This window comes from Chionomys nivalis, chromosome 5, assembly GCF_950005125.1.
Source record: "Chionomys nivalis chromosome 5, mChiNiv1.1, whole genome shotgun sequence".
In the NCBI taxonomy this organism is placed as follows: Eukaryota; Metazoa; Chordata; class Mammalia; order Rodentia; family Cricetidae; genus Chionomys; species Chionomys nivalis.
In genome coordinates this window covers 114251946-114324034 of record NC_080090.1, presented here as the reverse complement: position 1 = coordinate 114324034, position 72089 = coordinate 114251946, and the positions used below count along the sequence as shown (strand labels likewise).

The 72089-nt window shown below is 36.2% G+C and overlaps 1 pseudogene; it reads left to right on the top strand.

Moving 5' to 3' along the window:
* Window positions 1-38800: 38800 nt before the first annotated feature.
* On the top strand, window positions 38801-61194 carry LOC130874199 (phosphatidylinositol 3,4,5-trisphosphate 3-phosphatase TPTE2-like; annotated as a pseudogene).
* The last annotated feature ends 10895 nt before the right edge of the window (window positions 61195-72089 follow it).

The following is a 72089-nucleotide window of genomic DNA, read 5'->3' as shown; positions in this document are numbered from 1 at the left end:
CTACATTTGAAAGCATTGTTAGAACTGAGATCAGTGTTCCTTTTTTCAGTACAAGCTTTACATTGAAAGATAATCATGGTTTTTTGATAGTTTTTTAATTTCATGAAAGCTTTAGTAAGAAATGCACATGCGTTTTTTTGTAAAGACAAGAAGTTTTTTGCTACATATGAAAGCATTTTTAGAACTGAGGTCAGTGTTCCTTTTCTCAGTACAAGCTTTAGTAAGAATCATACATGTGTTTCTTTGTAAACACAAGCAGTTGTTTGCTACGTGTGAAAGCATTTTTAGAACTGAGCTCAGTGTTCCTTTTCTCAGAACAAGCTGTACTTTGAAAGATAATCATGTTCTTTTGAAAGTTTATTAATTTCACTATACCTTTAGTAAGAAACGCACATGTGTTTCTTTGTAAAGAAGTAGTTGTTTGCAACGTGTGAAAGCATTGTTAGAACTGAGATCACTGTTTCTTTTCTCAGTACAAGCTTTAGTACGAAACATACATGTATTTGTTTGTAAACACAAGCAGTTGTTTGCTACGTGTGAAAGCATTGTTAGAACTGAGATCAGTGTTCGCTTTCTCAGTACAAGCTTTACTTTGATACATAATCACGTTCTTTTGAAAGTTTAATAATTTCATGGAATCTTTAGTAAGAAACGCACATGCGTTTATTTTTAAAGACAAACAGTTGTTTGCTACATGGGAAAGCATTGTTAGAACTGAGTTGAGAGTTCATCTTCTCAGTACAAGCTTAAGAAAGAAACGCACATGTGTTTCTTTGTAAAGAGAAGCCGGTGTTAGCTACGTGTGAAAGTATTGTTAGAACTGAGATCAGTGTTGCTTTTCTCAGTACATGCTTTAGTAAGAAACATACATGTGTTTCTTTGTAAACACAAGCAGTTGTTTGCTACGTCTGAAAGCATTGTTAGAACTGAGATCAGTGTTTCATTTCTCCGTACATGCTATGCTTTGATAGATAATCACTTTCTTTTGAAAGATTACTAATTTCAAGAAAGCTATAGTTAGAAATACACATGTATTTCATGGTAAAGACAAGCAGTTGTTTGCTACATGTGAAAGCATTGTTAGAACTGAAATCAAAGTTACTATTCTCAGTACAAGCTTTACTTTGAAAGATAATCACGTTCTTTTAAAAGTTTAATAATTTCACAAAAAAAATAATAATTTCTCAAAAGCTTTATTAAGAAACACACATGCTTTACTTTGTAAAGACAAGCAGTTGTTTGCTACGTGTGAAAGCAATGTTAGAACTGAAATCAGTGTTTCTTTTCTCAGTACAAGCTTTACTTTGAAAGATAATAACGTTGTTTTGAAAGTTTATTAATTTCAAGAAAGCTTTAGTAAGAAATATACATGTGTTTCATGGTGAAGACAAGCAGTTGTTTGCTACATGTGAAAGCATTGTTAGAACTGAGATCATTGTTCTTTTTATCAGTACTAGCCTTACTTTGAAAGATAATTAAGTTCTTTTATAATTTTATTAATTTCAAGAAGCTTTAGTAAGAAACACACATCTGTTTTTTGGTAAATACAAGCAGTTGTTTGCCTCGTGTGAAAGAATTGTTAGAACTGAGGTCAGTGTTCCTATTCTCAGTACAAGCTTTACTTTGAAAGATAATCACAATCTTTTGAAAGTTTATTAATTTCAAGAAAGCTTTTGTAAGACACGCACATGTGTTTTTGTAAAGACAAGCAGTTGTTTGCTTTGTGTGATAGCATTGTTAGAACTGAGATCAGTGTTCCTTTTCTCAGTACAAGCTTTAGTAAGAAACACACATGTGTTTCTTTGTAAACACAAGCCGTTGTTTGCTACATGTGAAAGCATTGTTAGAAGTGATATCAGTGTACCTTTTCTCAATACAAGCTTTATTTTGAAAGATAATCACAGTTTTTTGAAAGTTTATTAATTTCACGAAAGCTTTAGTAAGAAACGCACATGTGTTTCTTAGGAAAGACAAGCAGTTGTTTGCTCTGGGTGAAAGTATTGTTAGAATTGAGATCAGTGTTCCTTTTCTCTGTACATGCTTTAGTAAGAAACACACATGTGTTTCTTTGTAAACACAAGAAGTTGGTTGCTACGTGTGAAAGCATTTTTAGAACTGAGATCAGTGTTCCCTTTCTCAGTACAAGCTTTACTTTGAAAGATAATCACGGTTTTTTAAATGTTTATTAATTTCAAAAAAAGTTTAGTAAGATACGCACATGTGTTTCTTTTTAAAGACAAGCCGTTGTTTGCTACGTGTGAAAGCATTGTTAGAACTGAGATCAGTGTTCATTTCTCAGTAAAAGCTTTAGTAAGAAACACACATGTGTTTCTTTGTAAAGACAAACAGTTGTTTGCTTCGTGTTAAAGAATTGTTAGAACTGAGGTCAGTGTTCCTATTCTCAGTACAAGCTTTACTTTGAAAGATAATCACAATCTTTTGAAAGTTTATTAATTTCAAGAAAGCTTTTGTAAGACACGCACATGTGTTTTTGTAAAGACAAGCAGTTGTTTGCTTTGTGTGATAGCATTGTTAGAACTGAGATCAGTGTTCCTTTTCTCAGTACAAGCTTTAGTAAGAAACACACATGTGTTTCTTTGTAAACACAAGCCGTTGTTTGCTACATGTGAAAGCATTGTTAGAAGTGATATCAGTGTACCTTTTCTCAATACAAGCTTTATTTTGAAAGATAATCACAGTTTTTTGAAAGTTTATTAATTTCACGAAAGCTTTAGTAAGAAACGCACATGTGTTTCTTAGGAAAGACAAGCAGTTGTTTGCTCTGGGTGAAAGCATTGTTAGAATTGAGATCAGTGTTCCTTTTCTCCGTACATGCTTTAGTAAGAAACACACATGTGTTTCTTTGTAAACACAAGAAGTTGGTTGCTACGTGTGAAAGCATTTTTAGAACTGAGATCAGTGTTCCCTTTCTCAGTACAAGCTTTACTTTGAAAGATAATCACGGTTTTTTAAATGTTTATTAATTTCAAAAAAAGTTTAGTAAGATACGCACATGTGTTTCTTTTTAAAGACAAGCCATTGTTTGCTACGTGTGAAAGCATTGTTAGAACTGAGATCAGTGTTCATTTCTCAGTAAAAGCTTTAGTAAGAAACACACATGTGTTTCTTTGTAAAGACAAACAGTTGTTTGCTTTGTGTTAAAGAATTGTTAGAACTGAGGTCAGTGTTCCTATTCTCAGTACAAGCTTTACTTTGAATGATAATCACGTTCTTTTAATGATGGAGGTGAGTCATCTTTCTATCTGTTTCACTTGTTAAGTAATAAGGAACTGCCTTGGCCCCTTTAATTGGACAGAAAATTAGGTAGGCGGAGTAGACAGAACAGAATGCTGGGAGAAAGAAGCCGAGTCAGGAGTCGCCTTGATTCTCCCACTCCAGACAGACGCAGTTTAAGATCTTTCCTGGTAAGCCAGCTCGTGGTATTACACAGAATATTAGAAATGGGTTAGATCAATATGTAAGAGCTAGCAAATAAGAGGCTGTAGCTAATGGGCCAGGCAGTGATTAAAAGAATACAGTTTCCATGTAATTATTTTGGGGCATAAGCCATGAGGTTGGCTGGGTGCCGGGGACGCAGCCCTGCCCCTCATATTACAACAGAGTGGCTCTCAACGTGCTAATGAACTCCACGTAAAACCTGTGAGGGCTTAAAAAGGACACAGAGAGAATTTAAGACAGCTTTTTGCTGTTTGTGGGTTGCCTGTGGCAAAGAAATTGTCCTGACTCAGCAACAGGAAAAAACTGGCTGTTTTAAAATGCCGGCTTTCTGGGCTGTGCCGCCATGGCGATCTCTGTCTGGCTCCTGCAGGAGACAGAGTCTTTGAATGGAGCATTTGGAGTAAAGTGCTACGGCTTGCTTGATGGCAATGTGGACTGCTGTGTGCCTGGAACTGTGTGTGGCTCAGGGGCACCAAATGGTTCTGATGCAGGAGCAGCTCAGCTCCACCATGAGGAACACTGCTGGTCTCAGGAGGAACTACCGTAATTACCATAATAACAGTGCAGTTAAGGTTTCGACTGGGCAGGACACAGGCGGTACCATATTATCTGTATATTGTGCAACTTAAGTTTTTAAGAAGTGCTTAACATTTTAAAAAATGCTCCTGGATAGTAAAAAATTCACAGATTCACAATAGAACTGATTCAGACACTGTTGGATGAATGTACGTAGGCTTGAGAGAGAGAAAAAATATATATATATATATATATAAAGAATAAAGTTAATGTCTTAAAAAGGGTAAAGTTTTTAAAGAAACAGAGTACAGATAGTTATAGATTAAAAGAAATAAAGAAAAATAAGCCATGTAAAAATGGAAAATTCACAGAGAGTCTGGATTCTTTGTATTATTGTGTTTTCTTTGAAATTTTTGACTGTAAAGGAGCTAAGTGCAGAGAGACATTTCATTATATGGGCTGCCAAGCTAAACCAGAATGGATATAAGGGTATTATGATTTCAGAATATGGGTCTAAGGATATGATGCTTTGGAGAGGGTCTTCTTTTGTTTTCACAGAGGATGAGACTCTGTGGATTGCGTCTATCCCAATATGGTATGATAGACCACGCCCTCCTGAAAGGTTGCTGTGAACACCTTCAGAAAATTACTTCACTCAACTGCCGACTGAGATGACCCTGACACACAGGTTACACCATGAAAGATCTGAATACAGCGCCCCCATTCAGCAGGAAGCAGTTTGGAGAGAAAAAAACTGCGCCTATATTCCTAAATATTGTTTATGAATATTATTTTACATTTAAAGGGGGATATGATATAGATATGAATAATTTGCATTTGTATAGATTTTAAGGTGAATTTTGTTATATGTATATGTATTTCTGATCTTGATTAAGGTATTGTGATTGTGTAGTACATTTAAAAATGTAATGTATAATTAGGAAATATAGGTTGCTAATGGATAATCATAAATAATAGTAAAGCTTGTAGTCATGTTAGTTAGATTTTCTAGATGTGCATAGATATATTTCAGATACGCATTCTTCATATCTTTCAAAGGCTACAGAATATGGCATTTAAGTGTTTTAATAATTTAGGGCTTTTTATGACAATGAGACACATCTGCTCCTGGCAGCACCAATCTACTTCAAGAGGAAGATGGGCATCGAAGAGGCTCCTTATGGAGTTTGATAGACATTTGGGCAAGAAACTGCTCTTGCCTGGACTGATGCATAAACGACACAGAGAACCAGCAGAGAGAGGACTGCTGAACTTGCCTAAAGGTGAGTTGGTTTTTCGGGGTTCCTGACTCATAAAAGAGTCTGCGAGACATTCTGCAGGACACAGCAAAAAGTGACTGAACTGTCTTTGGAATTTCCTGCTTGATGAAAATGTCTGTAGGCTGAAGATGGATGCCCCAACGGTACAAAAGAACTTTGGGTGACTGTCCAGGCAGTGAGATGTCTCTGTCATTTCTAGAGTTTTGTGTCTCTGGTTTGCTTAGGTAATATTATATCCTTCTGGAGTCTTTGATGGAGTTGAAGAATGGTTAGTTATAGTTATAGTTTTCCTTAGTTATGAGAAAAGATAAAATAGATATAAATATTGTAACTGTAATTCTTGCTTGATAACCATTTTGTTATATGTAATTTTACTATGTTAAAGTTAAAGCCTTTCTTTTTTGTTTAAACAGAAAAAGGGGAAATGATGGAGGTGGGTCATCTTTCTATCTGTTTCATTGGTTAAGTAATAAAGAAACTGCCTTGGCCCCTTTAATAGGACAGAAAATTAGGTAGGCAGAGTAGACAGAACAGAATGCTGGGAAAAAGAAGCCGAGTCAGGAGTCGCCATGATTCTCCCACTCCAGACAGACGCAGGTTAAGATCTTTCCTGGTAAGCCAGCTCGTGGTATTACACAGAATATTAGAAATGGGTTAGATCAATATGTAAGAGCTAGCAAATAAGAGGCTGTAGCTAATGGGCCAGGCAGTGATTAAAAGAATAGAGTTTCCATATAATTATTTTGGGACATAAGCCATGCGGGCGGCCGGGTGCCGGGGATGCGGCCCCGCCGCTCATGTTACAACATTTTAAAAGTTTAATAATTTCACGAAAGGTTTAGTAAGAAACACACAAGTGTTTCTCTTTAAAGACAATCAGTTGTTTGCTACGTGTGAAAGCATTGTTAGAACTGACATCAGTGTTCCTTTTATTAGTACAAGCTTTACTTTGAAAGATAATCACGTTCTTTTGAAAGTTTATTAATTTCAAGAAAGCTTTAGTAAAAACACACATGTGTTTCATGGTAAAGACAAGCAGTTGTTTGCTACGTGTGAAAGCATTCTTGGAACTGAGATCAGTGTTTTTATTCTCAGTACAAGCTTTAGTAAGAAACACACATGTGTTTCTCAAAAAGACAAGGAGTTTTTGCTACGTGTGAAAGCATTGTTAGAACTGAGAACAGTGTTCCTTTTCTCAGTACAAGCTTTTTTGAGAGATAATCACGTTCTTTTGAAAGTTATTTAATTTCACGGAAGCTTTAGTAAGAAACGCACATGTGTTTCTTTGTAAAGAAGCAGTTGTTTGCAACGTGTGAAAGCATTGTTAGAACTGAGATCAGTGTTACTTTTCTCAGTATAAGCTTTAGTAAGAAACATACATGTATTTCTTTGTAAACACAAGCAGTTGTTTGCTACGTGTGAAAGCATTGTTAGAACTGAGATCAGTGTTCGTTTTCTCAGTACAAGCTTTACTTTGATAGATAATCATGTTCTTTTGAAAGTTTATTAATTTCTTGGAATCTTTAGTAAGAAACGCACATGCGTTTATTTGTAAAGACAAGCAGTTGTTTGCTACGTGGGAAAGCATTGTTAGAACTGAGTTGAGAGTTCCTCTTCTCAGTACAAGCTTAAGAAAGAAACGCACATGTGTTTCTTTGTAAAGACAAGCAGGTGTTAGCTACGTGTGAAAGTATTGTTAGAACTGAGATCTGTGTTGCTTTTCTCAGTACAAGCTTTAGTAAGAAACATACATGTGTTTCTTTGTAAACACAAGCAGTTGTTTGCTACGTCTGAAAGCATTGTTAGAACTGAGATCAGTGTTTCATTTCTCCGTACATGCTATACTTTGATAGATAATCACGTTCTTTTGAAAGATTACTAATTTCAAGAAAGCTATAGTTAGAAATACACATGTATTTCATGGTAAAGACAAGCAGTTGTTTGCTACATGTGAAGCATTGTTAGAACTGAAATCAAAGTTACTATTCTCAGTACAAGCTTTACTTTGAAAGATAATCACGTTCTTTTAAAAGTTTAATAATTTCACGAAAGGTTTAGTAAGAAACACACAAGTGTTTCTTTTTAAAGAGAAGCAGTTGTTTGCTAAGTGTGAAAGCATTTTTTGAACTGAGCTCAGTGTTCCTTTTCTCAGTAGAAGCTTTACGTTGAAAGAAAATCATGTTCTTTTGAAAGTTTATGATTTTCACGAAGGCTTTAGTAAGAAATGCACATGAGTTTCTTTGTAAAGACAAGAAGTTTTTTGCTACATGTGAAAGCATTGTTAGAACTGATATCAGTGTTCCTTTTTTCAGGACAAGCTTTAGTAAGAAACATACATGTGTTTCTTTGTAAACACAAGCAGTTGTTTGCTACGTGTGAAAGCATTGTTAGAACTGTGATGAGTGTTCTTTTTCTCAATACAAGCTTTAATAAGAAACATAAATGTGTTTCTTTGTAAACACAAGCAGTTGTTTGCTACATGTGAAATCATTGTTAGAACTGAGATCAGTGTTCCTTTTCTCAGTACAAGCTTTATTTTGAAAGATAATCACGTTCTTTTGAAAGTTTATTAATTTCACGAAAGCTTTAGTAAGAAACACAAATGTGTTTTTTGGTAAAGACAAGCAGTGGTTTGCTACTTGTGAAAGCATTATTAGAACTGTGATTAGTGTTCCTTTTCTCAGTACAAGCTTTACTTTGAAATAAAAACGTTTTTTTGAAAGTTTATTAATTTCAAGAAAGTTTTAGTAAGAAACACACATTTGAATCTTTGTAAAGACAAGCAGTGGTTTGCTACATGTGAAAGCATTGTTAGACCTGAGATCAGTGTTCCTTTTCTCAGTACAAGCTTTATTTTGAAAGATAATCACGTTCTTTTGAAAGTTTATTAATTTCACGAAAGCTTTAGTATGAAATGCACATATGTTTCTTTGTAAAGACAGTTTTTGTTACGTGTGAAAGCATTGTTAGAACTGAGATCAGTGTTGCTTTTCTCAGTACAAGCTTTAGTCAGAAAGACACATGTGTTTCTTTGTAAACACAAGCAGTTGTTTGCTACGTGTTAAAGCATTGTTAGAACTGAGATCAGTGTTCCTTTCCTCAGTACAAGCTTTACTTTGATAGATAATCACGTTCTTTTGAAAGTTTATTAATTTCACGGAATCTTTAGTAAGAAACGCACATGCGTTTATTTGTAAAGACAAGCAGTTGTTTGCTACGTGGGAAAGCATTGTTAGAACTGAGTTGAGAGTTCCTTTTCTCAGTACAAGCTTTAGTAAGAAACACACATGTGTTTCTTTGTAAACACAGGCAGTTGTTTGCTATGTGTTAATGCATTGTTAGAATGAGAACAGTGTTCCTTTTCTCATTACAAGCTTTACTTTGAAAAATAATCACATTCTGTTGAAAGTTTATTAATTTCAACAAAGCTTTAGTAAGAAACACACATGTGTTTCTTTGTAAAGACAAGCAGTTGTTTGCTAGGTGTGAAAGCATTGTTAGAACTGAGATCAGTGTTCCTTTTGTCAGTACAAGCTGCAGTATGAAACATACATGTTTTTATTTGTAGAGAAAAGCAGTTGTTTGCTATGTGTGAAAGCATTGTTAGAACTGACATCAGTGTTCCTTTTCTCAGTACAAGCTTTACTTTGAAAGATAATCACGTTCTTTGAAAGTTTATTAATTTCACGAAAGATTTAGTAAGAAACCCACATGTTTTTCTTTGTAAAGACAGGCAAATGTTTGATATTTGTGAAAGCATTGTTAGAACTGAGATCAGTGTTACTTTTCTCAGGACAAGCATTTGTTTGAAAGATAATTACGTTCTTTTGAAAGTTTATTAATTTCACGAATGCTTTAGTAAGAAACGCACATGTGTTTCTTTGAAAAGACAAGCAGTTTTTGCTACGTGTGAAAGCATTGTTAGAACTGAGATCAGTGTTCCTTTTATCAGTACTAGCTTTACTTTGAAAGATAATCAAGTTCTTTTATAAGTTTATTAATTTCACGAAACCTGTAGTAAGAAACACACATGTGTTTTTTGGTAAAGACAAGCAGTTGTTTGCTACGTGTGCAAGCATTGTTCGAACTGTGATCAGTGTTCCTTTTCTTAGTTCAAGCTTTACTTTGAAATATAATCACAATCTTTTGAAAGTTTATTAATTTCAAGAAAGCTTTTGTAAGACAAGCACATGTGTTTCTTTGTAATGACAAGCAGTTGTTTGCTTTGTGTGATAGCATTGTTAGAACTGAGATCAGTGCTCCTTTTCTCAGTAGAAGCTTTACTTTGAAAGATAATCTCGTTCTTTGAAAGTTTATAAATTTCACGAAAGCATTAGTAAGAAACGCACCTGTGTTTCTTTTTAAAGACAAGCATTGTTTGCTACGTGTGAAAGCATTCTTAAAACTGAAATCAGGGTTCCATTTCTCAGTACACGCTTTCTTTGAAAGATAATCATGTTCTTGGAAAGTTTATTAATTTCATGAAAGCTGTTGTAAGAAACGCAAATGTGTTTCTTTGTAAAGACAAGCATTTTTTGCTACATGTGAAAGCATTGTTAAAACTGAGATCAGTGTTCCTTTTCTCAGTACAAGCTTTATTTTGAAAGATAATCACGGTCTTTTGAAAGTTTACTCATTTCACGGAAGCTTTAGTAAGAAAGGCACATGCGTTTTATTTTAATGACAAGCTGTTGTGTGCTGTTTGTTAAATTATTGTTAGAATTCAGATCAGTGTTCCGTTTCTCAGTACAAGCTTTACTTTGAAAGATAATCACGTTGTTTTGAAATCTTATTAATTTCACGAATGCTTTATTAAGAAACGCACATGTGTTTCTTTGTAAAGACAAGCAGTTGTTTGCTATGTGTGGAAGCATTGTTACAACTGAGATCAGTGTTCCTTTTCTCATTACAAGCTTCACTTTGGGAGATAATCACGTTCTTTTGAAAGTTTATTAATTTCAGGAAAGCTTTTGTAAGAACGCACATGTGTTTCTTTGTAAAGACAAGCTCTGGTTTGCTACATGAGAAAGCATTGTTAGAACTGAGATAAGTCTTCTTATCTCAGTACAAGCTTTACTTTGAAAGATAATCGCGTTCTTTTGAAAGTTTATTAATTTCACGAATGCTTTAGTAAGAATCGCACATATGTTTCTTGGAAAAGACAAGCAGTTGTTTGCTAATTGTGAATGCATTGTTAGACTGAGATCAGTGTTGCTTTTTTCATTACAAGCTTTACTTTAAAAGATAATCACATTCTTTTGAAAGTTTATTAATTTCACCAAAGCTTTAGTAAGAAACGCACATGTGTTTCTTTGTAAATACAAGCAGTTGTTTTCTACATGTCAAAGTATTGTTAGAACTGATCAGTGTTCCTTTTCTCAGTATAAGCTTTACTTTGAAGATAATCACGTTCTTTTAAAAGTTTATTAATTTCACAAACGCTTTAGTAAGAAACGCACATGTGTGTAATTGTAAAGACAAGCATTTGTTTGATACGTGTGAAAGCATTGTTTGAACTGAGATCAGTGTTCCTTTTTTCAGTAAAAGCTTTACTTTGAAGGATTATCACGTTCTTTGGAATGTTTACTAATTTCACGAAAGCTTTAGTAAGAAACGCACATGTGTTTCTTTGTTAAGACAAGGAGTTGTTTCCAAAGTGTGAAGGCATTTTTAGAACTGAGATCATAGTTTCTTTTCTCAATACAAGCTTTAGTAAGAAACAAACATGTGTTTCTTTGTAAACACAAGCAGTTTTTTCTACGTGTTAAAGCATTGTTAGAACAGAGATCAGTGTTCAATTTCTCAGTACAAGCTCTACTTTGAAAGAAAATCATGTTCTTTTGAAAGTTTATTAATTTCACCACAGCTTTAGTAAGAAACACTCATGTGTTTCTTTGTAAAGACAAGCATTGTTTGATACGTGTGAAAGCATTGTAAGTACTGAGATCAGTGTTCCTTTTCTCAGTACAAGCTTTAGTAAGAAACGCACATGGGTTTATTTGTAATGACATGCAGTTGTTTGCTACATGTGAAAGCATTGTTAGAACTGAGATCAGTGTTCCTTTTCTCAGTACAAGCTTTACTTTGGAAGGTAATCACGTTCTTTTGAAAGTTTATTAATTTCACGAAAGCTTTAGTAATAAACGCACATGTTTTTCTTTGTAAAGACAAGCAGTTGTTTGCTACGTGGGAAAGCATTGTTAGAACTGATATCAGTGTTCCTTTTATGAGTACAAGCTTTACTTTGGAAGATAATTACGTTCTTTTCAAAGTTTATTAATTTCACAAATTCTTTAGTTAGAAACGCACATGTGTTTCTTTGTAAATACAAGCAGTTGTTTACTACATGTGAAAGCATTGTTAGAACTGAGATCAGTGATCCTTTTCTCAGTACAAGCTTTTTGGAAAGATAATCACGTTCTTTTGAAAGTTTATTAATTTCACGAAAGCTTTAATAAGAAACGCACTTGTGTTTCCTTGTAAAGACAAGCAGTTGTTTGCAAAGTGTGAAAGCATTGTTAGAACTCAGATCAGTGTTCCTTTTCTCAGTACAAGCTTTAGTAAGAAACACACGTGTTTCTTTCTAAACACAATCAGTTGTTTGCTACGCTATAAAGCATTGTTAGAACTGAGATCAGTGTTCCTTTTCTCAGTACATGCTTTACTTTGAAAGATGATCATGTTCTTTTGAAAGTTTATTAATTTCACTAAAGCTTTGTAAAAAACGCACATATGTTTCTTGCAAAAGACAAGCGGTTGTTTTCTACATGTGAAAGCATTGTTATAACTGAGATCAGTCTTCCTTTTCTCAGTACAAGCTTTAATTTGAAAGATAATTACTTTCTTTTGAAAGTTTATTAATTTCACAGAATCTTTAGTAAGAAACGCACATGTGTTTCATTGTAAAGCCACGCAGTTGTTTGCTACCTGTGAAAGCACTGTAGGAACTGAGATCAGTGTTTCTTTTCTCAGTACAAGCTTTACTTTGAAATATAAACATGTTCTTCTGATAGTTTATTAGTTTCACAAAAGCTTTAGTAAGAAACGCACATGTGTTTCTTGGAAAAGACAAGCAGTTGTTTTCTACGTGTGAAAGTATTGTTCGAACTGAGATCAGTGTTCATTTTCTCTGTACAAGCTTTAATTTGAAAGATTATTACGTTCTTTGAAAGTTTATTAATTTCAGAGAAGCTTTAGTAAGAAACGCACATGTGGTTCTTGGAAAAGACAAGCAGTTTTTTGACACGTGTGAAATCATTGTTAGAACTGAGATCATTGTTCCTTTCTCAGTACAAGGTTTAATTTGAAAGATAATCACGTTCTTTTGAAAGTTTATTAATTTCACGGAAGCTTTAGTAAGAAACGCACATGTTTCTTTGTAAACACAAGCAGTTGTTTGCTACGTGTTAAAGCATTGTTAGAACTGAGATCAGTGTTCCTTTTCTCAGTACACGCTTTACTTTTAAAGATAATCACGTTCTTTTGAAAGTTTATTAATTTCACTAAAGCTTTAGTAAGATACGCACATGTGTTTCATGGAAAAGACAAGCAGTTGTTTTCTACGTGTGAAAGCATTGTTAGAACTGAGATCAGTGTTCATTATCTCTGTACAAGCTTTAATTTGAAAGATTATTACGTTCTTTGAATGTTTATTAATTTCACAGAAGCTTTAGTAAGGAACGCACATGTGTTTCTTTGTAAAGACAAGCATTGTTTGCTACGTGTGAAAGCATTTTTAAAACTGAGATCAGTGTTCCTTTTCTCAGTACAAGCTTTACTTTGAAAGATAATTAATTTCTTTTGTAAGTTTATTAATTTCACAGAATCTTTAGTAAGAAACGCACATGTGTTTCATTGTAAAGCCACGCAGTTGTTTGCTACCTGTAAAAGCACTGTAGGAACTGAGATCAGTGTTCCTTTTCTCAGTACAAGCTTTACTTTGAAATATAATCACGTTCTTTTGATAGTTTATTAATTTCACGAAAGCTTTACTAAGAAACGCACATGAGTTTCTTTGTAAAGACAAGCAGTTTTTTGCTATGTGTGAAAGTTTTGTAGAACTGAGAACAGAGTTCCTTTTCTCAGTACAAGCTTTACTTTGAAAGATAATCACGATCATTTGAAAGTTTATTAATTTCACGAAAGCTTAATACGAAATGCACATGTGTTTCTTTGTAAAGTCAAGCAGTTGTTTGCTACGTGTGAAAGAATTGTTAGAACTGAGTTCAGTGTTCCTTTTCTCAGTACTAGCTTTGGTAAGAAACACACATGTGATTCTTTGTAAACACAAGCATTTGTTTGCTACATGTGAAAGCATTGTTGGAACAGAGATCAGTGTTCCTTTTCTCATTAAAAGCTTAACTTTGAAAGATAATCACATTCTTTTGAAAGTTTGTTAATTTCACTAACGCTTTAGTAAGAAACGCACATGTTTTTCTTTGTAAATACAAGCAGTTGTTCTCTAAGTGTCAAAGTATTGTTAGAACTGAGATCAGTGTTCCTTTTCTCAGTATAAACTTTACTTTGAAGATAATCACGTTCTTTTAAAGTTTCTTAATTTCACATAAGCTTTAGTAAGAAACGAACATGTGATTAATTGTAAAGACAAGCATATGTTTGAAAAGTGTGAAAGCATTGTTAGAACTGAGATCAGTGTTCCTGTTCTCAGTACAAGCTTTACTTTGAAAGATAATCACGTTCTTTTGAAAGGTTATTATTTTCAAGAAAGCTTTAATAAGAAACGCACATATGTTTCTTGGAAAAGACAAGCAGTTGTTTTCTAAGTGTAAAAGCATTGTTAGAACTGAGATCAGTGTTCCTTTTCGCAGTACAAGCTTTCCTTTGAAAGATAATTACGTTCCTTGAAAGTTTATTAATTTCACCGAAGCTTTAGTAAGAAACGCACATTTGTTTCTTTGTAAAGACAAGCATTTGTTTTACGTGTGAAAGCATTGTTAGAACTGAGATCAGTGTTCCTTTTCTCAGTACAAGGTTTACTTTGAAAGATAATCACGTTCTTTTAAAAGTTTATTAATTTCACCAAAACTTTAGTAAGAAACGCACATGTGTTTCGTTGTAAAGACAAGTCGTTTTTTGCTATGTGTGAAAGCATTGTTAGAACAGAGATCAGTGTTCCTTTTCTCATTAAAAGCTTAACTTTGAAAGATAATAATATTCTTTGTAAGTTTGTTAATTTCACCAAAGGTTTAGTAAGAAACGCACATGTGTTTCTTTGTAAATACAAGTAGTTGTTTTCTACGTGTCAAAGTATTGTTAGAACTGAGATCAGTGTTCTTTTTTTCACTAAAAGCTTTACTTTGAAAGATAATCATATTCATTTGTAAGTTTGTTAATTTCACCAAAGCTTTAGTAAGAAACGCACATGTGTTTCTTTGTAAATACAAGCAGTTGCTTACTACGTGTGAAAGCATTGTTAGAACTGTGATCAGTGTTCCTTTTCTCAGTACAAGCTTTTTGGAAAGATAATCACGTTCTTTTGAAAGTTTATTAATTACACAGAATCTTTAGTAAGAAACGCACATGTGATTCCTTGTAAAGACAAGCAGTTGTTTGCAAAGTGTGAAAGCATTGTTAGAACTCAGATCAGTGTTCCTTTTCTCAGTACAAGCTTTATTAAGAAAAACACATGTGTTTCTTTGTAAACACAAGCAGTTGTTTGCTACATGACAAAGCATTGTTAGAACTGAGATCGGTGTTCCTTTTCTCAGTACAAGCTTAAATTTGAAAGATAATTACGTTCTTTTAAAAGTTTATTAATTTCACAGCTTTAGTAAGAAACGCACATATGTCTCATTGTAAAGCCAAGCAGTTGTTTGCTACCTGTGAAAGCACTGTAGGAACTGACATCAGTGTTCCTTTTCTCAGTACAAGCTTTACTTTGTAAGATAATCACGTTCTTCTGATAGTTTAATAGTTTCACAAAAGCTTTAATAAGAAACACACATGTGGTTCTTAGAAAAGACAAGCAGTTGTTTGCCACGTGTGGAATCATTGTTAGAACTGAGGTCAGTGTTCCTGTTCTCAGTACAAGCTTTAATTTGAAAGATAATCACGTTCTTTTGAAAGTTTATTAGTTTCACGGAAGCTTTAGTAAAAAAGCACATGTGTTTCTTTGTAAACACAAGCAGTTGTTGTCTACGTGTCAAAGTATTGTTAGAACTGAGATCAGTGCTCCTTTTCTCACTAAAAGCTTTCCTTTGAAAGATAATCACGTTCTTTTAAAAGTTTATTAATTTATCAAAAGCTCTATTAAGAAACACACATGTGTTTCGTTGTAAAGACAAGCAGTTGTTTGCTACGTGTGAAAGCATTCTTAGAACTGAGATCAGTGTTCCTTTTCTCAGTACAAGCTTTTTGGAAAGGAAATCACATTATTTTGAATGTTTATTAATTTCACGAAAGCTTTAGTAAAAAAGGCAGATGTGTTTCCTTGTAAAGACAAGCAATTGTTTGCAAAGTGTGAAAGAATTGTTAGAACTTCGATCAGTGTTCCTTTTCTCAGTACAAGCATTAGTTAGAAAGACACATGTGTTTCTTTGTAAACACAAGCAGTTGTTTGTTACGTGTTAAAGCATTGTTAGAACTGAGATCAGTGTTCCTTTTCTCAGTACAAGCTTTACTTTGAAAGATAATCACTTTCTTTTGAAAGTTTATAAATTTCACTAAAGCTTTAGTAAGAAACGCACATGTGTTTCTTGGAAAAGACAAGCAGTTTTTTTGTACATGTGAAAGCATTGTAAGAACTGAGATCAGTGTTCCTTTTCTCAGTACAAGCTTTATTAAGAAACACACATGTGTTTCTTTGTAAACACAAGCAGTTGTTTGTATGTGTGAAAGCATTGTTAGAACAGAGATCAGTGTTCCTTTTCTCATTACAAGCTTTACTTTAAAGATAATAACATTTTTTTAAAATTTATTAATTTTACCAAAACTTTAGTAAGAAACGCACAGGTGCTTCTTTGTAAATACAGGCAGTTGTTTACTACGTGTGAAAGCATTGTTAGAACTGAGATCAGTGTTCCTTTTCTCAGTTCAAGCTTTACTTTGAAAGGTAATCACGTTCTTTTGAAAGTTTATTAATTTCACTAAAGCTTTAGTAAGAAACGCACATGCGTTTATTTGTAAAGACAAGCAGTTGTTTGCTATGTGGGAAAACATTGTTAGAACTGAGTTCAGTGTTCCTTTTCTCAGTTCAAGCTTTACTTTGAAAGGTAATCACGTTCTTTTAAAAGTTTATTAATTTCACGAAACCTTTAGTAAGAAAGTCACATGTGTTTCTTGGAAAAGACAAGCAGTAGTTTGCTACGTGTGAAAGCATTGTTAGAAATGAGATCAGTGTTTCTTTCTCAGTTCAAGCTTTACTTTGAAAGATAATCACGTTTTTTTGAAAGTTCATTAATTTCACGGAAGCTTTAGTAAAAAACGCTCATGCGTTTATTTGTAAAGACAAGCAGTTGTTTGCTACGTGGGAAAGCCTTGTTAGAACTGAGATCTGTGTTCCTTTTCTCAGTACAAGCTTTAGTAAGAAACACACATGTGTTTCTTTGTAAACACAAGCAGTTGTTTGCTACGTGTGAAAGCATTGTTAAAACAGAGATCAGTGTTCCTTTTCTCACTAAAAGCTTTACTTTGAAAGATAATCACATTCTTTTGAAAGTTTGTTAATTTCACCAAAACTTTAGTGAGAAACTCACATGTGTTTCTTTGTAAACACAAGCAGTTGTTTGCCTCGTGTTAATGCATTGTTACAACTTAGATCAGTGTTCCTTTTCTCAGTACAAGTTTTACTTTGAAAGATAATCACTTTCTTTTGAAAGTTTATTAATTTCACTAAAGCTTTAGTAAGAAACGCACTTGTGTTTCTTGGAAAAGACAAGCAGTTTTTTTGTACATGTGAAAGCATTTTAAGAACTGAGATCAGTGTTCCTTTTCTCAGTACAAGCTTTATTAAGAAACACACATGTGTTTCTTTGTAAACACAAGCAGTTGTTTGTATGTGTGAAAGCATTTTTAGAACAGAGATCAGTGTTCCTTTTCTCATTACAAGCTTTACTTTAAAGATAATAACATTTTTTTAAAATTTCTTAATTTTACCAAAACTTTAGTAAGAAACGCACAGGTGCTTCTTTGTAAATACAGGCAGTTGTTTACTACGTGTGAAAGCATTGTTAGAACTGAGATCAGTGTTCCTTTTCTCAGTTCAAGCTTTACTTTAAAAGGTAATCACGTTCTTTTGAAAGTTTATTAATTTCACTAAAGCTTTAGTAAGAAACGCACATGTGTTTCTTGGAAAAGACAAGCAGTTTTTTTGTACATGTGAAAGCATTGTAAGAACTGAGATCAGTGTTCCTTTTCTCAGTACAAGCTTTCGTAAGAAACACACATGTGTTGCTTTGTAAACACAAGCAGTTGATTGTACATGTGAAAGCATTGTTAGAACAGAGATCAGTGTTCCTTTTCTCATTACAAGCTTTACTTTAAAAGATAATCACATTTTTTTAAATTCATTAATTTTACCAAAACTTTAGTAAGAAACGCACATGGGTTTCTTTGTAAATACAGGCAGTTGTTTTACGTGTCAAAGTACTGTTAGAACTGAGGTCAGTGTTCCTTTCTCAGTTCAAGCTTTACTTTGAAATGTAATCACGTTCTTTTGAAAGTTTATTAATTTCACGGAAGCTTTAGTAAGAAACACACATGCGTTTATTTGTAAAGACAAGCAGTTGTTTGCTATGTGTGACAACATTGTTAGAACTGAGTTCAGTGTTCCTTTTCTCAGTACAAGCTTTAGTAAGAAACACACATGTGTTTCTTTGTAAACACAAGCAGTTGTTTGCTACGTGTGAAAGCATTGTTAGAACAGAGACCAATGATCCTTTTCGCATTACAAGCTTTACTTTGAAAGATAATCACATTCTTTTGAATGTTTGTTAATTTCACGAAAGTTGTAGTAAGAAACACACATGTGTTTCTTTGTAATTACAAGCTTTTGTTTGCTACGTGTGAAAGCATTGTTAGAACTGAGATCAGTATTCCTTTTCGCAGTACAAGCTTTCGTAAGAAACAAACATGTGTTTCTTTGTAAACACAAGCAGTTGTCTGCTACGTGTTAAAATATTGTTAGAACTGAGATCAGTGTTCCTTTTCTCAGTACAAGGTATACGTTCAAAGATAATCACGTTGTTTTGAAAGTTTATTAATTTCCCTAAAGCTTTAGTAAGAAATGCACATGTGTTTCTTCGTAAAGACAAGCAGTTGTTTGCTAAGTGTGAAAGCATTGTTAGAACTGAGATCAGTGTTCCTTTTCTCACTAAAAGCTTTTCTTTGAAAGATAATCACGGTCTTTTGAAATTTTATTAATTTCACGAAAGCTTTAGTATAAACGCAAATGCGTTTTTTTGTAAAGACAAGCACTTGTTTGCTATGTGTCAAATTATTGTTATAACTGAAATCATTGTTCCTTTTCTCATTACAAGCTTATTTTGAAATATAATCACGTTCTTTTGATAGTTTATTAATTTCACGAAAGCTTTAGTAAGAAAGGCACATGTGTTTCTTTGTAAAGACAAGCAGTTGTGTGCTACATGTGAAAGCATTGTTAGAACAGAGATCAGTGTTCCTTTTCTCTGTACAAGCTTTACTTTGGGAGATAATCAGGTTCTGTTCAAAGTTTATTAATTTCACGAAAGCTTTAGTAAGAAACGCACATGTGTTTCTTTGTAAAGACAAGCAGTTGTTTGCTACGTGTGAAAGCCTTGTAGAACTGAGATCAGTGTTCCTTTTTTCAGTACAAGCTTTAATAAGAAACACACATGTTTTTCTTTGTAAATACAAGCAGTTTTTTGCTACGTGTGAAAGCATTGTTAGAACTGAGATCAGTGTTCCTTTCTCAGTTCAATCTTTAATTTGAAAGATAATCATGTTCTTTTGAAAGTTTATTCATTTCACGGAAGCTTTAGTAAAAAACGCTCATGCGTTTATTTGTAAAGACAAGCAGTTGTTTGCTACTTGGGAAAGCCTTGTTAGAACTGAGATCAGTGTTCCTTTTCTCAGTACAAGCTTTAGTAAGAAACACACATCTGTTTCTTTGTAAACACAACAGTTGTTTGCTAAGTGTGAAAGCATTGTTAGAACAGAGATCAGTGTTCCTTTTCTCATTACAAGCTTTACTTTGAAATAATCACATTCTTTTGAAAGTTTGTTAATTTCACCAAAGTTTTAGTAAAAAACGCACATGTGTTTCTTTGTAAATACAAGCAGTTGTTTTCTACGTGTCAAAGTATTGTTAGAACTGAGATCAGTGCTCCTTTTCTCACTAAAAGCTTTCCTTTGAAAGATAATCACGTTCTTTTAAAAGTTTATTAATTTATCGAAAGTTATATTAAGAAACGCACATGTGTTGCGTTGTAAAGACAAGCAGTTGGTTGCTACGTGTGAAAGCATTCTTAGAACTGAGATCAGTGTTCCTTTTCTCAGTACAAGCTTTTTGGAAAGATAATCACATTCTTTTGAAAGTTTATTAATTTCACGAAAGCTTTAGTAAAAAAGGCAGATGTGTTTCCTTGTAAAGACAAGCAATTGTTTGCAAAGTGTGAAAGAATTGTTAGAACTTCGATCAGTGTTCCTTTTCTCAGTACAAGCATTAGTTAGAAAGACACATGTGTTTCTTTGTAAACACAAGCAGTTGTTTGTTACGTGTTAAAGCATTGTTAGAACTGAGATCAGAGTTCCTTTTCTCAGTACAAGCTTTACTTTGAAAGATAATCACTTTCTTTTGAAAGTTTATAAATTTCACTAAAGCTTTAGTAAGAAACGCACATGTGTTTCTTGGAAAAGACAAGCAGTTTTTTTGTACATGTGAAAGCATTGTAAGAACTGAGATCAGTGTTCCTTTTCTCAGTACAAGCTTTATTAAGAAACACACATGTGTTTCTTTGTAAACACAAGCAGTTGTTTGTATGTGTGAAAGCATTGTTAGAACAGAGATCAGTGTTCCTTTTCTCATTACAAGCTTTACTTTAAAGATAATAACATTTTTTTAAAATTTATTAATTTTACCAAAACTTTAGTAAGAAACGCACAGGTGCTTCTTTGTAAATACAGGCAGTTGTTTACTACGTGTGAAAGCATTGTTAGAACTGAGATCAGTGTTCCTTTTCTCAGTTCAAGCTTTACTTTGAAAGGTAATCACGTTCTTTTGAAAGTTTATTAATTTCACTAAAGCTTTAGTAAGAAACGCACATGCGTTTATTTGTAAAGACAAGCAGTTGTTTGCTATGTGGGAAAACATTGTTAGAACTGAGTTCAGTGTTCCTTTTCTCAGTTCAAGCTTTACTTTGAAAGGTAATCACGTTCTTTTAAAAGTTTATTAATTTCACGAAACCTTTAGTAAGAAAGTCACATGTGTTTCTTGGAAAAGACAAGCAGTAGTTTGCTACGTGTGAAAGCATTGTTAGAAATGAGATCAGTGTTTCTTTCTCAGTTCAAGCTTTACTTTGAAAGATAATCATGTTTTTTTGAAAGTTCATTAATTTCACGGAAGCTTTAGTAAAAAACGCTCATGCGTTTATTTGTAAAGACAAGCAGTTGTTTGCTACGTGGGAAAGCCTTGTTAGAACTGAGATCTGTGTTCCTTTTCTCAGTACAAGCTTTAGTAAGAAACACACATCTGTTTCTTTGTAAACACTAGCAGTTGTTTGCTACGTGTGAAAGCATTGTTAAAACAGAGATCAGTGTTCCTTTTCTCACTAAAAGCTTTACTTTGAAAGATAATCACATTCTTTTGAAAGTTTGTTAATTTCACCAAAACTTTAGTGAGAAACTCACATGTGTTTCTTTGTAAACACAAGCAGTTGTTTGCCTCGTGTTAATGCATTGTTACAACTTAGATCAGTGTTCCTTTTCTCAGTACAAGTTTTACTTTGAAAGATAATCACTTTCTTTTGAAAGTTTATTAATTTCACTAAAGCTTTAGTAAGAAACGCACTTGTGTTTCTTGGAAAAGACAAGCAGTTTTTTTGTACATGTGAAAGCATTTTAAAAACTGAGATCAGTGTTCCTTTTCTCAGTACAAGCTTTATTAAGAAACACACATGTGTTTCTTTGTAAACACAAGCAGTTGTTTGTATGTGTGAAAGCATTTTTAGAACAGAGATCAGTGTTCCTTTTCTCATTACAAGCTTTACTTTAAAGATAATAACATTTTTTTAAAATTTCTTAATTTTACCAAAACTTTAGTAAGAAACGCACAGGTGCTTCTTTGTAAATACAGGCAGTTGTTTACTACGTGTGAAAGCATTGTTAGAACTGAGATCAGTGTTCCTTTTCTCAGTTCAAGCTTTACTTTAAAAGGTAATCACGTTCTTTTGAAAGTTTATTAATTTCACTAAAGCTTTAGTAAGAAACGCACATGTGTTTCTTGGAAAAGACAAGCAGTTTTTTTGTACATGTGAAAGCATTGTAAGAACTGAGATCAGTGTTCCTTTTCTCAGTACAAGCTTTCGTAAGAAACACACATGTGTTGCTTTGTAAACACAAGCAGTTGATTGTACATGTGAAAGCATTGTTAGAACAGAGATCAGTGTTCCTTTTCTCATTACAAGCTTTACTTTAAAAGATAATCACATTTTTTTAAATTCATTAATTTTACCAAAACTTTAGTAAGAAACGCACATGGGTTTCTTTGTAAATACAGGCAGTTGTTTTACGTGTCAAAGTACTGTTAGAACTGAGGTCAGTGTTCCTTTCTCAGTTCAAGCTTTACTTTGAAATGTAATCACGTTCTTTTGAAAGTTTATTAATTTCACGGAAGCTTTAGTAAGAAACACACATGCGTTTATTTGTAAAGACAAGCAGTTGTTTGCTATGTGTGACAACATTGTTAGAACTGAGTTCAGTGTTCCTTTTCTCAGTACAAGCTTTAGTAAGAAACACACATGTGTTTCTTTGTAAACACAAGCAGTTGTTTGCTACGTGTGAAAGCATTGTTAGAACAGAGACCAATGATCCTTTTCGCATTACAAGCTTTACTTTGAAAGATAATCACATTCTTTTGAATGTTTGTTAATTTCACGAAAGTTGTAGTAAGAAACACACATGTGTTTCTTTGTAATTACAAGCTTTTGTTTGCTACGTGTGAAAGCATTGTTAGAACTGAGATCAGTATTCCTTTTCGCAGTACAAGCTTTCGTAAGAAACAAACATGTGTTTCTTTGTAAACACAAGCAGTTGTCTGCTACGTGTTAAAATATTGTTAGAACTGAGATCAGTGTTCCTTTTCTCAGTACAAGGTATACGTTCAAAGATAATCACGTTGTTTTGAAAGTTTATTAATTTCCCTAAAGCTTTAGTAAGAAATGCACATGTGTTTCTTCGTAAAGACAAGCAGTTGTTTGCTAAGTGTGAAAGCATTGTTAGAACTGAGATCAGTGTTCCTTTTCTCACTAAAAGCTTTTCTTTGAAAGATAATCACGGTCTTTTGAAATTTTATTAATTTCACGAAAGCTTTAGTATAAACGCAAATGCGTTTTTTTGTAAAGACAAGCACTTGTTTGCTATGTGTCAAATTATTGTTATAACTGAAATCATTGTTCCTTTTCTCATTACAAGCTTATTTTGAAATATAATCACGTTCTTTTGATAGTTTATTAATTTCACGAAAGCTTTAGTAAGAAAGGCACATGTGTTTCTTTGTAAAGACAAGCAGTTGTGTGCTACATGTGAAAGCATTGTTAGAACAGAGATCAGTGTTCCTTTTCTCTGTACAAGCTTTACTTTGGGAGATAATCAGGTTCTGTTCAAAGTTTATTAATTTCACGAAAGCTTTAGTAAGAAACGCACATGTGTTTCTTTGTAAAGACAAGCAGTTGTTTGCTACGTGTGAAAGCCTTGTAGAACTGAGATCAGTGTTCCTTTTTTCAGTACAAGCTTTAATAAGAAACACACATGTTTTTCTTTGTAAATACAAGCAGTTTTTTGCTACGTGTGAAAGCATTGTTAGAACTGAGATCAGTGTTCCTTTCTCAGTTCAATCTTTAATTTGAAAGATAATCATGTTCTTTTGAAAGTTTATTCATTTCACGGAAGCTTTAGTAAAAAACGCTCATGCGTTTATTTGTAAAGACAAGCAGTTGTTTGCTACTTGGGAAAGCCTTGTTAGAACTGAGATCAGTGTTCCTTTTCTCAGTACAAGCTTTAGTAAGAAACACACATCTGTTTCTTTGTAAACACAACAGTTGTTTGCTAAGTGTGAAAGCATTGTTAGAACAGAGATCAGTGTTCCTTTTCTCATTACAAGCTTTACTTTGAAATAATCACATTCTTTTGAAAGTTTGTTAATTTCACCAAAGTTTTAGTAAAAAACGCACATGTGTTTCTTTGTAAATACAAGCAGTTGTTTTCTACGTGTCAAAGTATTGTTAGAACTGAGATCAGTGCTCCTTTTCTCACTAAAAGCTTTCCTTTGAAAGATAATCACGTTCTTTTAAAAGTTTATTAATTTATCGAAAGTTATATTAAGAAACGCACATGTGTTGCGTTGTAAAGACAAGCAGTTGGTTGCTACGTGTGAAAGCATTCTTAGAACTGAGATCAGTGTTCCTTTTCTCAGTACAAGCTTTTTGGAAAGATAATCACATTCTTTTGAAAGTTTATTAATTTCACGAAAGCTTTAGTAAAAAAGGCAGATGTGTTTCCTTGTAAAGACAAGCAATTGTTTGCAAAGTGTGAAAGAATTGTTAGAACTTCGATCAGTGTTCCTTTTCTCAGTACAAGCATTAGTTAGAAAGACACATGTGTTTCTTTGTAAACACAAGCAGTTGTTTGTTACGTGTTAAAGCATTGTTAGAACTGAGATCAGAGTTCCTTTTCTCAGTACAAGCTTTACTTTGAAAGATAATCACTTTCTTTTGAAAGTTTATAAATTTCACTAAAGCTTTAGTAAGAAACGCACATGTGTTTCTTGGAAAAGACAAGCAGTTTTTTTGTACATGTGAAAGCATTGTAAGAACTGAGATCAGTGTTCCTTTTCTCAGTACAAGCTTTATTAAGAAACACACATGTGTTTCTTTGTAAACACAAGCAGTTGTTTGTATGTGTGAAAGCATTGTTAGAACAGAGATCAGTGTTCCTTTTCTCATTACAAGCTTTACTTTAAAGATAATAACATTTTTTTAAAATTTATTAATTTTACCAAAACTTTAGTAAGAAACGCACAGGTGCTTCTTTGTAAATACAGGCAGTTGTTTACTACGTGTGAAAGCATTGTTAGAACTGAGATCAGTGTTCCTTTTCTCAGTTCAAGCTTTACTTTGAAAGGTAATCACGTTCTTTTGAAAGTTTATTAATTTCACTAAAGCTTTAGTAAGAAACGCACATGCGTTTATTTGTAAAGACAAGCAGTTGTTTGCTATGTGGGAAAACATTGTTAGAACTGAGTTCAGTGTTCCTTTTCTCAGTTCAAGCTTTACTTTGAAAGGTAATCACGTTCTTTTAAAAGTTTATTAATTTCACGAAACCTTTAGTAAGAAAGTCACATGTGTTTCTTGGAAAAGACAAGCAGTAGTTTGCTACGTGTGAAAGCATTGTTAGAAATGAGATCAGTGTTTCTTTCTCAGTTCAAGCTTTACTTTGAAAGATAATCATGTTTTTTTGAAAGTTCATTAATTTCACGGAAGCTTTAGTAAAAAACGCTCATGCGTTTATTTGTAAAGACAAGCAGTTGTTTGCTACGTGGGAAAGCCTTGTTAGAACTGAGATCTGTGTTCCTTTTCTCAGTACAAGCTTTAGTAAGAAACACACATCTGTTTCTTTGTAAACACTAGCAGTTGTTTGCTACGTGTGAAAGCATTGTTAAAACAGAGATCAGTGTTCCTTTTCTCACTAAAAGCTTTACTTTGAAAGATAATCACATTCTTTTGAAAGTTTGTTAATTTCACCAAAACTTTAGTGAGAAACTCACATGTGTTTCTTTGTAAACACAAGCAGTTGTTTGCCTCGTGTTAATGCATTGTTACAACTTAGATCAGTGTTCCTTTTCTCAGTACAAGTTTTACTTTGAAAGATAATCACTTTCTTTTGAAAGTTTATTAATTTCACTAAAGCTTTAGTAAGAAACGCACTTGTGTTTCTTGGAAAAGACAAGCAGTTTTTTTGTACATGTGAAAGCATTTTAAAAACTGAGATCAGTGTTCCTTTTCTCAGTACAAGCTTTATTAAGAAACACACATGTGTTTCTTTGTAAACACAAGCAGTTGTTTGTATGTGTGAAAGCATTTTTAGAACAGAGATCAGTGTTCCTTTTCTCATTACAAGCTTTACTTTAAAGATAATAACATTTTTTTAAAATTTCTTAATTTTACCAAAACTTTAGTAAGAAACGCACAGGTGCTTCTTTGTAAATACAGGCAGTTGTTTACTACGTGTGAAAGCATTGTTAGAACTGAGATCAGTGTTCCTTTTCTCAGTTCAAGCTTTACTTTAAAAGGTAATCACGTTCTTTTGAAAGTTTATTAATTTCACTAAAGCTTTAGTAAGAAACGCACATGTGTTTCTTGGAAAAGACAAGCAGTTTTTTTGTACATGTGAAAGCATTGTAAGAACTGAGATCAGTGTTCCTTTTCTCAGTACAAGCTTTCGTAAGAAACACACATGTGTTGCTTTGTAAACACAAGCAGTTGATTGTACATGTGAAAGCATTGTTAGAACAGAGATCAGTGTTCCTTTTCTCATTACAAGCTTTACTTTAAAAGATAATCACATTTTTTTAAATTCATTAATTTTACCAAAACTTTAGTAAGAAACGCACATGGGTTTCTTTGTAAATACAGGCAGTTGTTTTACGTGTCAAAGTACTGTTAGAACTGAGGTCAGTGTTCCTTTCTCAGTTCAAGCTTTACTTTGAAATGTAATCACGTTCTTTTGAAAGTTTATTAATTTCACGGAAGCTTTAGTAAGAAACACACATGCGTTTATTTGTAAAGACAAGCAGTTGTTTGCTATGTGTGACAACATTGTTAGAACTGAGTTCAGTGTTCCTTTTCTCAGTACAAGCTTTAGTAAGAAACACACATGTGTTTCTTTGTAAACACAAGCAGTTGTTTGCTACGTGTGAAAGCATTGTTAGAACAGAGACCAATGATCCTTTTCGCATTACAAGCTTTACTTTGAAAGATAATCACATTCTTTTGAATGTTTGTTAATTTCACGAAAGTTGTAGTAAGAAACACACATGTGTTTCTTTGTAATTACAAGCTTTTGTTTGCTACGTGTGAAAGCATTGTTAGAACTGAGATCAGTATTCCTTTTCGCAGTACAAGCTTTCGTAAGAAACAAACATGTGTTTCTTTGTAAACACAAGCAGTTGTCTGCTACGTGTTAAAATATTGTTAGAACTGAGATCAGTGTTCCTTTTCTCAGTACAAGGTATACGTTCAAAGATAATCACGTTGTTTTGAAAGTTTATTAATTTCCCTAAAGCTTTAGTAAGAAATGCACATGTGTTTCTTCGTAAAGACAAGCAGTTGTTTGCTAAGTGTGAAAGCATTGTTAGAACTGAGATCAGTGTTCCTTTTCTCACTAAAAGCTTTTCTTTGAAAGATAATCACGGTCTTTTGAAATTTTATTAATTTCACGAAAGCTTTAGTATAAACGCAAATGCGTTTTTTTGTAAAGACAAGCACTTGTTTGCTATGTGTCAAATTATTGTTATAACTGAAATCATTGTTCCTTTTCTCATTACAAGCTTATTTTGAAATATAATCACGTTCTTTTGATAGTTTATTAATTTCACGAAAGCTTTAGTAAGAAAGGCACATGTGTTTCTTTGTAAAGACAAGCAGTTGTGTGCTACATGTGAAAGCATTGTTAGAACAGAGATCAGTGTTCCTTTTCTCTGTACAAGCTTTACTTTGGGAGATAATCAGGTTCTGTTCAAAGTTTATTAATTTCACGAAAGCTTTAGTAAGAAACGCACATGTGTTTCTTTGTAAAGACAAGCAGTTGTTTGCTACGTGTGAAAGCCTTGTAGAACTGAGATCAGTGTTCCTTTTTTCAGTACAAGCTTTAATAAGAAACACACATGTTTTTCTTTGTAAATACAAGCAGTTTTTTGCTACGTGTGAAAGCATTGTTAGAACTGAGATCAGTGTTCCTTTCTCAGTTCAATCTTTAATTTGAAAGATAATCATGTTCTTTTGAAAGTTTATTCATTTCACGGAAGCTTTAGTAAAAAACGCTCATGCGTTTATTTGTAAAGACAAGCAGTTGTTTGCTACTTGGGAAAGCCTTGTTAGAACTGAGATCAGTGTTCCTTTTCTCAGTACAAGCTTTAGTAAGAAACACACATCTGTTTCTTTGTAAACACAACAGTTGTTTGCTAAGTGTGAAAGCATTGTTAGAACAGAGATCAGTGTTCCTTTTCTCATTACAAGCTTTACTTTGAAATAATCACATTCTTTTGAAAGTTTGTTAATTTCACCAAAGTTTTAGTAAAAAACGCACATGTGTTTCTTTGTAAATACAAGCAGTTGTTTTCTACGTGTCAAAGTATTGTTAGAACTGAGATCAGTGCTCCTTTTCTCACTAAAAGCTTTCCTTTGAAAGATAATCACGTTCTTTTAAAAGTTTATTAATTTATCGAAAGTTATATTAAGAAACGCACATGTGTTGCGTTGTAAAGACAAGCAGTTGGTTGCTACGTGTGAAAGCATTCTTAGAACTGAGATCAGTGTTCCTTTTCTCAGTACAAGCTTTTTGGAAAGATAATCACATTCTTTTGAAAGTTTATTAATTTCACGAAAGCTTTAGTAAAAAAGGCAGATGTGTTTCCTTGTAAAGACAAGCAATTGTTTGCAAAGTGTGAAAGAATTGTTAGAACTTCGATCAGTGTTCCTTTTCTCAGTACAAGCATTAGTTAGAAAGACACATGTGTTTCTTTGTAAACACAAGCAGTTGTTTGTTACGTGTTAAAGCATTGTTAGAACTGAGATCAGAGTTCCTTTTCTCAGTACAAGCTTTACTTTGAAAGATAATCACTTTCTTTTGAAAGTTTATAAATTTCACTAAAGCTTTAGTAAGAAACGCACATGTGTTTCTTGGAAAAGACAAGCAGTTTTTTTGTACATGTGAAAGCATTGTAAGAACTGAGATCAGTGTTCCTTTTCTCAGTACAAGCTTTATTAAGAAACACACATGTGTTTCTTTGTAAACACAAGCAGTTGTTTGTATGTGTGAAAGCATTGTTAGAACAGAGATCAGTGTTCCTTTTCTCATTACAAGCTTTACTTTAAAGATAATAACATTTTTTTAAAATTTATTAATTTTACCAAAACTTTAGTAAGAAACGCACAGGTGCTTCTTTGTAAATACAGGCAGTTGTTTACTACGTGTGAAAGCATTGTTAGAACTGAGATCAGTGTTCCTTTTCTCAGTTCAAGCTTTACTTTGAAAGGTAATCACGTTCTTTTGAAAGTTTATTAATTTCACTAAAGCTTTAGTAAGAAACGCACATGCGTTTATTTGTAAAGACAAGCAGTTGTTTGCTATGTGGGAAAACATTGTTAGAACTGAGTTCAGTGTTCCTTTTCTCAGTTCAAGCTTTACTTTGAAAGGTAATCACGTTCTTTTAAAAGTTTATTAATTTCACGAAACCTTTAGTAAGAAAGTCACATGTGTTTCTTGGAAAAGACAAGCAGTAGTTTGCTACGTGTGAAAGCATTGTTAGAAATGAGATCAGTGTTTCTTTCTCAGTTCAAGCTTTACTTTGAAAGATAATCATGTTTTTTTGAAAGTTCATTAATTTCACGGAAGCTTTAGTAAAAAACGCTCATGCGTTTATTTGTAAAGACAAGCAGTTGTTTGCTACGTGGGAAAGCCTTGTTAGAACTGAGATCTGTGTTCCTTTTCTCAGTACAAGCTTTAGTAAGAAACACACATCTGTTTCTTTGTAAACACTAGCAGTTGTTTGCTACGTGTGAAAGCATTGTTAAAACAGAGATCAGTGTTCCTTTTCTCACTAAAAGCTTTACTTTGAAAGATAATCACATTCTTTTGAAAGTTTGTTAATTTCACCAAAACTTTAGTGAGAAACTCACATGTGTTTCTTTGTAAACACAAGCAGTTGTTTGCCTCGTGTTAATGCATTGTTACAACTTAGATCAGTGTTCCTTTTCTCAGTACAAGTTTTACTTTGAAAGATAATCACTTTCTTTTGAAAGTTTATTAATTTCACTAAAGCTTTAGTAAGAAACGCACTTGTGTTTCTTGGAAAAGACAAGCAGTTTTTTTGTACATGTGAAAGCATTTTAAAAACTGAGATCAGTGTTCCTTTTCTCAGTACAAGCTTTATTAAGAAACACACATGTGTTTCTTTGTAAACACAAGCAGTTGTTTGTATGTGTGAAAGCATTTTTAGAACAGAGATCAGTGTTCCTTTTCTCATTACAAGCTTTACTTTAAAGATAATAACATTTTTTTAAAATTTCTTAATTTTACCAAAACTTTAGTAAGAAACGCACAGGTGCTTCTTTGTAAATACAGGCAGTTGTTTACTACGTGTGAAAGCATTGTTAGAACTGAGATCAGTGTTCCTTTTCTCAGTTCAAGCTTTACTTTAAAAGGTAATCACGTTCTTTTGAAAGTTTATTAATTTCACTAAAGCTTTAGTAAGAAACGCACATGTGTTTCTTGGAAAAGACAAGCAGTTTTTTTGTACATGTGAAAGCATTGTAAGAACTGAGATCAGTGTTCCTTTTCTCAGTACAAGCTTTCGTAAGAAACACACATGTGTTGCTTTGTAAACACAAGCAGTTGATTGTACATGTGAAAGCATTGTTAGAACAGAGATCAGTGTTCCTTTTCTCATTACAAGCTTTACTTTAAAAGATAATCACATTTTTTTAAATTCATTAATTTTACCAAAACTTTAGTAAGAAACGCACATGGGTTTCTTTGTAAATACAGGCAGTTGTTTTACGTGTCAAAGTACTGTTAGAACTGAGGTCAGTGTTCCTTTCTCAGTTCAAGCTTTACTTTGAAATGTAATCACGTTCTTTTGAAAGTTTATTAATTTCACGGAAGCTTTAGTAAGAAACACACATGCGTTTATTTGTAAAGACAAGCAGTTGTTTGCTATGTGTGACAACATTGTTAGAACTGAGTTCAGTGTTCCTTTTCTCAGTACAAGCTTTAGTAAGAAACACACATGTGTTTCTTTGTAAACACAAGCAGTTGTTTGCTACGTGTGAAAGCATTGTTAGAACAGAGACCAATGATCCTTTTCGCATTACAAGCTTTACTTTGAAAGATAATCACATTCTTTTGAATGTTTGTTAATTTCACGAAAGTTGTAGTAAGAAACACACATGTGTTTCTTTGTAATTACAAGCTTTTGTTTGCTACGTGTGAAAGCATTGTTAGAACTGAGATCAGTATTCCTTTTCGCAGTACAAGCTTTCGTAAGAAACAAACATGTGTTTCTTTGTAAACACAAGCAGTTGTCTGCTACGTGTTAAAATATTGTTAGAACTGAGATCAGTGTTCCTTTTCTCAGTACAAGGTATACGTTCAAAGATAATCACGTTGTTTTGAAAGTTTATTAATTTCCCTAAAGCTTTAGTAAGAAATGCACATGTGTTTCTTCGTAAAGACAAGCAGTTGTTTGCTAAGTGTGAAAGCATTGTTAGAACTGAGATCAGTGTTCCTTTTCTCACTAAAAGCTTTTCTTTGAAAGATAATCACGGTCTTTTGAAATTTTATTAATTTCACGAAAGCTTTAGTATAAACGCAAATGCGTTTTTTTGTAAAGACAAGCACTTGTTTGCTATGTGTCAAATTATTGTTATAACTGAAATCATTGTTCCTTTTCTCATTACAAGCTTATTTTGAAATATAATCACGTTCTTTTGATAGTTTATTAATTTCACGAAAGCTTTAGTAAGAAAGGCACATGTGTTTCTTTGTAAAGACAAGCAGTTGTGTGCTACATGTGAAAGCATTGTTAGAACAGAGATCAGTGTTCCTTTTCTCTGTACAAGCTTTACTTTGGGAGATAATCAGGTTCTGTTCAAAGTTTATTAATTTCACGAAAGCTTTAGTAAGAAACGCACATGTGTTTCTTTGTAAAGACAAGCAGTTGTTTGCTACGTGTGAAAGCCTTGTAGAACTGAGATCAGTGTTCCTTTTTTCAGTACAAGCTTTAATAAGAAACACACATGTTTTTCTTTGTAAATACAAGCAGTTTTTTGCTACGTGTGAAAGCATTGTTAGAACTGAGATCAGTGTTCCTTTCTCAGTTCAATCTTTAATTTGAAAGATAATCATGTTCTTTTGAAAGTTTATTCATTTCACGGAAGCTTTAGTAAAAAACGCTCATGCGTTTATTTGTAAAGACAAGCAGTTGTTTGCTACTTGGGAAAGCCTTGTTAGAACTGAGATCAGTGTTCCTTTTCTCAGTACAAGCTTTAGTAAGAAACACACATCTGTTTCTTTGTAAACACAACAGTTGTTTGCTAAGTGTGAAAGCATTGTTAGAACAGAGATCAGTGTTCCTTTTCTCATTACAAGCTTTACTTTGAAATAATCACATTCTTTTGAAAGTTTGTTAATTTCACCAAAGTTTTAGTAAAAAACGCACATGTGTTTCTTTGTAAATACAAGCAGTTGTTTTCTACGTGTCAAAGTATTGTTAGAACTGAGATCAGTGCTCCTTTTCTCACTAAAAGCTTTCCTTTGAAAGATAATCACGTTCTTTTAAAAGTTTATTAATTTATCGAAAGTTATATTAAGAAACGCACATGTGTTGCGTTGTAAAGACAAGCAGTTGGTTGCTACGTGTGAAAGCATTCTTAGAACTGAGATCAGTGTTCCTTTTCTCAGTACAAGCTTTTTGGAAAGATAATCACATTCTTTTGAAAGTTTATTAATTTCACGAATGCTTTAGTAAAAAACGCACATGTGTTTCCTTGTAAAGACAAGCAATTGTTTGCAAAGTGTGAAAGCATTGTTAGAACTGCAATCAGTGTTCCTTTTCTCAGTACAAGCTTTAGTTAGAAAGACACATGTGTTTCTTCGTAAACACAAGCAGTTGTTTGCCTCATGTTAAAGCATTGTTAGAACTGAGATCAGAGTTCCTTTTCTCAGTACAAGCTTTACTTTGAAAGATAATCACTTTCTTTTGAAAGTTTATTAATTTCACTAAAGCTTTAGTAAGAAACGCACATGTGTTTCTTGGAAAAGACAAGCAATTTTTTTGTACATGTGAAAGCATTGTAAGAACTGAGATCAGTGTTCCTTTTCTCAGTACAAGCTTTATTAAGAAACACACATGTGTTGCTTTGTAAACACAAGCAGTTGATTGTACGTGTGAAAGGATTGTTAGGACAGAGATCAGTGTTTCTTTTCTCATTACAATCTTTACTTTAAAAGATAATCACATTTTTTAAAATTTATTAATTTTACCAAAACTTTAGTAAGAAACGCACATGGGTTTCTTTGTAAATACAGGCAGTTGTTTTCTACGTGTCAAAGTACTGTTAGAACTGAGGTCAGTGTTCCTTTCTCAGTTCAAGCTTTACTTTGAAAGGTAATCACGTTCTTTTGAAAGTTTATTAATTTCACGGAAGCTTTAGTAAGAAACGCACATGCGTTTATTTGTAAAGACAAGCAGTTGTTTGCCATGTGGGAAAACATTGTTAGAACTGAGTTCAGTGTTCCTTTTCTCAGTACAAGCTTTAGTAAGAAACATACATGTGTTTCTTTGTAAACACAAGCAGTTGTTTGCTACGTGTGAAAGCATTTTTAGAACTGAGATCAGTGTTCCTTTTCTCATTACAAGCTTTACTTTGGGAGATAATCACATTCTTTACAAAGTTTATTAATTTCACGAAAGCTTTAGTAAGAAACACACATGTGTTTCTTTGTAAAGAGAAGCTTTGTTTGCTACGTGTGAAAGAATTCTTAAAACTGAGATCAGTGTTCCTTTTCTCAGTACAAGCTTTACTTTTGAGATAATCACGGTCTTTTGAAATTTTATTAATTTCACGAAAGCTTTAGTATAAACGCACACGCGTTTTTTTGTAAAGACAAGCACTTGTTTGCTATGTGTCAAATTATTGTTAGAACTAGATCACTGTTCCTTTTCTCATTACAAGCTTTATTTTGAAATATAATCACGTTCTTTTGATAGTTTATTAATTTCACGAAAGCTTTAGTAAGAGAGGCACATGTGTTTCTTTGTAAAGACAAGCAGTTGTGTGCTACGTGTGAAAGCATTGTTAGAACTGAGATCAGTGTTCCTTTTCTCTGTACAAGCTTTACTTTGGGAGATAATCACGTTCTTTTCAAAGTTTATTAATTTCATGAAAGCTTTAGTAAGAAACGCACATGTGTTTCTTTGTAAAGGCAAGCAGTTGTTTGCTATGTGTGAAAGCATTGTTAGAACAGAGATCAGTGTTCCTTTTCTCACTACAAGCTTTACTTTGAAAGATAATCACGTTCTTTTGAAAGTTTATTTATTTCACAAAAGCTTTAGTAAGAAACGCACATGCATTTATTTGTAAAGACAAGCAGTTGTTTGCTACGTGTGAAAGCATTGTTAGAACTGAGATCAGTGTTCCTTTTCTCAGTACAAGCTTTAGTAAGAAACACACATGTGTTTCTTTGTAAACACAAGCAGTTGTTTCCTACGTGTGAAAGCATTTTTAGAACTGAAATCAGTGTTCCTTTTCTCAGTACAAGCTTTACTTTGAAAGATTATCACATTCTTTTGAAAGTTTATTAATTTCACCAAAGCTTTATTAAGAAACCACATGTGTTTCTTTGTAAATATAAGCAGTTGTTTTCTACGTGTCAAAGTGTTGTTAGAACTGAGATCAGTGTTCCTTTTCTCACTACAAGCTTTACTTTGAAAGATAATCACGTTCTTTTGAAAGTTTATTAATTTCACGAAAGCTTTACTAAGAAACGCACATGTGTTTCTTTGTAAAGACAAGGAGTTCTTTGCTTCGTGTGAAAGCATTGTTAGAACTGAGATCAGTGTTCCTTTTCTCAGTACAAGCTTTACTTTGAAAGATAATCACGTTCTTTTGAAATTTTATTAATTTCACGAAAGCTTTAGTAAGAAACACACATTTGTTTCTTGGTAAAGACAAGCAGTTGTTTGCTACGTGTGAAAGCATTGTTAGAACTGATATCAGTGTTCCTTTTCTCAGTACAAGAAACATTAGCAAGCCTGCACTCTAACCTACATGGAATAGTTTGTTATAAAGAGAGAGCCCTGGGTTAAGACAACAACAAAAAGGCAACCCTTTGGAAATATTATACCTCAGTTTACCACCATGTCCCTGGTGGTTTGTTCAATGCCTGTAAATTAATGACCATTTTCAGGATCCATCATCTCCACCAGCTATGTTTGTCTCTGTTCTTTGGTTTCTAACACCCACCACGATGTACTGAGAAGGCATTAGAAAGCTAAAGTTGAAGCCGCCTTTACAACTAGAGTTTAGTGTCTGAGATGAAATATCACCAAACTTTTTTTTCTTTTTTGCAACTCTGAAAAGATTGTTTTTAGAACAAACAGAAGACACCTCTTGAAGATAGATAAGAAATTTTCTATTTGAGACTTTAAATCCATTTTTAATTTTATTGTTTGCTATGTGACCAGGCATAGATGTATGACATATATTATTTATTTTAGCCGAGAGGGTTTATGACCCTAAGCACTTCCACTACAGGGTCCACAGAATCATGATTGATGATCACAATGTCCCCTTGTTTGAGTAAGTTTTACTCCATGTTGACTATCAGAAAATTGCTAAACACCTTGGGTTCAGTGTTTTCAAAAAATGATTATTTTGGCAAATTTTTAATTGAATGAAAAATCTCATTTTTGAATTCAGGGAAATGCTGTTGTTCTCGAAGGAAGTGAATGTTTGGCTGGCTCAGCATCCTGAAAATGTTGTGGCAATTCACTTCAAGGGAGGAAAAGGTAACGCTGCCTTTCTTTCATTTCCTTTCTTGAAAAGAAACGTGCATGAGAACTACTGTTGTTAATTTTATTAACCATTAACACTTTAAACGTGCATGAGAGCTACTGTTGTTAATCTTATTAACCATTAACACTTTAAACGTGCATGAGAGCTACTGTTGTTAATCTTATTAATCATTAACACTTTAAACGTGCATGAGAGCTACTGTTGTTAATCTTATTAACCATTAACACTTAAAATACTGGCCTCATAACAGAAGGAATGCAAGAAGAAAGGGAAGAAAATAGTGGGAGGGAATAAAGGACAATGAGAGGGAAGGAAAGGAAAAGAGTTAAAGAAGATTGGGAATATTTTCCCCTGCTTACTAGATCTTTGGATTATTTTATCCTTAACTTGACAATGTCTGTTAAAATACCAATGATGTTTTATCTTTAGAATAGAATAACACATTATTTAAGGCTATTTTTCTGTTTAACTGGCATATTATATATATTTATGATATGCATTATATGTTTGTAGTTACACTTACTGTGGAGTGGCTGAATGCAACTAATTAACATATGTATCACTTTATCATATTATTTTATTGTGATTAACATGCTTTTCCCTGATGACTGGTGGCGGTGAGCATTTTTATATAACTTGATCTCACGTATGTTTTCTTTTGGAAATACCTTTGAACTCTTCCTTTGTGTTGGGTTTATTATTATTGCTGTTATTTGTTTAGAAAGGTTTTTGTGTCTTGTTTTGGAATTGTTTGTTTGTTTCTTTTCCTTGAGACAAAGTTTGTATAACTTTGTCCACAACCCAGCCAGTCCTTGAACTACCTATGTATTCCAGGCAGGCCTCCAACTCATGATCTTCCTGTTTCCTTCCAAATACTGAGATCACAGGCATGACTCCTAACCGTGTTGCTGGTTTATTTTAGAAAAGATGTGTTCTTCTTTTATTTAATTTTATTTTTTTAAAAAATAGAAAACAAGCCTCCTTCTTTCCTTTTAAATGCCAATCCCAGTTCCCCCTCCCTCCCCTCCTATTCCCTCCACCTTTCCCACCCTCTGTCCACTCCTCAGAGATAATAAGGCACTTTCTCTCCCTACCATATCTTGGCTGAGCTAGGTATCCATCCAAAGAGAATGGGTTCCAAAAAGTCAGTACTAGCAGTAGGGATGTGCTGTTAAATAGCACAGTATTAAACAGTATCAAAAACCCCCTAGCGAGTTATTGTTATTCCTATTTTAGTGCATCTCTCAGCCATCATCAGAGAAGATTCTTTATGCTATAGACGGTGGTTATTATAGGGAATCATGGATATCACACTGTCTCTTCCCAGGGCTCAGGGATCAGTGTAGAAGAGGGAAGGGAAAGACTGTAAGAGTCAGGGGCAGTGGACAGCTCTAAGGAAATAGACAAAATCCCAGAAGAGAGATGGGAGGTGGGTACAAAGTTCCACATTAACTAAGGAACTATTGGCAATTGATAACTCTTTGGAGATGTAGTGTCAGCCTTCGTAGCGGTATGTCCTGTGGAGGTCATTTATGCCTCCCCAGAGGCCACCCCTCCAAGGGCAAATGGGCAGCATGGGCTGTATGGGTTTTCCTTTTTATTTTTGAGATTTTATCTCAGTTCTATTTCTCCTTTCCCTGTTCTACCACAAACCTTCACATTTACCCCTCCCCACTCTACTTTAAACTCATGGCCTCTTTTTCATCAGTTGTTATTACATGCAGATGTGTATGTGTATATGCATATGTGTTCCCAAATATAACCTGCTGAGTCCATATAATGTTGCTTGTATGTATGTGTGTTCTGCCCAGGGGAGGTCCTGCTCTTCTGCTCTGAGCTTTGTATAGGGTTGAGACCTTTGGGCTTTTCCACCCAGTTTGCCATGTTCATTGGTATCCTTCGTTCAGCTCACATTTGGGCACTCATGTTGGCAAGACTTTATGGGTATAGCTTCTTATGTCACTAGGAGACATTCCCATAAAAAACCCTTGTTCCTCTGGTTCTTACAATCTTCCTATCCCCTCTTCAACAATGTGCACTGAGCCTTAGGTATGGGACTCTTTTTTCTCCACAATTCTGTATTTTGATTGGCTATACTTTTCTGTAATGACATCTTGTACAGCAGAAATTTTATCTTATTGTTAAGTAAAATCAATTGATAAATTTTTAAAAAGATGAGCTGGGAAGAGAGCTCAGTCATTGAAGCACTTTTCATGTAAACACAATGACCTGAATTTTGATCTTAGAAACATATTCAAAAGCCAGCATGCATGTAAGCAGCATGTGCTAGACAGACAGATGTTCTTGACTTGATAATAAGCTAGTATAGCAAATCAGTGATTTTCAGCACTTTTAAGTCCTTTTCTTAAATAATAAGGTAGAGAACAAAAGAGGATGACATCCTCTGTGCCCACATGCACAAGTACCCACACATCTCATACACACACACCACACCACATACCCCCACACACTCACATATACACTGCATACACACATACACACATATTCACACAAACCACATACACTCTCTCATCCCATACACATACCGCACACATATACACACACCACTCACACACCACATGCACTCACATACAACACACGCACACAGCATACACACACTCTCACACACACAATCCTACACACCACATACGTACATACACACACTCAAATACCACAAACACATACACACATACCACATAGACATTGCTCACACACCACATACACAGCTGTCACAAAATCAAGCAAGTGCTCTCTGAACAAATTTCCTAGGACTCTAAGCCCTTCTCAAGTTCCTAGTTGGTGGAGATAACTCACACAAATCAGTATAGAAAAGATGATCTCAGAGAGATCTAAACAGCCACTTAGCCCTAAACAGTGGAGACAGTGAATATTGGTGGCTATCAGTGAGCTGAACCCTGTAGGCTCCTCCAAAACTAAACCATTTAGCAAATTAATAACCTCCAGCCAAAGTACTTTTCCAGATAATTGGGCCCAGCATGGAGTCAATTCATCTTCACCAAAACCCAAACTCAATCCCCTTTTTATTCACACAACAAAGCAATCAATCAACGCTACCATTGCTGTATACTAAAGCATTACCTAGCCACTGCTCGGATGTCCTGGAGCGCTAACCATTGACTCAGCTAGCCCCTAGCAGCAGTCAAGCTGACACCACTTCTATTGAGATATTTAATGAGATACTCTCCATCCCTGAGATAGACGGCAGTGACTCTTGGGGTCAGGTTCTTTCTCTTTGATGACTCTGCATACTGCTACTGTTTTTGAGGATCCTGCCATTTACCATTCCACTTAAGACCCAAGGTACAGAAATTGGCACAAGGAAGCAGGTTTGTGCAGTCTTCCTTAAAGAGGGCAAAATTGAATATCTGACTCAAATCTTTATCTCAACTTCCAAGACAAAATGAGACAGTTGTGCAAGAAAATACTCTGTGTGTGTGTATGTGTGTGTGTGTGTGTGTGTAAATTCTGGGCCATTAACATCAGAGCTGGAATGACTTTGAGAGCAGTCTGTACTGCATGAGTCTGCGGGTAATTTTAATTAATTAAGAACTTTTAAATGGAAAGAATAATGGGCATTGCAAATGCTAGATGGTATTGTGGGTGTTTTGTTTCTATCGATTACAAAAGCCAGGTTTGTAAGCAGTGCTTTAGTCTTGGATTTCCAACAGAGTTGATTGTCTTTACCATATGGCAATGTCAGCACTGAGACTGAAGAAAAGTCCACAGTACGACGCTGAGTTCTGAGTGCTCCCAGTGGCCCTCCACCTTTTTTTCTTTTTACATTTATTATTTGTGTGTGTGTGTGTGTATGTGTGTTGGTTCTCTTTTTCCATTGTGTGGGTTCTAGACTTCAAACTCAAGTTATCAGTTTTGGCAGCAAGCTCCTTTACCTGCTGAACCATCTTGCTTGTCCTGTTTTCACATTTTGAAACAGAATTCTGTCATTTGCCTTCAGGGGCTTGCTGGGAGTTTAGCACTTACAAGCTCTGTTTATCTCTCCTGTAGTCTGTAGAGGAGGATCTTTGACTTATAAACATATCAACTTTCAGAATCCCACCACCCTTTCTGTTTTTATAACCGACACACAGGTTTTGAAAATGAGTGTTTTAGCCTGATTTCCTGTAGTCCCTGGAGGCTGTGGGTGATGCCATGCCTGCCCTAGGACTATGTCAGCTGGTTTAGTGCCTGGGGGCCAAGGGAATAGGTGAAAGGAAGAAAAGGTGTCCGGAGACAGTGTTTCTTAAATTACAAATTAATAATTAATAAATGATAAAATCAACTTAATGGAGGGCTAGGAAGATGGTTCAGTTGGTGCAGGGCATGTTGTACAAGCATAAGGACCTGAGTTCAGAACCCTAGCACCCACATAAAAATGTGGTAGCATGTACCTGTACATAACTCCATGATGGATGTGTACGGAACTAGAGAGAAGTGGCTCTCAATGGAGCTCACTGGACATCTCCATTGGAGAGAGTGGGGAGACGGACCTGTGGGTGAAGACCAGAGATTCCTAGCACATACGTGAAAAGCCATGCACACACTGTGCATGTGCGCTCCTGAAACTTCAACACAGGAGGGGCTGCAGAGGTGCTTGCTGGCTTGCCAGTCTAGTTGAATGAGTGAGCTCCAGGTTCAGTGGTACCCTGAATTAACCTACCTGGTTCCCTGACTGGTGTGTGGCTCAATTTCCTTGTTTCTAAAATGGAAAGTAGAAGGGTTGGACCAGATGCTCTAGCCTTTCCATGTGTTTATGAGTCTTCAGTCTAAAGACGTCCCTGATGTGGCTTTCTATCTGGGCTCTTTGGCACAGCCTCTACCCAGAGACTGCCAGCTTAAGGAAGTCAGACTCCAGGAATTCCTGGATTAGGAAAACAAAGAGTGCAGCTAAATCATCACTATGTCGTCCTCTTTCCTGTAGGAAAGTCTTTACTTTTTCGGAGAGCGGCAAACAGATAAAACCACCAGCTCTAAGTTTCAAGGAATAGAGACCACTTCTCAGGTAAAATCTCTGTTTTGGGAGTTCTACAGGAGGGCAAGAGGCCTCAACACTTGTCATTAGCTTCATGTCCCACCCTCCAAGTCAGATGACCAGTTGTTGACAGTGCTCAGGTGCCCTGGGCCAGGCTGAGAGCCCAACCTCAGATGCCAGATCTGTGATCTACCCAAAATGTTCTACTTCACATTTTATGTTTCTTAATTTTTCAGAGTTAAGGAATTGATTTGCCCTTCCAGAGTAGGAGGGTTCTGACATATAACCATCATATAAAATCTCCTGCCACTCAATTTCCTGACACATATTCAGACACATGAATAAACCAGTCCCTAAGGAACACCACAGGAACTGTTTCTGTATGACTCGTGTGAGTGTCTGTGTGTGTCTGTGTCTGTGTGTCTCTCTGTGTGTGCCTGTGTCTGTGTGTCTCTGTGTGTGTGTGTGTCTGTGAATATGTATTGTAAGGGGGTAAGAGGCAGAGAGAGAGGAAAAACTATATTTTAAAAATGATAGAGCCAGAGCCGGGCAGTGGTGGCGCACGCCTTTAATCCTAGCACTTGGGAGGCAGAGGCAGGCGGATCTCTGAGTTCGAGGCCAGCCTGGTCTACAAGAGCTAGTTCCGGGACAGGCACCAAAGCTACAGAGAAACCCTGCCTCGAAAAACCAAAAAAAAAAAAAAAAAAAAAAAGATAGAGCCAGGCAGTGGTGGCACATGTCTTTAATCCTAACAGTTGGGAGGCAAAAGCATGCAGATCTTTGACTTTGAAGTCTTCCTGGTCTACATAGTGAGTTCCAGGATAGTCATGGCTACACAGAAAATCCCCATCTCGAAAAAACAATACAGCAAACAAAATGAAAAGAAGAAATAAGCACTTTAGAAAACATTACTCTGAGTCAGCCATGGTGGCTCATGCCTATAATCTTAGAGCGAGGCAGTAAGATTGCACTTTTGAGGTGAGCCTACATAAAACCTTATCTCAGAATATATTTATTACATATCAGATAAGATTGTATGTCATATATATGTGTTTGTGCATCGAAATGTCACACTTAATTCTATAAACTAACCACTGTAAAGTATATGCTATTTCCTTTTATTCTTTAAGAAACAGTTTATTATGGAATTTTCCAAATACAGGGAACTAGTGAGAACTGATAGTGCGGTGTATGTGATGTCGCGGGTTAAAGATGGAGAGGTTTGTCTGGTTCAGTTTAGGTTCACGGTCAACTGGTCCCTTTTCTTTGTCCCTGAGGAAGGCAGTACATGAGGAAGACAAGCCATAAAACTCAATTTCCAAACTATAGCACATACACAGAAATGGAGTTGACCACTTTATAGTCATCAAACCACGTCAGCCCACCAGCACTCATTCTCTAGCTGTGCTCCTAAACCCAGTACCAGTCTTAATACCTTCTTTCCTGACAGATTGTTTTATCCCACAGTTATTTCAGCATGAAATCTGATCTAAAGACTCTCTTAAAAATCCCTTAATATCTGTGAAACATGGTGGCACATGAAAGTACTCAGAAGGCAAAGATGGGTAGATCTCTATGCATCCAAGAAGGCCAGCCCAGGCGACATAGAGAATTCCAGGATAGCCAGGGCCACACAGAGGGACACTGCCTCAAAGCAAAAAAAAAAACAAAAAAAAAAAACAAAACAAAACAAATAAAAAAACCTCCACAATATCATTTATCAAGGTTACCAGTGCAAGGACTCAACTATGGGTTTGAGAGGTATTGGCAAGGTTGTGGAATAGAGTGTCCTGTGTTGAGTTCTGGTGACCTCAGAAGTTGGGTAGTGGTACTTATACACCATCACGTTCTATGACTTGTGGACCACTCTACTGGCTACATGACTGTTGCAAGGAGAGAGGGTCTGCTTGTTTATCTTGGCCACCAGGCTAGCTTATCCCCAAAATAACCACACAGAAATTGTATTAATTAAATCACTGCTTGGCCCATTAGTTTCACCCTCTTAATTGGCTAACTCTCACTTCTTGATTTAACTCATTTCTATTAATCTATATATCACCACGTAGCAGTGGCTTGCCAGGAAAGATTCAGCATGTCTGTCTCTGGAGGCTCCATGGCATTCCTCTGACTCTGCTTTCTTCCTCCCAGAATTCAGTTCTGTTTTCCCCACCTACCTAAGTTCTGCCCCTATCAGGCCAAGGCATTTTCTTTGTTCTTTAACCACTACAAGCAACACTTAGAAAGAGTTAAGGACTTGTAGAAATCTTTCTTATAACTGTCACTTCTTTTTTAAAACTTAATAGTTTAGGTTAGCACACAAAGTAACTGATTTCATCATTATGTCATACATGTGTCATATTTTGTTCCCATTCACTTACTGCCCTTATACCCATTGTCCACCCTCTGGCTCTTTTCTGTCATCCCCTGAGTTAGCAACCCCTTCTCTTCCTCGTTATTATATGTAATATATATATAATAATTCTTATTAATTATTAAAACATATAGTAGTTCTTATTATATGTATTCTATTATTCTCTCTGTGTCCCCATTTCTTTACAATCTCTTCCTTCCCTCCCATGATGCCCTTTCTAGTATCACAAGCTATGACAAACATCTACAAGCTTATAAATACACACATGCACATACACATCAATATAATTTTAATTAAGTTCTGTATAAAGAGAAAACGTGACAGACTCAGAAAGACACATGGCTTCTGTTTGTGTGTATGTATGTGTATGTGTGTGTGTATGTATGTGTGTGTATGTGTGTGTGTGGTGTGTGTGGTGTGTATGTGTGTATGTGTGTGTATGTAAGTGTATTTGTGTATGTGTGTGTATGTATGTGTATGTGTGTATGTGTGTGTATGTGTGTGCATGTATGTGTGTATGTATGTGGTGTGTGTATGTGTGTGTATGTGTGTGTGCGTGTGTGTATGTGTGGTGTGTGTGTGTATCTGTGTGTGCGTGTGTGCGTGTGTGTATGTGTGTGTATATGTGTGTGTATGTGTGTGTATATGTGTGTATGTGTATGTGTGTCTGGTGTATGCATGTGAGTATGTAGGTTCAGATGTTGTGTGTGCGCATGTAAGGCCAGAGAAAAACATTGGTCATCTTCCTCTATTGTTCTGCACCCTATTGTCTTGAGATGGGCCTCGTCTCATTGATGTTTAGACTAGGATGGCTAGCAAGTGAGCACCAGGGATTCATCGTCCACAATACAATGCCGGGGTTACAGGAATGCACAGCCATGCCTGGATTTCTTTTCCATGATTTTTTGAGATTTAAGATCAGTTGTGCATGCATGCATAGCAAGTGCTTTTACCTACTAAGACATCTTAATGATCCCACACTTCCATTTCTAGTAGGAAGCATGGGTTTTAATTTTGTTAGCACTTTCCAGGTGTCTCAACACCAGAGTGTTTAAGCTTCTTGAGGAAAATCCTGTGAGGAACATTCCATAAGGAAAGTAAAGGGCTAGCAATCCCCAAGGAATTCTCCCAAGGATGATAAGAAAAGGAAAGGTGAAGATGTTGTACAGCTGTAGAGTGGAGAGACGAAGAAGGATGCCATGTGATCTACTGACATATAAATGGCTTCTGGAGTCCCCTCTTACGCTGTTCTGCTATGAATAAGGGCTACTCTCCACCAAATCACGTTTTTCTCCAATGTCGTCATTATAACTAATTTTCAGCTACCATATTGAAATGTTAGAACTGCTTTGAGTTTTTTTTGTTTGTTTTTTTTGTTTGTTTTTTTTCTGAGCTGCCACCTTCTCAAGCATGAGCTTGGACTTGGGAGGTGGTTCATTCAGTAATGTGCCTGTCACTCAAGCATACGGACCTAAATTCAGATATCTGGCACTCATGTGAGGGTCTGGTGCTACAAGTCTGAAATCTCTGCACTTGGGAATGAAGAAAGAACGAAGAAAACTCTACAGAGCTCACTGCCTAGTCAGTCTACCTAAATGGATAAACTTCCAAGTTTACTGAGACAGCTTGTGTCAGAAAAATAAGATAAATTTATAGGAATTCTAAACAATCTTGGCCTACATAGCAAAGTCAAGGCCAACCAGGTCTACACACTGAGGTACTGAGGTCTTATCTCAAAGATGATGAAAAATAATAATATGATGATGATCCTAGGAAAAACTAGCACCAACCTCTGGCCTCTGCAAAAAACATATATATATACACACACATGTGCAAAAACGACAACATGGCAGATCACTTGCAAGGACTGACTCCTGTCATGTTCATTCACCACATCACCAAACTTAGTACTTTTTCTTGATATTCAATCATGAAACAACATATATGAAATACACACAACTACGTACTACCCTCCTGCAATTGTTTCCTCACCTAAACTGTACCTGACAAATTCTTTGTAAAAAGGGGGAGATGGGGAGGAAGACAAATGGAGGCAGGATTAGTCACACTGACTTTTGGCTTTTTATTTTCATCTAAATTGAGCCTTCTGTTGCTTTGCAGAAAAGATATGTTGACTATTTTGAAAATATGAAATTAGCTACCAATGGACTCTCCCTCCAAGAAAAATACTTGTGATAAAAAGATTTATTGTTTATTCTATTCATAGTAAGTACTTTATTTGGAACTGAAGGGTTGGGTAGAAGGACCAGTTTTTTCATGTTCAGAGAGTAGCTGTCTATGGACAATGTCTCAAACATGAACTCCTACATCTATAGCTGTCCATTGGCCATGTGACAGCCTGTTGACAGCTCCTAAGTGTCCTGCTCATTCCCTTTTCTTCATCCGTTCGTGTGGGGGTTGGAGAAGTCATTCCTTGTCCTCTCTCATTGCTTCTTAGCCCAGAGTAGATTTTGGGCCCACGTTTTAGTGGAGGGGCAGGGAAATAAGACCCATACTCATCTCTAGTTCAGGGTCCATCTGCTTCTCATCACCTGATCTCTTCATTTACCCCATTCCTTCCTACTACAACCTTCACTGGCATCTCTGTTGTGATGCCATAAATACCCAGGCAGAAAACGTTTTATTTGTTCTCATATAACTGATAAGTTAGACAAGGCTTATTCCAGTGTCTCCTTCCTTTTAAAAGTTCTTGAGTATATTCTGCAGTCTCTTATACTCTGCAGTTCTAAGTCTTAGTGTTAATCACCACCTACACAAAGTGAAACATATATATGGTGCCAAGGCTGAGATCATTGGAAATACAGTGTGGAAAGAGTTGAGAGTGGACGACCGCAAGGAAACAGTGCGTTCCATACACAATGGGGAAGCTGCACACATGACCTTCCAGTGTTGTGGCAGAATGCACCAGATTAGTGCAAGCCCAAGTCAGACCAAATCCCAGCAGAAGTAAATTTTTACTTTGTAGAAAATTGATAATTACAAATAATCTTTCCAAAGAAATGTAAGTTAGCTGTGTCCAGTAGCTTGCACTTACCTGTAAGTTCAGTCATTTCCTGTCTGCCTGTTCATGTGTGATACTTTGCAAAACCTATAACATTGTACTTCTCCTTCTCTTATAAGTTAAACCCAGATTTTGGCAGAATCCAATGCAATGATATTATATGAAACATTTTCTGTAAAACAGAAAGGGTTAAAAGGGTTCACCTTTATGTGGGAAACAAATATTCACAATTGATTATGTTAAAAACAAAAAACAAAAAGCAAATCAACTTGATTTGCCTAGTCTTACAACTTGATATGTCATGTTTTGTTGATATCCTTGGAAGGCGTACCCTTTCTGAATAGAAACAGAAGAAAAGTGGATGGGGTTGGGCAGAGGGGAGGTGTGGGATGAGAGACTGGGAAGAGAGAAGAGAGGGGAAATGTGTGTGTGTGTATGTGCAAGTATGTGTGCATGCATGTGGAATATATATACACACATCCCAAGGGATGGAGAAATGGTTTAGGAGTTAAGAGCACTGACTGTTCGTCCAGAGGACCCATGTTCACCTTCCAGAAACCACATGGCAGACCACAACTGTCTGTAATACCCATGGTAAAACACCGTGCACAAAAAAATAAAAATAAATTAAAAAGAACAAAAATTCCCATCACCTAAAAAAGTAAACAGATAATATTAGTTACAGACTTGGGGCTAAGGAATAAAACAGGTGAAGGATGGGTAAGACAGATGCTTCACTTCATAGGGTTTTTGTTTATTTGTTTTATTTGGTGTTTTTAAATCATTAAGGTCTACTTATACAGTTTGAAATTTCTAAGTGTGTGAGAACTTAAGGATATAGATATTCATTTTTCTTGTCATGTGGCTTCATATATTTGTCTTCATATAGTTCTATAATTTTTAATTTTATCATCTATAGTCATTGTACATAATACTGTGTTACATAAAACATTTCATATGAGTAGTAACAGTTTTTACATTTTATTGATTTCTGGTAAACATCAGCAGAAGTTCAGTAACTGGAATGGAGCACAGGGAACTGAGGCAAGAAACCACAATTCATAATGATAATTTAGTAAGATGGTGTTAATAAAACCTTAAATATAAAGAAAACAAGGTTAGATGGACCATCAAAAATGACTGTGCCTTATTAGAGTATCTGTTAAGGTACAATATGGGGGAAAGTTAACTGGAGGTTTCCAAAACCAGGTTCTGAGGAAATGACAAAGGAAGTAGGAAACATTAGAAGTAAAAAGAGGGGCACAAGAACATTCATGTGATGTTTACACTGAGTACTAAAGAAAGACTGAATATGACCACCCTGTATTTTTGGTTGTTTTGTTGCTGTTAAAAATTCAAACATTTTATTTTATTTTTTGCTTTATAAATAATGCCATTCAAAATTTCCACCTCCTCTCCTCCTCCCATTTCCCTCCCCCTCCTCCCATTGCCCCACTTCCCCTCCCTCTCCAGTCCTAAGAGTAGTCAGGGTTCCCTGCCCTGTGGGATGTCCAAGGTCCTCCCCCCTCCATCCAGGTCCAGGAAGGTGAGCATCCAAACAGACTAAGCTCCCACAAAGCCCGTCCGTGCAGTAGAATCAAAACCCAGTGCCATTGTTCTTGACTTCTCAGTCAGTCTCCACCATCAGCCACATTCAGAGAGTCTGGATTGATCACATGCTCCATAAGTCCCAGTCCAGCTGGCCTTGGTGAGCTCCCAATAGATCAGTCCCACCATCTCAGTGGGTGGGTGCCCCCCTTGCGGTCCTGACTTCCTTACTCATGTTCTCCCTCCTTCTGCTCCTCATTTGGACCCTGGGAGCTCAGTCCGGTGCTCCAATGTGGGTCTCTGTCTCTATCTCCATCCATCGCCAGATGAAGGTTCAGTTGGATATTAAGATGTGATATTGTCCTTGACTCTCTGCTGTCGACTCCAAATCCAGTTCATTGATTCTTGGTTATGCCTTTTAAATTTCTCTTCATATTCTCCTTCTTTATGCCTCTCTGCTACTATCTACTCAGACCTTTGTTTGCCCACATCTAAGTTTCTATAAGTCTCCCCACAAAATCCTCCTTATGTGATGTAACATATGAGGTCCTAAACTATGCATTCTGAAATACCTTCTCACTATGAAAAGCCATAAATTGAAAAATGCTGTGCAGTAGGTCCTTGGTCAAAGGCAGGAGCCATTCTTTGACTCAATATAGTTGTGTATTTGTTTATTTATTATGTGTACATGTGTGTGCCTACAAGAATAAATGTCTCCCTTAGTACTGCTTTTAATATTCCTCAGAGTTTTGCTATTTTTGTTTAGTTTCAAGAGAACAAAAAACCTTCTTTATTGATGTCTACTTTGACCTCGTATTTTGCTATCTAATATCTATTAGTTTGTTTTTATTTGAGTTTCTTTTGTTGTTGATTTTAAGCTTTATTGCATTGTGGCCACATAGAATGTACAGAGTTATTTCAATCATTTTAATATTTGTTGAGACTTGTTTTGTATACTGGCATGTGGTCTGTTTTAGAGAGAGTTCCATGGGCTACTGAGTGGAATATATACTCTTCAGTGTTTGGGTAGGATAATTGATAGATGCCTGCTGGGTCCATTTGATGTCTGATGTCATATAATTCTAATGTTTCTCTGTGATTTTTGTCCAAATTACCTTTCTATTGGAGGTGAGCTATTGAAATAAGTCACGTATTATCATTACTGTGTTTTGAAATTCAGTAGTACTTTCATTTTTGTCTGTTTTGTTTTCAATACAATTGAGTGCCTAGGAATTTGGTGTGTATATGTGTAGGACTGTAAAGTCTTTTTGGTTAATTGTTCTCTTGATCAGAATAGTATCACCTTCTTTTTATCTTCTGAATATTAATTTGAAATCTGTTTTGTTAAATGTTAGGACAGCTACACTTGCTTAATCCCTGTTCCTATTTTCTTGTGATACCTTTTCTCTCCTTTCCCTCTAAGCTGGTGCCCATTTGTGAAGATGAATGGAGTTTCTTGTAAACAACTCAAAGATGAATTTTCTTTCTTATTCAAATAGCCTGTGTCATTTGATTGGGGAGTCAAGGTCATTTATATTTAAAGCTACTGCTGGAAAAGTGTGTTTATTGCTGTCTTCTTTTGTACTTTGTATTATTTTTTTTCTATTTTGTCTTCCATTGGATTTAGCATCATTTATTTTCTTTCTATACTCCCCTGTTATTGAGGTATGTCCTCAGTTACCGGGTGTATCCCCTTTTTAAATTAAAGTTTTAAATTTAATTTTATTGAAAATGAAAATTTTCATCGACTGTATTCAGATTACCATTTCCCTCCCCAATTACTTCCTACTTCCTCTCTCAGATCTATCCCTTTCTATCTCTGTTTTGAAAACAAACAAGAATCTAAAGAATAATTAATAAACTAAGATAAAAGAAACCAGAATATGCCAGCACTGAATTTGAAAGTACTACTGAATTTCAAATATGAATATGCCAGGTGGTGGTGGTGCACGCCTTTAATCCAGTACTTGGAAGGCAGAGGCAGGCAGATCTCCATCAGTTTGAGGCCAGCCTGGTCTACAAGAGCTAGTTCTAGGACAGGCACCAAAGCTACAGAGAAACCCTGTCTCGAAAACTGAAAAAGAGGAAGCCATAATAAAACAAAGCAAACAAACAGAAAAAAATTAGCCAAAAAAAAATGAGAAATACCTATAAGTATTTGTATACCCTAAACACAAAATTAGAAGACATTTTATATATGTGTGTGGTTAAAAATATAAATAAAATAAATAAATTCCCCGAGACAGCATTATGAGACATTTAGTTTATTTCATGTTGGCAATCTATTTCTGGGCATGGGTCTAGCCTTAAGAACGGTTTATATCCCCAGCGAGTCTCCATTGTGGAGAGAACTATTTTTCATTTGCGAGTGATGATCAACTGAAGATAGCTCCTGGTTTAGGGATGTGGGCTTGTGTGCATTTTTCCTCTCAGCTAGAACCTCATCTGGTGCAGAATCATGCAGGCCCTGTGCTTGCTAGCACAGTCTCAGAGTTCACATGTATGTCAGCCCTGCTGTGTTTGGAGGGCCTTGATTCCTTTGTGCCTTCGTTCCTCCTGGCTTTTATAGTCTTTCTGCCTCCTCTACTGCATGGTTCACTGACTCCTGACAAGAAGGATGTGATGAGGATATCCCATTTAGGATTGACTGGTGTGGGTCTCTGTTTTCATTCAATTCCTTGGCAGGCATTTTCTTTACTCTTTTAAATGCATAGTCATCTCTTCAGTTTGAAGTATTGCTTCCAGTATTCTCTGCAGGGCTAGTTTTTTAGATATGAATTTTTTTTAGCCCCCTTATATCATGGGAAGTTTTTTCTCTTCCAATTATGGCTGATAATTTTGCTGGGTATAGTAATCTCAGTTGTCGCCTGTGTTTTCATGTTTTACATTTTAAAATTTTTTTAGACTGTAATTACCCTCTCATATGCTTCTCCTTGTTCTCATACAAATGACTCATGTTTCATTCATTGCTATTGTATGCACATACGTATATTTATGTATATATATATATATTTTTTCATGAATATAACCTGTTCCATATAAATAATGTTACTTGTATGCGTGTTTTCAGAGTTAACCACTTGATATTGAATAACTAGTATGTGTTCTCTTTTCTGGAGAAGACCACGTCTCCCACTCCTGGCATTCCTCAGTACTTAGAGTCTTTTGTGTAGTCTTTAGGCATCACGGCATTTCTCTGTCCACTTTGGCTTGTCTATTAGTGTCATCTTTGTTCAGCTCATGTTTGGTCGGTAATACTGATGAGATTTTATGAGTACACCTTTTCACATTACATCACAGAAAACTGCCTGCCCTTTTGACTCTTACAGTCTTTCTGCCCATTTTTCCACAGCGTTCCATGAGTTTACTAGCACTGAGTCCTTAGCTAGATTTCCAGTATCTGGCATGGCCTTGGGTTTGGTGATCTTCTGTAAGCACTTACCAGTCCAGGTCAGCACAGAAGCTGAGCTAGCAGTTAGGCCTGAGTATTGAGGGTGTTGTAAGTGGTTCAGGTTGCAAGGAACTCACCAGAATGGGTGGGTACAAAGACTACACAACCAGCACAAGACATGGGGTTTGGGGATGGCATGCATAACACATTTTTTTAAAAAAGTCTTTGACATAGGAAAATCAGATGATGTATATCCAACAGCAATGCTTTCTTGGTTGAGATCTATTATATTTACTGCTGTGTTTTCAACAGTGTGCCATCATAGCCTTCAACAGATGTAAGGTTAATTTAAATAACTAAGTTACAATTTCATAGAAAGATTAATATCTACTTAAATATATGGAATTATTGGGCTATGGCACCAAGAATATTTTATAACTTTAGGATATTTGACAGAGTAAAGGTGAACTTTATGCTTGCACTTTTTAATCAAGCATATAATTCTGTATTTCATGTGTATTACAGATGTTTCATGATGTTGAAACAGAGTAATAATTAATGTATTCAACTTTCCAGCTCTATATGCTGATGCGAAAGTGAAATTTCTCTCTCCGGTGAGTAATCAAGTGACCACCTGGCTAGCTTATGCCCCAAAATAACAACACACAAGCTGTATTCTTTTAAACACTGCCTGGCCCATTATATCTAGCCTTCTAGGCTAATTCTCACGTATTAATTTAGCCCATTTCTAATAATCTGCATAGCACCATTAGGTGCGCTTACTGGGAAAGGTTCAGCATGTCTGACCTGGCGGCTGGCTGCATCGCATCTGGCTCTGAGAGGAGCTGCCCTGCATCTCAGCTCACTTCCTCTTCCTCCCAGCATTCTGTTCTTTTTACTCCACCCACCTATGTTCTAACCTATGAGGCCAAGCAGTTTTTTTATTAATTAACCAATGACCTTCCTCCATCATACACCTTTTTCTTTTCTTTCTTTTTTTTAAATATATTTATTTTTATTGAAAATTTTCACCTCCTCCTGTCCCCCACTTCCCCTCCCCCTCCCTTTCCAGTCCAAGGAGCAGTCAGGGTTCTACCCTATGGGAAGTCCAAGGTCCTCCCTGCTCCCCCTAGGTCTAGGAAGGTGAGCATCCAAACAGTCTAGCCTCCCACAGAGCCAGTCCATGCAGTAGAATCAAAACCCAGTGCCATTGTCCTTTGCTTCTCAGCAGCCCTCATTGTCAGCCACGTTCAGAGAGTCCGGTTTAATCACATGCTCCATCAGTCCCAGTCCAACTGGCCTTGCTGAGCTCCCAATAGATCAGCCCCACTGTCACAGTGGGTGGGTGCACCCCTTGCAGTCCTGACTTCCTTTCTCATCTTCTCCCTTCTTCTGCTCTTCATCTGGGCCTTGGGAGCTCAATCCAATGCTCCAATGTGAGTCTCTGTCTCTATCTCCATCCATCGCCAGATGAAGGTTCTATGGAAGATACACCTTTTTCTTGTCTTGTTTTTTATCCTTGTTTTGGTTTTTTGAGACAGGGTTGCATAGCACAGATTGACTAGAAGCTTACCATACAACCCAAGTTGGCCTTGAAGATGTGGTCCTCTTGCCTCAGCCTCCCAAGTGCTGAAGTTACAGGTTTGTGTCACCAAGCATGATATTTTTGTCTAGTCTTTTGAATGGTTTTGGTTTGGAATTTCCTTTGCTACAGTGCCCAATAAAGAAAATGACAGACATGTCTGTTGAAGCACAAATAATAAAAAGCCAGAGTCAGATATTAGGATTCAACCTGAAGATCAGAAAAGCAAAGCAGCCAAGCCGCTAGAGAGATCATGCCTCCACCAAGGCTCAGACAAACAAAGGCAACCCTATAATGCACTTTTCCATCCTCAGACTCCACATTCCAATGAATTCCTGCCTCTTTCCCTTTATAGTTCTCTCCACCCAGGCATATCGCTCCTGTCTCCACCTCCCCAGTGCTGGGAATAAAGGCTTGTATTCCCAAGTGCTGGGATCACCTTTGTGTGAGCTCTATTTCTCTTTTAGACATATTCAATCTTGTTTAGCACAGAGTGGCCTTGAACTCACAGAGGTCTGTCCTGGGATTAAAGATGTGTGCCACTCTCTGGCCTGTATGGCTGACTAGTATGGCTGCTTAGCCCTCTAATACTCTGTTAAGTTTTATTTATTAAAACACAAATAATAGCTGGGCCATGGTGGCGCACGCCTTTAATCCCAGCACTTGGGAAGCAGAGGCAGGTGAATCTCTGTGAGTTCAAGGTCAGCCTGGTCTACAGAGTGAGTTCCATGAGCCAAGGCTACACTGGGAAACCCTGCTTGAAAAATCAAAAAAAACCTCACAAATAATAAACCACTATAGCAAAGAGATTAGAGGAAAGTAACAAATAAAAATTAAACACTTTTTCCTAAAGAACAAATATAATATTTTTATATTTCATGAATTCTATAAATAAGTGTATATTAATTTTTAAATAAATATGGAAACATCTTGATTTAAAAATAAACAAAATACTACAAAGCAGTGATTACGTTTTTGTTTTGTATATTAAAATACATTGTGGCCACTGGGAGTTCTGCCATATGTCTTTAATCCCAGCACTTAGGAGACAGAGGTAGATGAATCTCTATGAGTCTGAGGACAGTCTGATATACATTGTGAGTTGCAAATTAACTGGGCCACAATAGTGAAATTCTGTCTCCCCAAAACACAAAATGACAAACCAAATTTATTGTTGCCACTATATTAAAACATATTTTAAGCATAATTTCTTAGCCAGGCGTTGGTGGTGCACAGCTTTAATCCTAATAATCAGGAGGCAGAGGCAGGCAGATCTCTTTGAGTTCAAGCCAGTCTGGTCTACAAGATATGTCTGGATATTTACTGCTTGTAGCTAACTTTAAGTATCACTTGTTTCATTTTTCTATAAGATTATCTCTACTACAAATAACTATGTTAGTTAACTTAAAATTTCTCTTCCTTTCTCATCCTCTGCCTACTCTCTGCTAGCTACTTAAATTTTAAATATGTTGGAGCAGGTGACTTAAGTAGTTGCCTTACAGGCTTGCTGCCCTTGAATAATGCAGTCACTCTGAGTTCTCTAACCAAGGATAACAATCAAGTGCTATTTGTGAAGGACAGTTACAGCAGCTGCATGCGGACCCTTAAAGATTACTCTGAGTCTTGACTTTTAGACACTTTGACCCAGGCCTGACCAAGATTCATGGCTTTGGGGCAGAAAGGAATTTAGGGACTGGCAAATACGAATCAGAATTGGTGTTAATAAAAATATTGTAATTTACATTTTTAAAAACAAGGATAAGTAGAAAGAAAATCATCCAGAAGCAATGTCTGAGTGAAGGTTTCTAGGGGAGTCACACTTAATGTCATTTCCTTATTCTTATTTTGGTGAGCTTTGACAATATTATGGAAGGTTTGTTTGGAACCTAAATCAGATAGTAGGTGGTTCCTGGGCATCGTCTGACAGAATTATAATTGATAATCACAGGAGTACTGCTAGGAGGTATGGTTTCAACAGTGCAAAAATGTCAGTCAGAAGGAATGATGCTTTTTACTAGGTCATATACATTCAGGCCTTAAGCCTGGTCCCTTGCTATTTTAACATAAAGTAGATGCATATGGAAGAAACAAAATGTCTGTTAGCAACCTGTATAACAAATGTTTACTATGCTAGAATTCTTGCTTCCCAGCTGACAAGAGATTTCAATCAGAATGGAGCATCTCCCTTGTCATGTCAACATATTTTCCTCATGTTTCTTATGTGTCTTTATGCCACATAAAGACAATTGCCTAGGAAACCTTGGAAATATACATCCCTGTGATCATCAAAGCCAGAACATGAAAGTACATTCCAAAAACATAGGTATTTCTATCATCACCTTTGCCAGGGATTAATTATCCAATGTAGCTTTCCCTTGAAGAAATCAGTAAGAAATGCTTTATTTTCCTTTAGTTTTGTCTTGAACCCTCTCTTTGGAGAGTAACTGTAAATTTAATATGTTCTAATAGAGCTCCTGGTGACATGGTTGTATATACTTACATGTCTTTCACAAACTATTTCTTTGTCCTGGTAGACCACCTAATGCCTAAGTGTCTGATCAGTGACTAGGTGTCCCTCTCACAGGAACCTGAGGCTTTTGTCTGCTTTGTCTAGTTCATTCCTATAAAGAGGGCCACTTTCCAGAGTAGCCCTGGAAGGAAGGCCATTGAGTTCAGGTGTGCTAAGTAGATAAGGAGATGATCACAGAAGACAAAAGGTAATAACAGAAGCAGCTTTTGGTACTTAAGAATCCCAGAAAGAAGAGAGAAGGGAGCCAACTAAAGCAATGAAAAAGGACCTCATTCAATATGATCTTTCTAGTTCCATCCATCCATGTGCACAGTTCTTGACTTTATTTTTCTTAGCATCTGGGGAGTGTTCCATAGTGTATATGTGCCACATTTTTCTCCTCCACTTATTGGTTGTTTTCATTTCCTAGCTTTTGTGAACAGAACAGCAATGAACATGACTAAGAAAATTAACCATGGAGTAGCTTGTTGAGTCCTTTGGGTTATATGGTAGATTTATTTTTAGTGACTGTTCCGAGAATTCACACTGATTTCCATAGTACCTGCACAAGTTTGCCATCCCACCAAGAATGAATGGAAGTTACTTTTTCTCTACCCCTCATTTTGTTGATCTTTTTCATTCTTGCTAGGGAAAGATAAAATCTCAAAATTGTTTTGATTTGCATTTTCCTGTAGTAATGAGCTGCGGGCAGGCCTGCTATTCATTCCACCCTGCTCCCACATGGCTAGCTTAGCCCCAGAATAGTAACACACAAATTGTATTCATTTAAACACTGCCTGGCCCATTAGCTCTAGCCTCTTACTGACTCACTCTCACATCTTGATTAACCAATTTCTAATCATCTGTGTAGCACCATGAGGTGGTGGCTTACTGGGAAAGATTCAGCATGTCTGACCTGGTGGCTGGCTCCATTCCGTCTGACCCAGAGAGGAGAGGCATGGCAATTGTCTCACTTCCCTTCTTCCCAGTATTCTCTTCTGTCTACTCCACTCACCTATGTTCTGACCTATCAGGCCAAGCAGTTTCTTTATTAACCAATGAAAGCAACAGTTAGATATTAGACCCTCCTACATCATTTTCCTAATTGCTAGGGATGATAAACTTTCTTGGAGACATTTCTTATCAATTTTCTCCTCTTTTGAGAATTCTGTTCAGGTACATTTTTAAAGGTATTGTTGTTGTTGTTGAGTTCTTTATATATTCTGTGTATTAACTCTCTGTCAGATGGTAGCTGGCAAAGATTTTCTCTTGTTCCATGGCTTCCTGTTCACTTGGTTGATTGTTTCTTTTAACTGTGCAGAAACTTTTAAGTTGTCAGTTGTTGGCCTTAATTCCTGGATAAACCCTTTCCTACACTTACATAATGTGGGGTACTGTCTTTTTTATTCTAGCACTTTGAACATTTCAGGCTTCGTGTTTAAGTCTTTAATCCATTTGCAGTTAGCTTTTGTGTGCAGTGATAGATACAGATATAATTTCATCATTCTGTGTGTGAACATACAGTTTACCCAGCTACATTTGATAAAGATGCTTTTCTCCAGCCTTTTTTTCTGGGTACGTCTGTTAAATATTAAATGGCTGAAGATACATGTACTTTCGTTTGAGTTTTTGATTTTGTTCCATTCCCTACATGTCTGTGCCATTTTCTTATCACCACAGTTTTGTGACGTATCTAAAATCTGGGTGTAATCCTTCCACATTGCTATCTTTCTTCAGAATGGTTTTGACTATCCAAACTTTGTGATTCCATATGAATTTTAGGATAGATTATTTCCTATTTCTGTGAAGAATGGGATGGGGCTTTTGGTCAGGATTGCATTAATCTGTATATAGTTTTTGTTAAATTTTAACTATACCCATTCATAAGCATGGGATGTTTCTCCATTTTCTATTGTCTTTACCTATCTCTTTATTGAGTCTTATTTTTTTAATTGAAGAAATCCCTACATTTTTGTTGGTGGCGTGTACAAAAGCTCTTGATTTATGCAAGTTTACTCAGTAGACCACCACATTGCTGTTTGTCCTCTTCTTTCCCTATTTGTATCACTTTAATTTCCTTCTTGTAGGCAGAGGCTGCTTGTTTGTCCCTGTCGCCCAGAACCAAAATAACCACACAGAAACTATATTAATTAAATTACTGCTTGGCCCATTAGCTCTAGCTACTTATTGGCTAATCTTACATATTAATTTAATCCATTTCTATCAATCTGTATATTGCCATATGGCTGTGGCTTACGAGGTAAAATTCCCAGCATCTGTCTCCAGTTGTGGCTGCATGGCTTCTCTCTGACAGTGCCCTCTTTCTCCCAGCATAGAGCCTAGCTTTTCCCACCTATCTCTGTTCTGCCCTTGGCATGGGCTCAAAGCAGTTCTTTATTCATGAAGTAATAAAAGCAACACATAGACAGAAGGACCTCCCACACCACCTTCTCTTGCCTAATTGCTCCAGCTAATATTTATACCACAATATTGAAAAGGAGTAAGGGTAGTGAACACCATTCAATCTTTTTTTTGATTAATTAGAACAAAGATCTGCCAATCTTGTTACTCTCCTCAAATAACCATATCTTAGATTCATTGATTCTGTGTATTGTTATATGGCATGCTTTTAATTTTTTTTTTCAGTTTTTAACAGTAAAAATACCTGGAAATTTCCTATAATGCACATAAGTCACTATATATATATATATATGTGTGTGTGTGTGTGTGTGTTTGAATATGTGTGCATATATTTATAGGAATATGTGAGAATAAAGATGGGAATATATGTGTGAGAATATACACTGTATATTATATTCTTTCTATATATAAACTATATATATTGTATATAATACATAAACAAATATATATATATATTGATTATCCTTCAACATTCTCTTGAAACCTTCTTGTGTCTTGACTATATCATTATAAACTGTAAAGTGCTGCATATTTAACTGATATTATTGCTAATATGGTTTTACAGGATCAAGGGAAGAAATTTTAAATTCACTGGATTATTAGTTCTTTGTGCCAGTTTTATTAGGAAACTAATCTTTTTTCTTTAGCCATGTCTTTTTTAGAATCTTCCTAAACACTATGATGACTGCCCTTTTTTCTTTTGGTTTCATGCATCTTTTATACGAAAACACAGGTAGGGATACCTTGTGATCCAGCAGAAACAGCTTAATGTTCCACGTATGTTATGACACGGCTTATGCCAGCTGTCCTAAGTTCAATTTATAGAAACAAAATAAATCCTTGAGTTATTCCAGTGCATCAGTTATCTTAATGTGGTCTTAAAATCTTTTAGGGTTTTTTACATTTATTATTAACATGAAATACACATACAATATACATTTACAATTTGTGTTTATTTTTTATGGATCTCAGTCCCATTAACTACTCTTACCTCCACTCTGCTCCTCTCACTTGGGACATTATATGCCTTGGTGAAGGTTATTTTCAAAATAGAGATGCTTCATTACTCACAAGCAAAGTGCCCTTGGACTATAAGTTAAAATCTATTATACACAGATCTTGAGTGTGACAGTAAACTCCTTTCATGGAAGTTTAACATGTATCCCTTAATGCCTTGATTTTGGTAAGGCCTTGAGGAGTGTTGGCTAAGTGGCACCCAACCACCAAATTCCAAGTGTAATCCAGGTGTCCACAGCTAGGAAACTGATTGGTGCACCTAACATCTAGGACAGAAGTTAGAAGGCACGGGTATTAGTGAAGTCACCTAAAATCATTCATGTGAAAATTTTCCACTTAAATATGATTTATTAGAAAACCATTTATTAGAAATTGAGCTGAAAATCTTTATTTAAAAAATTAATTGGAGCCAGGCAGTGGTAGTGCACGCCTTTAATATCAGCACTCAGGAAGCAGAGGCAGGCAGATCTCAGTGAGTTCTAGGTCAGCCTTGTCTACAAAGTGAATTCCAGGTTGGGCAGAACTGTTACACAGAGAAACCCTGTCTCAAAAAAGTAAAAAAAAAAATTACTTGGATTTAATTATTCCAAAAAATCCTGTGATCATGAGAACAAGGGGAGACAGGCAGATAGACAGAATGAGAATCTGCAGGCGAAAACATGAAACCTGGTCAGTTGGTAGATGATGTTGAAATGATTGTCACTGAACAGGCCGGGAATTAATACTGTCTTAATCACTTCAAACTGACAAACTGACCAAGGCCTGATGATAATTCAAGCCTTGTAAGACACCAGAAGGGAACTTGAAAAGCACATGATTTACATTTGTAGTAAATTTGTATTTGGTGGAGATTTTGACCATTTATATCTGGATGTGCACAAACTTTGATTTATGAGCCTTGGTCCTTTACAATCCATGTTGATATAGGAAAAGCAAAGTTGGATCATTTTAATTCTCACTTTTATGCAAGATGCTAAAGATGTTTGTAACATTTAATTTGCAGATGGATAAGATAAACTGTTTATAGGCAGGAGACAGATGTTAAGTCAAAACTCAAAGTTCTTCACTTAAAGGAAAAGCAATGTTTTATTGCTGGGTTTTATTCCACACCTCTTATAGAAATATCATGAATGATATCCTATGAACCAGTGATGGAAGAGTCAGGAACTGCTCTTACTAAGGTACTTTTGATCTTGGAGAGATGGAAGGGGTCAGCCAACACACAGAGAGGGTCTGAGACTCTGACAGCTAGTGGGGTCCTTTTCATGAAGCACCAACAAATTAATCATGGCTTCCTATCAGCCCTAATACAAAAGGTACTGATTTTTTTCTTATTCTTAGGCTTTATCTACCAAGAAATGAATTGGATAATACCCATAAACCAAAAACATGGAAAATTTACAGTCCAAAGTTCGCAGTAGAAGTGTATTTTGATGAGGTATAGCGCAAAATTGTGTAGTGACTGTTGACTAAGTGCTGTTCCCCTTCTTGGAGAGAAGCATGTTCGTTCCACTCCATGCTGCATATGTCTTCTAACCTATGTCATTGATGGTGTGTCTGTAATGTATGTGTGTACATGTTTCTGGAAACATATTAAATGTATACAGGAAAAAATATGTCAATGGTCTTTTTTTTTCTTTTGAAGGCTTATACAATACAGTCTTTCTCTTTTTATTTTTGAGAGAGGGTCCCACTATAAAGCCCTTGCTGGCCTGGAATTCACTGTCGACTAGATGTGAACTCATAGAAATCTACCTGGCTCTGCCACATGAGTGCAGGGATTAAAGGTATATATCACCATGTCTAGATCTCTTTGTACGTACTGTTTGGAAAATTCTGTACATAGAAGTATTAGGTATTAATTTGAAGAACTTTGAAGCATTCAATCTTTCATGTCAATATTAGGGACATTAGGTATCATTCTCAGAAACTTTGAAATAACAGATTTTTCCTGTCGAAAGAGCTGAGCCATTATAGAAGTTATCTGTGTTCCCATAGTACACATGTATTTATATGTTTCAGAACAAGTATTTATTCTGTTTTATGTTTGTAATTTGCCTTTACTTGATTCACAGATTGTTAAGATACATAAGATTGAAAGCAATGCTAAAGATTTTTTTTTGTTTTAGTTATTTATTTTACCTGCACACTTGTGTCTCTCTGTGCATATGCATGGGTGCACATGGTCATTGTGCACATGTCAACATCAGAGGACAACTTGTGCAGCACTGTTCTCTCCTTCCATCACATAGATTTTGGGAAATGAACTCAGGTCTGCAGGCTTGACATCAAATACCTTTACCCACTGAGCAAGCCATCTCCCAGACCTGCAAAATCAAAGTTTTAAATCCAGGAGAAAAAAAATCTAGTCCTTTACTGATAGCTCACAATTTCCCCTCTCTCTAGGGGATGCACAAGTAGCTTACATGACGAATTCTTTTTAATTACACATAGGAAGGAGAAAAAGATGCTGGTAAACATGAAAAGGAAAGACCTTAGTGACTGCTGCTTTTGTGTAACATTAAGTTGAAGGAAACCAATCTAGATGTATTAAAGTTCATTGTCCCTGCCCTCCTAAACCAATTAGCTCTAAGGAATGTTGCCTTTAAGCACTGGTTAGCCACACAAATTCATTTTTTTTTTTTTTTTGGTTTTTTTGAGACAAGGTTTCTCTGTAGCTTTGGAGCCTGTCCTGGAACTCCCTTTGTAGACCAGGCTGGCCTCGAACTCACAGAGATCCGCCTGCCTCTGCCTCCCGAGTGCTGGGATTAAAGGCGTGCGCCACCACCGCTGGCCACAAATTCATTTTCTGTTTGGTTTCAAGTACATAAAAGAACTGCATTCTAAGTCTCTTCATGGCCGCAAAGTCTTGATCATCCTTGAAAAGAACGTCATTTGGGGCTTCACTGAAATAAACTTATTTAGATTTCCCCTTATTAGCAAAGATGTCAACAATTGTGCCTAGGTGAATTTGTTAGGAAATTAAAGATAATTTTAATTTAACTCTCTGTCTGTTATTATTACAGGGACACCTTCTAAAAATGTCAGCAGATGACTCCATTATGCAGACCATAGAGTGATTCTGCGTAAAGACAGCTACAGCATCAATGGACAATATAATCCTACATGACTACATCATATGTACAACTTCATAGGCAGAAATGTCACTTTGCAGAGCATGGCTATTTAACTCCTGAAAAACCCTGCATTCTGTAGAAATCACTCTAAAAGCAATCACTCATGAAAATAAAAGAGGTTTGGGGACAGACCACTGATGTAGAAGGGTCTTTATCTATCTGTTGTTTCATTGGTTGATTAATAAAGAAAACTGCTTGGCCTGATAGGTTAGAACATAGGTGGATGGAGTAAACAGAACAGAATGCTGGGAGGAAAGGAAAGTGAGCTCAGACATTATGCCTCTCCTCTCCAGGGCAGACGCAATGAAGCAAGCCGCCAGGTCAGACATGCTGACTCTTTCCTGGTAAAACTGGTGCTAAATATGGGTTAGGCAAGATAAGTCACCACATGGTGCTACACACATTAATAGAAATGGGCCAAGCAGTGTTTATATGCATACAGTTTGTGTGTTGTTATTTCGGGGCATAAGCTAGCCAGGCAGCCCGGAGCTGGAGCCAGGAACACAGCCGGCAGCTCCCACTACAGATCACAGCAATCAAGCAACTCTGTGTAGTCAGCATTCTGACCACTTGGGCCTCTGCGTTAGCAGCTCTGAAGTCCAGAATGTAAAGCTGTGTGTTTTGTTCTGAAGTGAAAATAGAATAAATCAAGGCTATGAATGCCACAACTCTTACTTAGCTCAAAGTTTTTCTGGTAATGGGAGCAGTAATCTGCACAGAGCTGGGAGATTGATGTTTGTTTGTTTGTTGTTTGTTTGTTTGTTTTACTGCCTCTTACTTGCCATCCTCTAAATAATCCACAAAGGGTTTCAGTCCTATCTTCCCCTAATGTGGTTGTATGATCTTCCATAAATCCAGTTATGGAAACACAAGCTGGAACCTGACAGGATGAATACTATGTAATTTGATTTGCAAGCAGCGTTGATCCACCCATAAGCAGAGTCCATGACTGGTTAGCCTTTTAGTTTGCCACACTGGCAAGAAGGAGGAAGGAAACTTCAATACTTAAAAAGTGTTTTTATTTTTGAAAAAAGGTAAACATTGAGGTTTCTCTCCCACCATTCAAGACTCATCAAAATCTCTGCCAGCTGCTATACTGTTCTGGTTTTGTTGCCAGAAAGAAACTTAGTTAAGCCTCTGGCAGTTTGGCTATCTTAGATCCCCAAATGAGCAATTCTTAAAACAAACTGAGAAATTCATCTCACAATCTAGCTCAATATGAGTTTTCCTAAATAGATTTGCTAATTTGGCTTAGAATTATCCAAAAATGCAAAGTGATTGGGGCAGAACACTTTGGGGGGCATAGAAGTATTGAACCCTTGTAATCAGAATTTTTAGAAGCCAAATATTGAAGGCTGCCCTCAGTTCAAGGCTATCTGTGCTTCAGAGCAAATGCTAGACCTGCCTGAGCTACAGAAAGAGACTCAGATTCAAAAATCCATCAAGAAAGTCATGCTAAACTTAATTGCAAGTGCCTTGATTATTTTTAAAAAGTAGATACAGCGAGGGGCTGAGCAGAGATAGCTCGTTTAGTAAAATTCCCACTGAGCAAGCATTAGGACCTGAGTTCAGATCTTGGCATCTATCCCAGCACTGAGGGACCAAAGACAGACGAATCCCAAGGGCACTCTGGCTTGCCAGTCTACTCAGGCAGTCAGATCTAAGCCCAGAGAGACTTCCTATCTCAAAAAGACTCTGAGGCAGACTTCAATAGCCCCAGGTAGTTGGCCAGGTTTCTAGCACCAGGCAAAACATCTGTCTTGTTGAGAGGGCCTTATGTCCAATTCGAGAGTCAGTGGTTACCACTCTGGTGTCTGTGACACTGCAGCACCGTCAGGGTTTTCATACCATGCTGCAATCATTCATCTTGGAGAACACACAGCCACTACTTTTCTAAACCAGCATGATCTCTGACTACATTCTAAGCATCTATCTTTATATACAGAATAGTGTTGTCCTCACCTTTAAAAGAAATGTCCCTTTGCAACAGACAGAGACCATTACACGAACCTATTACTGATCACAGGGCAGAGTTCTGGAGTCCAGGCTCAATAGATATGTCTACAGCACAACTCCTGCCTCTACAACTCAGAGACTCCTGCAGAAGAGGGGCCAGGGCAACAGGAAATTTGCTGTGTGATTGAGTCTCCTAGAATGTCAGAAAGCTACACCCAAGAGGCCTCATCAACATGGCTACCTAAATAAGACATGAACAAAATCGCCACTAATAGACACACTATCATGGAAGGAAGAGAGCTCACCAGGCCTCATTCCTAGACAAAGAACTACAGGCAACTAAGAAATGTTGTGAGCATGGGACATAGTTGTCCCCAAGGAAGAGCACAACAAAAGGTCATCCAGCAACAAATGAACTGTCCTGAAATCATACAAGTAGCAAGATATATCTACCCATATATAGACATAGATAGATGCATCCATATGTATGTATATATGTATGTCAATTAAAGAGAAAGACACCGTGAATTTGAATGAGAAAGCGAGTGGGGGTACATGGTTAGAGAGAGGAAAGGGAAGGCAGAAAATGATGTAATTACAATCTCAAATAAAATTAAAAATTGTATGAAAAGGCGAGAGTAAGTAGAGGAAAATCGTCACTATCGACCTCTGGCTGCCACACTCATACATGTCTGAGTGCATACACAGTCATGCCACACACATACAGCAAATAGATAAATGAGTAAATAGAAGCTGTCTTATTCATTGTTATTTTGCTGTGATGAGACACCATAACCATAGCAACACCTATAAAAGAAAGCACTTAATTGAGGGCTTGCTTAAAATTTCAGAGGGTGAGTTCATTATTCTCATAGCAGGAAGCACGGTGGCATGCAGGCAGGCATGACTCTGGAGCTGAGAGCTTTACATCCTGATCCACAGGGCCTGGAATGGGCTTTCAAAACCTCACTTCCTCCATAAAGGCCACACCTCCCAATCTGTAATCCAATAAATGACTCCACTCCCTGGTGACTAAACATTCAGTTATATGAGCCACATGATGGCCATTCTCATTCAAACCACCACACATACAGAGGGCAAGAGCAAGCTAGTGGGATGTTTCATGACTGCAGAGTACATAAGTAACATTTGTCAACTTGTCTGCAGTAAAATTATTTTACATAAGGAACTCTTACTGACAAAAGAATACTTGTTCCAATTTAAATTGGCCCTTACTATAAATATAATGTATTTAAATGAAGCTCATCATAAACTCACAGTTTTATTTAACAATGATTAAGTACTCATTTCTTTAAACAAACTACCTCAAGTTCTGGTTTTGTCTTAAGTACAATCGTACCCAAACATTAAACCATAAATTAAACCAGAATAATAGTAAAAAATTATCCCTAGGTCTTTATTTTTCACTTCCCCTGTTTCTATTTTTATAGAGACCACAAATCTTTAATGGACAGACTGATAGAAGACACACTGCCAAGAGGGGTAATAGATTCCAGGCACCAAAAAGGAAGACCATGGCTTTGGCCAGTCCTCTTCCTACAGGAAACCAATCCTATTTTGCTTCAATCCAGACCTGTTCAGATGAGTCACCACTCAGTAGCCACTGACCATACAAGAGCAGAGAGAACTAAATTAGAAAGACAGCTCTCTCATAAAAAGCCAGCCCAAGGATGCTGAGAGGCACCCCCTCCTTTTTGGGGAATACTTTGCTTTCCCAACAATGTGCCCCTGGCATTGTGGCAAGAGGGCATTAACAAGTCTACAACCTTCACCTTTGTAGGCAGTAGGAACAAATCTTACTCTCAGCCCCTCTGGTCTTGGAGTAATGCAGACAATGTGATTTCGGTTGCTTCATACAATTACCTAGTTTAATAAAAATGTTTTTATTATGTCACAATGCTTTCCAAATTTACACATCCTCAAGAGTCATCAAATTCATTGACTGCCAGCTCCAAATGCAGAGGCAAATCAAGGAGTTATGGACCTCAAGGTAAACTTCAGGAGGGTGAGCAATGATATGATTATGCTGCAAAGTCTAGTGAGTAGGATTGAGGGATGAAAGCAGGGATCCCAGATTCCTTAAGGACCTCTGATTGTTGTAGGCAGAGAGACAGTTGGTTCAGAGTGGTTTTGTATCCAGGACCAAAAGAGCAGACTGGATTCCTGCTGAGACCAGGTAAGAGTCACTATCATTTTTCATAAGAGCATGGCAGGGCATCTCTGTGTCCATCATGAGTCTTACACCAGGGAGTGAGAAGGAAGCTGGTGGGTACTCTGCTGCCCTCCTGAGGAGTAACACTCCAGGCCACTGTCACCAATACCAGAGTGCAAAATAATAAATGCATCTAGAAAATGAATGGCAGTGTTATGAGTTGAGCATCATCAACAAAAAGAATCCAGCTTATCAACCCTGAAATTTTATCAAGAATGTAGAAGTCACAAGTATACATCTAAAAATATAGATGGATATTTTAGATTTGATATACCACAAAACAATAAAACTTTAACCTCTTAGTGTACTGGCTCAACAGCCTTTGGCTCTACACCTAGGGTGGGTTAAGCAATCGTTTAAAATCATCTACATAGGTGCTGGAGAGATGGCTCAGAGGTTAAGAGCATTGCCTGCTCTTCCAAAGGTCCTGAGTTCAATTCCCAGCAACCACATGGTGGCTCACAACCATCTGTAATGGGGTCTGGTGCCCTCTTCTGGCCTGCAGGCATACACACAGACAGAATATTGTATACATAATAAATAAATAAATTAATTAATTAATTAAAAAAATAAAATAAAATCATCTGCATAGAAATTTGTCAATGTTTACAACTAGACAAGGAACAAAACTGTGTCTTGCTCAACTTAGGACCATCTAGATTGCATGTGTACCTCTGACCTCTGCGGAAGTTCTGTCCTAGAAGAATGCAGTTTACATAAGGCCAGTGCATAAGGCCACCAGCTAGCTGCCCTGCACTTTATTTTGGTACAATAAGGGGCAGAAATTATATTGTGTAGAATAAAGGGCCTTCCACAAAGTCTAAGTAGAGGTTGTCTGTGCCCAAAAACTCAAGACACATTTACTAAAACCCCTGTGATAAAGGAACTTGCTCTCATGTTCTCCTCAACAGACTTACAGGAAAAGTAAATAGCAAGCCCCTTGGCAAAACTGACTGGTGCTCAAATAATGAACCAACTGCTTTGCCTGTTTGTCCTGTAGTATGAACAGGGCAGAGCTAAGGACGAACGCAGCCAGGTGGAGGCAATCAAAGAGCCAGAGAGGCACAGCAAGAGAACCCAGAGATGTATTCATCCTGCCCAATATGGTAATGAGGGAGACCTAGATAAGAGACTGAACTAGGTTGTGCCAGTCCAAACCAGAGAAGGCACACAGGAGAAAGAAGTGGTGACATACAAGACACCTGTGCTTTATGTGGGCTCTGAGTTTAGCATGCCTATATCACTGTGCTCTCTTTAAACACAAAGCATAGTTCATAACCCAAGTACTTTTTGTTTTGTTTTGCAGACAATGACATTTTTGACTCATCTCTTTAACTTTTGAAATCATTTTATTTCTTTTAGATGAATATAATTATAAATCATTTTCCCTTTCTCTTCCCTTTCTTCCAATCAAGCTTTCCAATAACCCAAATTTTTGTGGGTTTGATTTTGTGGGTTTTTTTCTGTTTGTTTTATTTGTGGTTTTTTTGAGACAGGGTTTCTCTGCAGCTTTGGAGCCTGTCCTGGTACTAGCTCTTGTAGACCAGGCTGGCTTTGAACTCATAGAGATCCTCCTGCCTCTGCCTCCTGAGTGCTGGGATTAAAGGCATGCGCCACCACCACCTGGCCCCATAACCTTAGTTTTAAGATGTCTATATGGTGGGTTGATATCATATGAACATGACTTAAAGTCTGCATCCTGCATAACTCTAAAACCTGATAGCAAATCATCTCTAGAGACTTCTCTGATCATTTCTCATTCCAGAAGTCTTATTTCTAAAGATGTTTTATTACATTATTTTAAATGTAATGAGAATGTAATATTTTATATATATATTGGTTTTTTTTTTCAAGACAGGGTTTCTTTGTGAAACAACAGCCCTGACTGTCTTGGAACTCTTTCTGTAGCCTTTGTGATCCTGTTAGGGGAGTTTTCATATTTGGGTTATGTAAATAAGGTGATGCTACTCACTTCACAATGTTTTCCCCTCTAGATAAAGTTAGTATCTTATAAATCCCCCAAGGTATTTAGAATACAAAGAATCTTGGCAGATACTTGGCCTAGGAATTAAGAAGAAGAACTTTAAACATTTTTGAGAACAATGAAAATAAGCTAAAGCAAAGGGTTTGGAAATAGAAAGTTAGCATCAGGAAAAGAAAATGAGGTGTGCAGAAAAGAACAGTCACAGGTCTAATTAACCCTGGATGATCAAACACTGTGCACCCACCCCAGCCTTACCTTCACGACACTCAGGAAGGTGCTGAATAAACCCATCTGTTTTCCAGTCGTAGAACTTGAATTCTAGATTTGATACAGTCCACTAGATAGACAGCAGGCTGTAGGGAAATTCCACCAAATCCACCACTTAGCATCAATAGGACAGAACCTAGGGAGGGAAAGCATCAGTGGTAGTTTGTAGTAGATAGTATTTCCAGAAGCACATGGAACCATTTACTCCTTGAAAAACATTCAAGGTTCTGAATAAGAAGTTGGAATATCCCTGAGCCTCATCAAGACCAGCTGGTCACTCAGGTATTGAGTCCCCATCCCAACTGTTAACCATCTGGTCTCACATCATGAAATACAGTTCATGTCTTTCTCAATTTTAACCCCCAACATCCCAGATCCTCATCTACTGTGACCAAAAAAGAAAAAAATTCTTTGTACTGCCCTTGAAACAACACCATGATTTGTACATCTGTACTACATTAAACAGGTACAAATGGGATTGTTTCCATTTATGACACTGATAAGCACTGATCAGTTTCTGAATTTCCAGCCTTCCTTACTTGTAGAGTAAGGGTTTTAAACATAGAGACAACTCTGAGTGGAGATTTGATATTTAGTTATATAACATAAGAACAAAAATGTGTTTTAGGCTGCCCAACCAGTACAATAAACACAACACATGCTGCATTGTTGTTGTCTTTGTTTTTGTTTTGTCTTGACATGTTCTTAACATCTACTGTAGTGTTTCTCAAGCAAGGCTGATTTTGTTTCCCTAGGGAATACTGCCAGGTTCTGAAGCTATGTTATTTTGTTTGCTTTTATTTCTACTTGTAGTGGGGAAATGGCAAGGGATGCGATTGAACACCTTGAATGCCCAGGACACCCCACCACAACTGCTTAAGAACTCTTATCAATCAAATACCTACGTATAAGACTTGACACATCGCTGTCCCCACCCCCAAGCCTGCACTAGTGTCTGTGAGGTCCTTGGCCCAGGAACAGTTCCTATTCCTGCACTGAGGCTACCCATCCAAAGGGGTGAGTGTGCACCTGCCCAGCCAGAGGAGAGTGCAAGGCACCTCCAGCTCCTGCAGCAGGGGCTTCTTGGCTCCTCACAACCCTCCCATGCCCCACCAAGTTTGCCCTTTTGTCTGCGGGGTCCTTCGAACTCCAAGAGTCCTGTCCCTGTGCTGAGGACAACCTTTCAAGGGACCCTGATCCTGTAACAGATGATCCATCTGAGAGCTTTTGAAGGAAGAAATGGGCAGGCACCAATACAAGAATTCCTCCAAAAATCTGAAAAACAACATGGTAACACCAGAACCCAACGAACATACAACAGGAAGTCTTGAACACCCTAATCCAGAAGAAGTAGAAAAAATTGACATTATGAATGTGATAGAGTCCCTTAAACATGAAAAACTCCCTTAAAGAAATGGATGAGAAGAATAACAAAAAGTATGAAGAATTGAGTAAATCTGTAAAAGATACCCTAGAAAGCCAAGAAAAAACAATCAAACAGATAGTGGAAACAGTTCAAGACTAGAAAGCTGAAATGGAGGTAATGGAGAAAACACAAACTGAGGGCTGGCTAGATATGGAAAATCTAGGTAAATGAACAGAGACTACAGAGACAAGCATAACCAACAGAATACAATAGATAGAAGAAAAAATCTCAGATGCTGAAGACACCATAGAGAAAATAAACGCACTGATCAAAGAAAACGGCAAATCCAAAAAATTCTCATCACAAAGCATCCAGGAAATCTGGGTCACAATAAAAATGCCAAACCTAAGAATAATAGGGGTGGAAGAAGGAGAATTACAGCTCAGTGGCCCAGAAAATATATTCAACAAAATTATAGAAAAAACTTTCCCAACCTAAAGAAGGATAACCTATGAAGGTTCAGGAAGCATACAGAACACCGAATAGACTGGATAAAAAAAAATCCCCTCATTATATAATAATCAAAACAAAAAACATACAGAATAAAGAAAGAATATTAAGAGCTGCAAAGGAAAAGGTCAAGTAACTTATAAAGGTAAACCTATCAGACTTACACCGGACTTCTCTATGGAAACCATGAAAGCCAGAGGTCCTGGATAGAGGTACTGCAGAAACTAAGAGACCATGGATGCAAGCCCAAACTGCTTTACCCAGCCAAGCTTTTGTTCACCATCAATGGAGAAAACAAAATATTCCAGGATAAAAACAAATTTAAATAATACATAGCCAAAGTCCAGCCTTACAGAAAGTAATAGAAGGAAAATAATAAACCAAGGAAATGAACAATGCCCACAATAACTCAGACATCTAGTGACTCTTCACCACCACAACTCAAAGAAGGGAAATACACAAACTCTACTACCAAAAATAAATAAATAAATAAATAAAATAATCAGAGTTAACAACCACTGGTCATTAATATCAATGGACTTAATTCACCTATAAAAAGGCACAGGCTAAGAGATTGGATACGAAAACAGGATCCAAAATTCTGCTGCTTACAAGAAATACACCTCAACCACAAAGACAGACATCTACTCAGAGTAAAGGGCTGGGAAACGGTTTTTCAATCCAATGGACCTAAGAAACAAGCAGGTGTGGCTATACTAATTTCTAACAAAATTGACTTCAATCAGAAGAGATGGAGATGGACACTTTATACTCATAACAGGAACAATTCATTAGGATGAAGTCTTAATCCTGAATACCTATGCCTTTAATAAAAAAGCACCCACTTAAGTAAAAGAAACACTACTAGAACTCAAGGCAACCATCAAACCACACACATTAATAGTAGGAGATTTCAACACTCCTCTCTCACCAATGGACAGGTCAATTAGACAAAAAGCTAACAGAGAAATAGGAGAATTAATGAAGGTAATGAATCAAATTGACTTAACAGACATCTATAGAACATTCCACCCAAATAGGAAAGAATTTACCTTCTTCTCAGCATCTCATGGAACCTTCTTGAAAATTGATCACATAATTGGTAACAAAGCAAGCTTCCACAGATACAAAAAATATTAATAACCACCTGTGTCTTATCAGATCACCATGGAATAAAGTTAGAATTTAACAATAATTCTACCCCCGGAAAGCCTACACATTCATTGAAGCTGAATAATCAACTACTGAACCAACCCTGGGTCACGGAAGAAATAAAGAAAGAATTTAAGTCTTCCTTGTATTCAATGAAAATAAAGACACAACATACCCAAACCTATAAGACACTATGAAAGCAGTGCTAAGAGGAAAGTTCATAGCTCTAAGTGCCCACATTAAAAAAAAATGAAGAAAAGCTCACATTGGAGACTTAACAGCTTAACAGCACAGTTGAAAGATCTAGAAAAAAAAGAAGCAGACTCACCCAGGAGGAGAAGAAGACTGGAAATAATTAAACTGAGGGCTGAAATCAACAAAATAGAAACACAGAAAACAATCCAAAGAATCAATGAAACAAAGAGCTGGTTCTTTGAGAAAGTCAACAAGATTGACAAACATTTATCCAAACTAATCAAAAGGCAGAGAGAGAACATGCAAATTAACAAGATCAGAAATGAAAAGGGGGATATAACCACAGACACTGAGGAAATTCAGAGAATCATTAGGTCTTAATACAAAAGCTTATATGCCACAAAGTTGGGAAATGTAAAAGAAATGGAGTTGTTTAAAAACAACTTATCTAAAGATAAGTACCATTTACCAAAATTAAATCAAGACCAGGTGAAAAGTTTAAATAGACCTATAAGTCGTGAGGAAATAGAAGCGGTCATAAAAAAACCTCCCAACCAAAAAAAGCCCAGGACCTGATGGTTTTAATGCAGAATTTTATCAGTACTTTCAAGAAGAGCTGATACCTATACTCTTTAATGTGTTTCAAATAATAGAATCAGAAGAGTCATTGCCAAACTCTTTTTAAGAAGCTACAGTCATCCTGATTCCAAAACCACACAAAGACCCAACCAAGAAAGATAATTACAGACCAATCTCACTCATGAACATCGACGCAAAAATCTCAATAAAATTCTGACAAACAGAATCCAAGAACACATTTAAAAAATTATCCATTACGACCAAGTAGGCTTCATCCCAGAGATGCAGGGCTGGTTCAACATATGAAAATCTATCGATGTAATCCACCATATAAATAAACTGAAAGAAAAAAACATATGATCATTTTATTAGATGCTGAAAAAGCATTTAACAGTATTCAACACCCCTTTATGATAAAGGTTTTGGAGAGGTTAGGGATACAAGGATCATACCTAAATATAATAAAAGCAATATATATCAAGCCAACAGCTAATATCAAATTAAATGGAGAGAAAATCAAAACCATTCCACTAAAATCAGGAACAAGACAAGGCTGTCCACTCTTTGTACATCTCTTCAACATAGTGCTTGAAGTT